General features: G+C 46.0%; 3 protein-coding genes across 8 annotated transcripts in view; 2 read left to right on the top strand and 1 right to left on the bottom strand.

The window, feature by feature from the left end:
* Positions 1–2,514, top strand: part of Hacd3 (3-hydroxyacyl-CoA dehydratase 3) — a 34,793-nt gene extending 32,279 nt beyond the window's left edge. The window contains exon 11 of the mRNA XM_036192589.1: positions 991–2,514. Coding sequence (XP_036048482.1) covers positions 991–1,067 — 77 coding nt within the window. The 3' untranslated portion in view covers positions 1,068–2,514. The remainder of the gene's footprint in view (positions 1–990) is intronic.
* Positions 2,515–3,079: 565 nt separating this feature from the next.
* Positions 3,080–30,665, bottom strand: Ints14 (integrator complex subunit 14). 3 transcript variants are annotated; one of them, XM_036194133.1, is made up of 13 exons: positions 30,580–30,665; positions 29,523–29,744; positions 27,052–27,332; positions 24,986–25,093; positions 20,460–20,615; positions 19,356–19,474; positions 18,613–18,755; positions 15,838–15,930; positions 13,309–13,453; positions 11,019–11,152; positions 8,129–8,247; positions 5,759–5,824; positions 3,080–3,950 (listed from the first exon to the last, which is right to left on the bottom strand). In XM_036194133.1, exons 3-13 carry the CDS (start codon positions 27,271–27,273, stop codon positions 3,699–3,701), a joined length of 1,557 nt encoding a protein of 518 aa, XP_036050026.1. In that variant the 5' UTR covers positions 27,274–27,332; positions 29,523–29,744; positions 30,580–30,665; the 3' UTR covers positions 3,080–3,698. The 3 variants fall into 3 exon arrangements, with proteins under 3 accessions (XP_036050026.1, XP_036050025.1, XP_036050027.1); XM_036194132.1 differs by lacking the exon at positions 30,580–30,665 and adding an exon at positions 30,252–30,570; XM_036194134.1 differs by lacking the exons at positions 29,523–29,744; positions 30,580–30,665 and having other exon boundaries at positions 24,986–25,089; positions 27,052–27,121.
* A 12,106-nt stretch (positions 30,666–42,771) lies between these two features.
* On the top strand, positions 42,772–70,004 carry Slc24a1 (solute carrier family 24 member 1). 4 transcript variants are annotated; one of them, XM_036193828.1, is made up of 10 exons: positions 42,772–44,583; positions 55,358–55,411; positions 56,700–56,808; positions 60,397–60,480; positions 61,393–61,487; positions 64,758–64,797; positions 65,092–65,816; positions 66,534–66,623; positions 67,410–67,576; positions 68,725–70,004. In XM_036193828.1, the coding sequence occupies exons 1-10, from the start codon at positions 42,772–42,774 to the stop codon at positions 68,972–68,974; spliced, it is 3,426 nt and encodes a 1,141-aa protein (XP_036049721.1). In that variant the 3' UTR covers positions 68,975–70,004. The 4 variants fall into 4 exon arrangements, with proteins under 4 accessions (XP_036049721.1, XP_036049722.1, XP_036049723.1 ...); XM_036193829.1 differs by having other exon boundaries at positions 64,758–64,817; positions 65,352–65,816; XM_036193830.1 differs by lacking the exon at positions 55,358–55,411 and having other exon boundaries at positions 64,758–64,817; positions 65,352–65,816.
* Positions 70,005–70,601: the final 597 nt, after the last annotated feature.

The raw sequence follows: 70,601 nt of genomic DNA, 5'->3' as shown, positions 1-70,601 counted from the left end.
ACAGAAGAGGGTACCAGATCTCATTACAAGTGGTTGTGAGCCACTATGTTGTTGCTGGGAATTGAACTCAGGACCTGTGGAAGAACAGCCAGTGCTCTTAACCTCTGAGCCATCTCTCCAGCCTGGTCAAGGAATTTTTTTATACACCATTCTTTCACAGTAAGTCTGTGAAGTGTTTTTATCCCTGTTGTACAGATGAGGGAACTGAAGTGAGGCAAAGCTACAAAACTTACTCACTGTTGACTCTGAAATCCTGTTTCCTCACTGTGTTGTACTTCCAGACTGCTGCTTACTAAACGTGTTCTTGAATAGCCTTCCATTTTTTGATTTGGGCATTTCATTAAATGTGTAAGAGGAAAAACAGACAAAAAGTTCACCCCTATATAATTGATGAAGTTCAAGAAACTGTACTGATAATTATATCAATATTAAAATGCCTCAAAAAATGATAGGCAGTCAGATGAACAGATTATAGGAGATAGATGATTAAAAAGTTAAATGTAGAGGTTGTTCACTCTACAGGATTTATCCTTGTCTAAGCCTGCATGACAGAGCATAAGGAATGGCTCTGTAAGCCCCTGAGGGCTGGGGCTGGGGCAGCTCAGTGCAATACTGCTGGTGGGTGGTTTTTTTTTTGTTGTTGTTGTTTTTCAGAGCTGAGGACCGAACCCAGGGCCTTGCGCTTGCTAGGCAAGTGCTCTACCACTGAGCTAAATCCCCAGCCCTTTTTTTGTTTGTTTGTTTGTTTATTTTGAGACAGGGTTTCTCTGTAGCTTTGCACCTTTCCTGGAATTCGCTTTGTAGACCAGGCTGGCCTCGAACTCACAGAGATCTGCCTGCCTCTGCCTCCCAAGTGCAGGGATTAAAGGCATGCGCCACCACTGCCCGGCGCTGGTGGGTTCTTAAGATGTATCTGAGCATTCAGTGCTGTGAGGTACCTTGACTTCTAGTTACAAAGACTTTTCTAATCAGTGTTTTCTTTTTTTACAGGGTTATATATTAATTTTCGTCACCTTTATAAACAGCGCAGGCGGAGGTTTGGACAAAAAAAGAAAAAGCTCCACTAAAGAGAAATTTGGTAGCTTTGAGCCGGTTTGAGAGATTCTGATTCTTACAGTTTTACTTTCTTGTACTGATGTAAAAGTTTTTTCTTTTCTTTTCTTTCTTTCTTTTCTTTTTTTTTTTTTTTTAAAGTAAGGCTATCTCCTTTCCCCAGTAACATTCCTGAATTTACTGTATTTTACCTTAGTGTTGTACTTGCATGACATGGATGTCTGATATCTGACAACAGGTTCGTTCTTATGTATTTAATGACAGCTAGACTGGCCCACACCTTCTCATGTCAGTCAGCTCTTCCCCACAGGTACTGTCTACCTTTACAGTTAGGACTTGGTATTTCTGCTATTGCTTGTGAGAAAAAACACAAGACTACATTTCTCCACTGAAGATTGTCAAAAGTGGCCCAGGCAGAACCTAATATATATTAGTTATATCAAGTTACTTGTGTAGGGGGTAGAACTGACTTTTTGAAAATCAGGTAAACTTGGTCATTGGTTAAACATTTTTGAGTCAGAGTAGGACTGGAGAACACTTTGTACTTGATTTGGCTTAAAGACATTCATTCTATAGCACTTACCAGCACAGGCATCGAAGAGGCAGAGTGATTTAAAGAAAGTAATCAGAACCTAGGAACACCATGAATGCTGCATTCCTAGCTAAATCAGAACTGTCTGCAACACTGGAGAAAGAGGGAGCATTACTTGCAAAACACTTGATATTATAAGTTCCAAATGTGAATGAATGGCTACAGGGGTCAGGAGGGAACATAGATTTGGGAGCTAGACAGCAGTCGGCTGTTACAGTGGAGCCTGTGCACAGTCTCCAACTCTTGGACTAGCTCCATCCCTTTACTTGTGTATTTCTCTGAGTGACCAGTGAGACTGTTTTTTTTTTTTTTTTTTGAACTTCAAACTCCTGTCTGTTTGTTTGTTTGTTTGAACTTGTGTGCAGTAGGAACTTGAGCTGGGAAATAACCAGGATTCCTGCAGGAAACCCCCCTAAAAGGGGGGCCTGAACAAAATCTAGACCTTAGGGTTGGTCATTGTACAAGACATCTACGACTCCCTACCACATTCCATGGAAATGGAGTGCTGAGGGAACACCAGAAGCAGGAGCTGAAGGGTGGAGCATCAGATCTGCCACTCCCACTGTTCCCGGGGAAAGAAGACTTGTGTGGTCTCAGTGAGCCCGAAGTGGATTAGTGGTGCACTGTCTGGGTTGACACACCTCATCTCATGGAAGAGTATTTCCAAGTCTGCAGCTTCTGTCCACGTTTGTTGCTATTATTGCCTTCTGGCCTTCCTTCCACTGACTGTGGCACCGACCGGGCAGGTCAGCTTTGCAGTTAACTGTGCTGCAGCATTGTGCAATCCCATGTTCTAGTTAGCATCCCCTTTGTTGCTGTCTGAGAAAGTGAAAGATTGTGTATTTCTATTAAAACATTTACAGTCAAAATCCTAATAATTTGTGTTTAAGGATTATTTAGTCTTGCCGGGTGGTGGTGGTGCACGCCTTTAATCCAGCACTCGAGAGGCAGAGGCTGGCATTCTCTGTGAGTTCAAGACCAGCCTGGTCTACAAAGCAAGATCCAGGAAAGGTGCAAAGCTGCACAGAGAAACCCTGTCTTGAAAAACCAAAAAAAAAAAAAAAAAAAAAAAAAAGATTATTTAGTCTCATGGTTTTCAAATGGATAAGTCTTTGTGTAGGCAAAGTATTGCATAGTACTTCTGCACGATAAACCATGAGCAGTGACTGGCTGAAGCCCACCTGAGGGAGTGCTGACGGCAGTCAGTCACAGAGCGGCCAGGGGAGCCCTGCAGAGACACTGCTTTTGGAAGCTGGACTCTTCTGTCAGTGCTCTCTCAGAACCATTGGCCAGAACCCGGCTGAGGTGCAAACCTTGGTCATTGTCAGAAACTAGGAAGTTAATATGGAACCCAAGAAATGTCAGGACTTAGGAAGCTGACATTTTGGAAGCTGAATTATATTCAAGGGATATGATAGAGCAAAACAACTTATGTTTCTAGATGAAATCATTTTATAGAAAATCAAATATTTAATTTTCATTTAAAAACATGAACAGGAGTGATTTTACACATATGTGGTTACTGTCTAAAAATTTGTACCTTGAGATACACCAGAAACACCTGAGCATGGTCACTGCATTTTAACAAGTTCTAAAAAATCTGAAACTCAGTGGCATCAGGTTTGTGCTTAGGCAGGTTCTGGATGTCCGGATTGCTCATTCTAAGCACAGTAGTTTAAGAATGTCCTTATAATTGACACATAAACCTGTAAAAAGTTGTTTTCTGGATGGAGGAAGGCCCTTGCTGGGCAGGCTTCCTGAGGGCGGCAGCAGAGCTCTGTCCTCATCTGTCCAAGCTTCTCAGGAGCTGTGCTCAACATGGAACAAAAGCTGTTTTGGATTAAAGACTGAGCCCCATACAGCTAGTGTAAAAGCCCTAGACAACCACCCTCCAGACCTTTCTCAGACTGCAGTCGACATTCAAATCGGCAGTGCTGCTTCTGAGACAGCTCAAGGTCATTGGTGGCTACCTGGAGCTGAATGAGCTGGAAAGGTTTGAACTCAGTCATTTTCAGACAAAATGAACAAAGAAGGAAAGCTCCAGAGGTCAGCGTCACAGCCGTTCAGTGCTGCTTCCTGAGAAGTCTGTATGCAAGGGTGTGATGTTGTGGTCATAGGCAGCATACTCAGACGTGCCGGTGCTGGCCAGCTTGAGCTGCTGGGCAGCGTGGGTGAGCTGGAATGCTGCATCTGGGTGGGCTGTGTCAGGCAGCAGGGTGCACTCCCTCTCCAGCATGTCAGCCACCCCTTTAAGCAGGTCCAGGAAACCAAAGGCTAAGGCAGCCTTTCGTAACCTGTTCAGCTCCTGAAAGAGATGGACAGTTTCCTTCACACAGTTTCCAAGCACTCTGCTTCAAGTTAGTTCTTTTTGACCCTCAACTTAGGAAGCATTTCTTTAAATAAGAACCAGGGATAACAGTGTGATGCATAAGTGGCAAGTGGTGTCTGCAGTGTGCTCAGTGGCGAGATTGGTCAGCAAGCTGATCACAGTGAATGCATAGTTATGTCAAACACAGCATCCATGCTGACTTAGGGGACTAGTTTCTGTCTCTTAATTATGAAAAAGGCTTGCTCCAAAGTCTCGGCCTCCGTAACCTGGTGCCTCTCTGATGTAGACTTAGGAGTATGAGTGACAGTGGACACATCTGCAGGGGACAGACCAGAGAACTACAAAGCACCCCATTAACCATGAGGGCATGTTGTGGGCAAGCTGAGTAGCTGCTCTGGTCTCAGGCCTTGTTTACACAGGAAGGAGACCCCCTTTCTCATCTACTTGAGGAACTGAAGCTGCCAGTTGCCAAGGGCCTTTTCTGTTTCTCAGACACGGTGCTGGTTATACTGTATCAGGGAAGGTAAATGACCACCTTAATATGCAAGCATGTCTTCTTGAACACAACACCAGTAGGCATGTATACAAACTGCAGAGATGGGCTGAAGCTGAGCAGGTCAAGGGCCTATGTGGATTATAGTTTTGGGGTCTTGCTGGCTGAGAAGCTTTCTGGTTGAATTCTGATTAAAACTGTATTTTGTCCAATGTCCCCAAATTGCTAGTAACTAGGTTTGAAGACAATATTGATAAAGGCAGCAAGATAAAACCCAGGTAAGAAGGTAGGTGTGACATCCAGAAGAGATGCTCACCTGAGGTTACAGCTGCTCTATCTATCTATCTATCTATCTATCTATCTATCTATCTTCCTTCCATCCATCCATCCATCCATCCATCCATCCATCACCCAAGGCTCTATCTGACTGTCTGTCTGTCCATCGTCCGTCCATCCATCCATCCATCCATCCATCCATAAGACAGGGTCTCACTATGTAGCCCTGGCTGTCCTGGTGGAATTAAAGGCATGGCCACTATGCCCAGCATTTTATTTACATTTTTAAATGTATGTTGATGTTTTGGCTGCATGTGCTCAGAGGGTGTCCGATCCTCTGGAACCAGAGTTACACATGGTTGTAAGCCACTGGGAGTTGAACCTAGGTCCTTTAGAATAGAAAGTGCTCTTTAACTTCTGAGCCCTCTCTTCAGCCTCTATATATTTAAAAATTGACAGGCTAGGGCCTATCTCACACTGCACCTAATCTAATTCAGCCAAACTCCAAAAGGACAAGGGGCAAGTGAGTCTGTGAATTACAGGCTAGTGTGATCTACATAGCAAGCTATCCGGAGACCCTGTGAGCCGAAATGTCCCTGCTCTACCCCACCCCTTGTCACTGTAGTCCTTCCACCAGTGTGGCTCTGGACTTGCTAGGAATGATTACAAAGCACATCCACTTCCTGACACTGATTGTTAGAAAGTCCCTTGGGATCCCATGCAGGACATGGTGAGGACAAGTCAGATACAGGTCCCTTCCAGCTGCTTGCCTGAGCCACTCAGCAGTCTTCTACTGCACAGGACTGGGCCACTTAAGCACTTCAACTAGACTGTGAGGGAGGAACAGACCAGCCCCTTCTGATCTCGTTGACGGGGAAACTGACGCAGGAGTACCTCACTAATCAGGCGGTGCACATTTGTACTTCCACCCCACCCCCACTGCAACACCATCAATCACTCATGAGGGCACACCCCCTCGGGACACCTTTTTCTACTATAGTTCTGACAGTCTCACCTTATAGAATGTCTGTGTTTTTTCAGGGAGCTTTCTTGCATTTCTTAAGATCTTCTGTACATCTGTCTATGAGGCATAAAAAAAAATTCAATGTTAGAATCCTGTGGCTTTGAAGAAAAAACCCACCCCAGCAGCTTTAAGTGTTTAAAGACATGGAAATAAGAATAGACTTAGTGTCAACATGAAGATTCCTTTTGAGATGATGTTAGTATTCTGCTCAACACTGGCAAAAACACCTCTAAAAGGCTTGATGGTATTAAAATCAATTGTCTCATAAAAATAGACCCAGTAGACCCACATATCCAAGGCTAGACCATTGACAGGGAAAGAATAACTGCTGTTGACATAACTGAATGAGTGCAAAAAAAAAATGAAGTTGGACCTTTATCTCACAAGACATTAAAAAAAAAAAGATCAGCTCTAAATGGGGCTGGAGAGATGGTTCAGGGGTTAAGTATACAGGGGTTTCTTGTCTGGAACTAGGTGATGCCAATGACCACCTAACAATATAAACACTGCTGAACGTGTACATCTTTAAATGGTTGGAATGGTAAATTTAACGTGTACTTTACTAAAATGAGAAAACAAACAAAAACCCAGGACTAAAACAGACTAGCAATTCAGTCAAAGTAGTTCTGAGCCTCCTGACCAGGAAGTGCTGGGGTCAGGGATAGCAAGGAAGGAACAGAGACGAAGCCACAGCCCCTTGGTCAAGGCAGGACTGTTCAGTATCAAGGGGCCTGAATGCCTCCTCTCAGTGCACTGAGGGGAGAGGAAAAGGGGTCTCCCAGGTAACTGTACAAATGGAAATTAGTGACTGGTCAGTGGAAGGAGAAAGGTCCTCGAGTGCCTAACCTGAATGCAGCATTCCTAGGTAACAATTATAACTCCCTATGGAGCTGGTTTGTAAATTATAATGTAATGTGGCTAGAGTCCCCTGGGAGGACACAACCATTAAGGGAACTGAGGGACCCTGGCCTTTCTCTGGTCTCTATTTTGCCTCTCCATCAATTTCTGCCATGATACTATCACAGGCGCAAAGCTCTGGGGATTCCCAAACCCATGAGCCCAAACCAACCTTTTCTGTTTACAAACTAAACACACATATACACACTCACTGGCTTGGGTTTTACAGTAGTGCAGAAGAAAGAATCAGAAGATTAGGCCTTTTCTGAACACTGCTGTGGAGAACTGTCCCTTGAGAAGCTCCACCCACACTTGGGTCTTTCGGACATTTTGTAACTCTCTTAGAGAAGTCCATACTCAAGCTCTTAGGCCTGTCTTTCCTCTGTGCATACCCCTTTCTTGTAACCCTCAAGACTATGCTAAAGTTATTAAACCCTAACCCTGCTTCTTTAAAAAAACAAAATAACAGCCAGGTGTGGTAGTGAAGGCCTTTAATCCTACACAGGGAGACAGAGGCAGGGGGATCTTTATAAGTTTAAGGCCAGCCAGCCTACTTTACACAGCCAGTTCCAGGACAGCTAAGGCTACAGTGGAGTGAGACCATCTCACCCTGCACCCAAGAAAAAACTCCACTGCCTTAGCATGTGATACTTTTATCCAATGCTGGCCCATGAGGCCACACCCCTACTAGCAGTTGATGAGGGAGATTCAGTTTTCTTAAGGGGCAGGGCCTCTGGTAGGTTACTTATGCTTTGGTGCATGGCTCTGACCCGTGTGTGATGTGGGCAACGCTAACTGGATTTGGTAGTTAAAAGAATTTTTTTTAAAAAATATGAATTATGTTGGGGAGGGCCTGGGAGGAGTTGGAAGGGGGAGGGGTGGGTGTGATAAAATACATTGTACTAATATAAAAAAATTTTTTTTTTTTTAAAATCCAGTGCTGGTAAACTAGGTATGATGGCGTATGTCTGCAATCCCAGCACTTAGGAAATGGATGCAGGAGAATTAGGCATTCAAGGCCAGCCTAGACTATACAGTGAGTTTGGGGCCAGCCTGGACTCTATGTATGAGACTGCCTCAAAAATACAAAATAAATAAAAATAAATCCAAATGCTGGGAAAACACATTTCTCTGGAAATGTTGCCATGTTATTAGACAAGAAAAACTATACAAGCCATTTGCTGCTTCTGTGACCACGGCAGCAGGAAGCCCAGAACCAGCGTCCTGAAATACAATTACCATTTTGCCTCTGGGTCCAGGCACAACTGTTTCCATCTTTCTCTGGTTTTGTTATTGCTCTAAACTTTGTAAAAAATGATTCTGTTACATATGTTCTCACTGTAGGCCATCTCATATCCTTTTGGGAAATAAGGACAGCCATTGGAAGTAAATGAATTACATAGGAGAGGAAAATCGGCCGCCTCTGCTGCCCCCAGCTTAAAGCAACTTGAACACTGTCATTACCTGCAGGCCGCTGGGTTTGATCCAGACAGTCACATTCTGGGCGTAACTGCGTTTGGTTCGGGGCTGCAGGGGGAACGGGCTCTTGTTGTCCTCCTCCCCATAAGGGTTCTCTTTTGCATCTTAAAGAAAAATCAGCTTTAAAAATGACGCCTGGCAGACACAATCACATTTCCAATGAGGCAATTAGCTTTTTGAATCACTCTATCATTATTCAAGAAATTACATTAGCTTCAGGCATGTTGGAGAACCTGTTCTCAATAGGTAAGTCACTGCAATAGGAGATCAATCAGGGAGATCAATCAGCGGGGACCTAGCTAGTGAAAACCAGCTTAATGTCCTTAAAGAAATTAACTTCGCATTAGCTTTAGCCATAAACCAAAGGTGACAGAATGAGTACCAGCACAGGAACTTAAAGCTGCGTCACACAGAGAGTTGTTTGTTTAGCCCAGAATGCTCTACCCACACTCCTTTCCTTTCCTTTTCTTTTTTTTTCTGGTTTTTTTGAGACAGAGTTTCTCTGTAGCTTTGGCGCCTGTCCTGGATCTCACTCTGTAGCCCAGGCTGGCCTCGAACTCACAGAGATCCGCCTGCCTCTGTCATCCGAGCACTGAGATTAAAAGCGTGCGCCGCCACCGCCCAACCACCCAAACAGGTGAGAAACATCTACACCTGTGCTAACATCACAGCTATCAGCCACTGAGCACTGACCTTAAAATTCAATTTTATATGTTCTTTAATTTTAAATAGTCTATGTGGCTAGTGGCTATAGAGTCAGACAATGTCATAGTTGAGGCAGGAAAAAAAGGCCAGAGTTGTCGTGTAAGACCTCGTTTCAAAACACTAATGCACACAGGAGTTTTTGGCAGCCACATTCCTTAAAGCCACTGCAGTTTTTAGTATGCAAATCAACAGGGTTTGAGTATTTGACCCTGCTTCCTGAGTCAATGGAACTGCCACCAATTTACAAAACACACATCTAGAAGCTTTCCTTTACCTTTTTGTTACCATGCTTGGGCTGGACAGAGCGGGAAATCTTACCTACCAGTTCTGGAAGCTTTCGTCCTTTGCCCAAATACTCATATTGAAAACTAGAATTAAGACCAATTTGTTAAACTGAGCCCAATTCTGCCCTACTTCTACCCCCAAGGCAAGGTTTCTCTGTGTAGCTCTCTGGTCCTGGAACTTGCTCTGTAGACCAGGCTGGTCTCAAACTCAGGGATCTGCCTGCCTTTACCCAGTCCTCCACCAGTGCTAGGATTAAAGGTGTGGGCCACCATGCCCAGCTGAGCCCCAAATTCTACTTTTTTTTTAATTCTTTTTTTTTTAATCCCAACCACAGTCTCCCTTCCCTCTTTTCTTCCCTACCCCGCACCCCTGGACCCATCTCGCCTCTCTCCTGGATCCACTTCTCCCTGTTTCCTTTCAGAAAAGGGCAGGCCTTTCAACAACATGGCATATTGAACTGCAGTAAGACTAGGTACCTCCCCACATATTAAGGCTGGACGAGGCAGTCCAGTAGGAGGAAAGGGCCCCAAAAGCAGGCAAAAGAGTCAGAGACAGCCTCCGCTCCCACTGTGAGCCCCAAATTCTTTATTCCTGATTTGGTCATTAATCCAAACACCTTGCAGGTATGGTGACTCACACCTGCTAACAGCACTCAAGATACTAAAGCAGGACTGCTGTGAGCTGAAGGCTAGTCTGGGCTGACCAGCCAACTACCCAACACCTTAATGCTGGACCAGAGTACCTCCATCAACCCTCTTCTACTTCACCAAAGCACTGCTCCAGCTTTTCAGATGTATTTCCATTAGTACTTACCCAGATATAAATCCCTTTAAGTCAGGCCAACGTCCACCTAGTCCTGCCCTACACAACATCCTTATGTCCAACTCCCTTGGCCTGCCTTGCACAGAATGCTCTCCTGCCCCCAGCCATTCATTTATTCATCACCTACAGCACGACCTCTGCATATAAGACATACTGTGCTAGGAATTGTGCCTAGAGAAGGTATTTTTTCAGCTTTAAGGAATACACAGAACAATTATTTAGAACAAAAGAATTATTAAATTCCAAATTCCAATCAGGTGTCTCTCCATAGAGCCACCCAGAAAGCAATAGCAATAGCTATTAAAAACGAGTGGCTGGGCGGTGGTGGTGCACGCCTGTAATCCCAGCACTCGGGAGGCAGAGGCCAGCCTGGTCTCCAAAAGCGAGTTCCAGGAAAGGCGCAAAGCTATACAGAGAAACCCTGTCTCAAAAATCCAAAATAAACAAACAAAAAACAAAAACAAAAGTAAACCCCCCCCCCAAAAAAAAACAAAATGCAAATGTCAGGGACAGCAGTTGAGACTTAGGGTACAGATCTGGGAGTCTGAACCCACTATAGCTGAAGAAAGAACCAAGAAAGAGCACAAACAACAGGAGAAAACAAAGAACATTTTGGAAACTGAGGCAAGAGGAAGACAAGGTAACAAGAAATAGAAAAGCTGCCAGAGAAAAGCCAGACAAAAATCAGCAGCAACACCTCTGAAGTCAGGGGAAATGCACTTCCACCAGGAAGCCTCCATGGCCTAAGAAGGACTGATTATTCAAGGGGAAAACATGGAGTTTTCCACTCAGAGCAGCTAACGACACTACGTTAGTCAATATAAATATACATATACTATTCTGTATAAAATAGTCAATATAAATATAAATGAAGATATTTACTTTAGACAATAAAAATATTTGTTTTCTCTGAGCTGAGAAAGTTGAGTGCAATCCTCAAACACTCTGGGGTCCTCCATGTATGCACCCTGCACCAGAGAGCTCAGGTATGCTCCAGCAACACTCAAAGACAGAACAGCATGAGACAACCAAGGCAAATAAGTGAATCTGGTCTGGGTTATACCTGAAATGGGACCCAACTGCGCCATCTTCCCCAGCCATGGCAGAGGCTCTGGGCCAGGCTCGAAGAGAGACATCATGAGGTTTGACTTCTTCTTGCTGTCAGCTTGTGAGTAGAGCATTCCATGCCACTCAGGACTAGATGGAGAGAAAATGGAGAGCAGAACGTCAAGCCTAGGACTGTTAAGTTCAAGAAGTCTAGGTTCTGCTTTTCTGGAGATACAGATTTAAGTTTTTAAGTCAGGCATATTACTCTTAACAAAGCCAAATCTTAAACCCCCAAAATGCATAGTATTTCCAGTTCCCTGAGATATATATTAGCCAGACAATTGTGTATGTACATTGGAAGCAGTTTAAAAGAGAAAAGACTTGCAAAGCACAGGAAGTAGTAGTCCAGGTGCAGAGGAGAAAAAGCTGAGGCCTACAGGTCCTTCCAGGTGCCTCCTGATGTCACAGCAGCCCCACCAGAGGCAAGGTGGTCCAGCATAGTTAGGAAAACCCTGGCCTCTAGCTTCTGACTCTCATAGTCAGACTCAACAGTAGCTTGGGTGCCAAGAAACAGGTCAGAGAACTATTAAGGGCACTTGCTGCACTTGCAGAGGCCCGGGGTTTGGTTCTGAGCACCCATGTTTGGCAGCTCACAACCCCTTGTGTGGCCTCTGGCCTCCATGGGCACCTGCACTCACCTATACACATACAGATGCACACATACACAACTAAAAATAAAATCCATCTAAGAAAGAAAACAATTGTATTCTTTCTGGAATTTTCACTCAAGGAGAGATGGATATAGCGATAATTTATTTGTACTGAAATGTGATTTTATTTGTATATTAATAAAGTTGCCTTGGGGTCAGAGTAAGCCATAGCAGAAGCTGGGTGGTGGTGGTGGTGGTGGTGGTGGTGGTGGTGGTGGTGGTGCACGCCTTTAATCCCAGCACTTGGTAGGCAGAGCTAAGTAGATCTCTGTGTGTTCAAGGATATAGCCAGCATGGCAACGCACGCCTTTAATCTCAATACCAACCATAGAAGACCTGGAGGTCTGTACAGACAGGCAGTGATGAGAAGGTCATGTGGCTGGGTTTACAACCAATGAGAAGGCAGAACAGAAAGTCTATATAAGAGACAGGACACAGGAAATAGCTCTCTTACAGAGAGGAAAGACAGAGCAGCAGTGAAGGGTAAGGTTTTCAGCTCTCAGCTATTGCTTTGACCTCTTGGCTTTTAACTATGCAATTGGCTCTGTGTTTCTTATTTAACAAGACGGTTACATCTACAGATGGAGACATGCTTCATGTGATTAATCTTAACCTTTTATATCTGTTAGTCCAGTTATCTATCATATCTGTCAACCCATGGCCAGAAGGCTACCTCCTCTTTCCCAACAACAGGTGGTACTGGAAGGGAAGCAGAAAGCTGTGCAGATTTCATGACTACAGAGAATATGAAAGCTAGTTCTTTCCTTACAGGGAAGGAATTCAACAGAATGGCTGCATGAGTTCTGGATTAAGCATGTAGGTTAAGAACTCTGGCTTGCCGGGCAGTGGTGGCGGCGGACACCTTTAATCCCAGCACTTGGGAGGCAGAGCCAGGCGGATCTGAGAGTTCCAGAGCCAGAGTGGTTTCTCTGTAGACCCATGCCCTGCAGCTCTTCAGTTTTTTATCTTTGTGGCCTTGGGCAATTTCCTCTGTCTCTTTAAACTTTGGTCTCCTCACCTCACACAGTGTTGGGATGACATTTGTTAACATACATGGCATACTCAGGAGGAATGCCTAGCACATGGCATATGCTCAATGTTAGCAGCATCCTTCTCCCCATTTAGTTCTATCTTCCCATTTTATAGATGAGGAACTTGAATCCTAGAGTATTCAAGTTAACAGAGTCCTATAACCAAAACCCAGGCAAGCCAGACAGGATTTAAAAAGAGGAAACCTTGCCAAGTATGGTTGGTATAGCTGTAATCCCAGCATTTAGGAGGCTGAGGCAGGTGGATTATGGGTGTGAAATTAGTTTGGGTCATACAGCAAAATCCTCTCTCAAAAAATACAGTAAATACATGAACAAGACAGGTGAGAGGAAAACAGAGCAAGCAGGTACCGTAAAATCAATGTTTCTACAGAGGTCGCCTCACACTTTTCAGGATGATAGAGGAGTAGAAGGTAATGGAGGTAGGAAGGGTATGGCAGGGAAAGGAAAAGGTGACCAGGACCGTCCATTCCTTTCACTAATGGCTGTGAAACATTTTACCGTGCAGTCCCTTTGGGTCAACCCCACACAAATGAAATGCTCCTACCCTAGCTGTACAATCGCCACCATCCCTTCCACTTTCAGGCTCCCATGGAGCAGCACACAGAAGTTGGGTATTTTGCCAGCGATCTGATTGGCTGAATTTTCATCCTCATTGTCATCAGTGATGCCAGTACCCACCTCATCACCTTCTGTAAAACAGGGGAGCGAGAGATTAGCTACAAAACTCTAAACTCTTGACTGTTTCTTGCCTTGAAGGGAAAAATACAGGGAATGGTAAAGGAATATTATAACAAGTTAGAAAAAGTTTTCCAGCACATGTCCATATAAAAACTTTTCAATAATATATTAACCCCATGTATATGAAACATACAGAACAGACAACCTACAGAGGAAAGGGATATTAAGATCCATGGCTAATAGGGTTTCTTTGGTGGATGACGAGAAAGTTTAGAAATGGATGGTGATGATAGCTATACAAACTCTAAATATTCTCTGAAGACACCTCTCGGGCTGATGTCATCACGAACACCTCTAATCCCACTGGGAGACGGAGACAGGTAAATGTCTAAACCTGGGGCTGGCCTGGATTACAAAGTGAGTTCCAGAGAGGTCAGTGTTGCCACTTAGAGAAACCTTGTCTTGAAAAACAAGACACCACTTATTATTTTTTTCTTTTTAAAAATGCACATGTACATGTCCATGTGTGCAGATGCACATGTACATGCACATGTGTGTGGAGGCCAGAGGACAATCTCAAGTGTTATTTTTAGAAATGCATCCACTCCGAGCAGGTTTTTAATTGGCTTAGAGCTCACCAACCGGGCTATAAAGGCTGGTCAATGAGCCTCAGAGCTCCTGTTTCTTGCCTCCTTAGCCTTGGGATTACATGCTTTTGTCACCACATCTGGATTCCTCTTCAAAAACGTTTATTTGTTTGTTTGTTTATGAGACTGACCTACCCCAGGGTAGCTGGCCTCAGAGTTTGCACCCACTCAGCTTTTTACACAGGTGACTGAACTCAGATCTTTGAGCTTGCAAGGCAAGTACTTTACCAACTACACTATTTCCCAGCCCACCTAAAGAACAAACTAACCTTTCTTCCTTTTTTGGAGGGGTGGTGGGTACCAAATTTAGGGCTTTAGATTTGATTGACACATGCTTTACTACTGAGCTAATTTCTTTGCTCTAATTATAAATACTTTAAACGGGGAACCTATGGTTTATGAATTATAGCCCAGGAGAGCTGTATATAAAAACAATTTTGTACTATTCCTGTAGGAAATTCAATGAAATGCCATTTGGAGGCTTGAGGCATCAATCTGAACAGAATCAGACAAAGAAGTGCTAGGTGTGGCCTAAGGTGACAGTCCATCACATAGCAGATACAAGGTAAGTACACAGTGGTTCTTCCACGAGCTTCTTGATTGAACTTCCCAACTGCAGGTTCTTTCCCACACCGACTGCTGCAGTGAAGGTTCTTTCCCACACCGACTGCTGTAGTGAAGGTTCTTTCCCACACTGCTGTAGGAACAGCCTTCTGCTCTTTTGTTCACAGACTCTTTACTTCAATAGGAAGAATCTTCCAGTATAGGTTGGTATACAATGCTCCCTAAAATACTGCCCTATTCTGCCTTCCCTTATTTGTCCTTGTACTGTTCCCTGCCCCCAATAGTTTGCTTATTTTCTGTCTTAGCAATTATATAGGCATACCTGACAATTAGGGCAATCTGGATGTTCTCTGAGAACATAGGTTCATAAACACAATGATCCCAATAAGCTGCTGTGGGTGAATATCAAGGTTTTGCTTGTGAATTGAGCATGGTGTCTCTGTACCCCAGCACTCAGGAGACTCAGGCAGACAGTGTTCTGAGTTTGAGGCCAGCCTAAGGTGTAGAGTGAGACCTTGTCTCAGAGAACAAGCAAAAGGAACATTCAATCATTCTTGCCGTGACCGTGTGACTGAGACAATGAGACATTTAGAGAATATATGATTCAGTAGGTGGAAATTTGACTTGCTACATATATTTCTTGAAGAGAGCTGGTAAATATAAGATAGATGGTCAACTCAGAACACAGAAAATGAACATTTAAAAAAGCTAGAGATTGGCATATTTCATAGGGATGCTGAATTTGGGGACATGACTTTACAATTCTTAGTGAGGCACAATCTGCAATTGAAGCCTCACAATGGAACCCATGATGCATTCAGTAATACTTCTTGCTGTAGTTCCAACATGCTTGGCAGTAGCAGAACAAAGCAGGTGTCTGTCCTTCTCCCTGCTCTGCTTCTATTAGCAAAGCCCTGGATGGGGACCCCAGAGCTGTCACTTCTAAAGAGGCCTTTTACCATGAACCACAAACCAGGGCACAATGTAATGTGTCAAAAGTTTCCACAAGGTAAGGCAGCATGTTATCTAGTCTGGTATCTGAGGCCACATTCAATTTCTAAAATCCAATTCATTTCTTTTCCTTTAAGTTCTGTACAATGGGCCAGCTTACCATCTAACACTGAAGAATGTCTTTAGAGAACATGATGCTTCATGTGAACCAAAGGTATGAAAAGAGAACTCACCTTTGTTAAGTGCTATGGGCAAGACCAAATGCCTGGACAAAACTGGGGGGCTGGAAATATCAGCTATATCAATAAAGCCCACGATTTCCAAATCTGTAAGGGAGGAATCAACACAGAATTATTCACAATAGGGAAACTACATTGTTGTCTACGTGTTAGATCTTATAAACACTGTTTTAAGGTGAAGATTTCAAATATGAAACCTGGGGAAATTGTCAAACTTTTCTGAGGATCATGAAAAATTTTCATTTTAAGTAGCGCAAACAATAATGACTCTTATTTAATGAATTCAAGTTTTAAAACAAAACTAGGTAAACTTTATTTTTAGGAGGCTAGGACCTTAACCGAGGCAGAAGCTGAAAGGTCAAATTCCTCTGTATAATCAAGGGTAGTAATTAAGCACCTACAACACCCTTATTCAGCCTTTGGAAAGTAAAGCTGTTACTTGAAGAACATTCCTTTGGGGTGGGAGTTGGGCCTTGTGGTTAAGAGTGATTGAGCATGAGACTCTGTTAGAATCCCCAGCACTCCACAAAACAAAAGCAAAATCAACAACAACAACAACAACAACAACAACAAAACCAGGGCATAACTGATGTGCCTGTAACTCCAGGGCTGCTGACAGGGAGATCCTGGGAGACTGCTGACCAGCCAGCAGAGCCAATAGAAAGGGAGCTTCTAGTTTAGTGAGACCTTGTCTCAAGGCAATAAGGCAGAAATGATAGAGAAGATCCCCAATGTCTTCCTGTGGCCTCTATATACACCTTCATGGGTACATGCACTTGCACACTTATGTGTGTATACCACATCCACATCCAAAAAGAATATTTCCTTGAGAGAGAAATACATTCTATACAAAATCAATATAATAATGATTTCTTCCCTTTATAGCAGTTATACTACAGCCTCAAGTTATTTCCTGAAAACCTAAAACAAATAAAAGTTCATGGGTGGGCATGGTGGCACATGCCTTTAATCCTAGTACCCAGAAGGCAGAGATTGGTGGCCTGTTTTATGTGGTGAATTCTAGGCCAGTCAGAGTGACCTAGTGAGACCCTGTTTCAAAATAAAATAAAAAATTAAAGTTAAACAGAATTTATTTTGTGGGGGGGGAGACAGGGATTCTCTGTGTAGCCCTGGCTGTCCTGGAACTCACTCTGTAGACCAGGCTAGCCATGAATTCAGAGATCCGCCTGTCTCTGCCTCTCAGTACTGGGATTAAAGGCGTGTGCCGCCACCGCCACAGCCACCACCACTACCTAAATCGAATTTTTAATAAAATGTTTGATTATATAAGTAATTAACACAAAACTTTGAAAACACTAAAAATTGTAAAGAAAACAGACTCATTCGGTATTCTTCATAGAAGGAAACCTTTCAAAGTATTTATTGAGTTTTTCAATTTTTCTTCTAAGTATATAAGCAGCACAGCCATATTAGCAAAACCATCTTAAAATACCGGAATCATGCCAAGTAGTCACTCTTCGAATACACCAGGGTATGTGCTTCCCTGGAGACATGCTGTCAGCACCTCCCTAGGCAAGCATCTAATAGCTGGCAGCTCTCTCTTGAGTAGAAATGGGTCTACAACAAACACTAAACAGTGATTTAGGCAGAAATTACACAAGTATCTGAAGATTAAAAGCTCATACTGGAAAGAAAAGAAATATTCAGATAAAGGGCAAGAAGGAAGTAGAATTTAATTGGTTTGAAGGCAACAAAACATTAGGTGCATTGATATACTCTTACAATTAACCCACATGGGTATGTACTTCCAGATAGCCAAAAGCTAAAGCAAAAAGTATGCTCACAGTTTTCCATTCTAAAATTTCTATACCTCAAACAACAAACATTTATTTTGCCACACACTTATTTTTAATCATTTATTGACTGGGCAATTATCCATTGAGCATCTAGTAGGTGTCAGACTATATTAGACCAGGTATCAACAAGACTAACAGTGGTGATATCCACCGGAGAGCTTTGGCATACACTCACCACTCAGAGTCCTCCAACCAGTGGGAGACAATTCTACTTCATGCCTGCTAGTTTTCACTATTAAGGTTGTTAAATTCAGCTAAGCATGGCATCAACAAAAATGTACTAGATCAAAGCAGTAGAATGCAAAAACACTTTGTTTTAGTTGTAATACAAGAAGCAGGGCTGGAATGGTTCAGTCTACCAGAACGAAGAGTTTAACAACTGACTGGTTCATTCCCCCACACCTACTCAATAAGGACTGGAAGCAGCAACTTCCAGGGTCACAGCGAAAGTCACAGAGCCAAGTCTGGAAGACAACTCTTCATATACTTTAGTGACGATGCTAATTAATCTCAGTGTCTTTACTAAAAATCATCTCAGGTGGCTAAACTAGGTCAGCTGGGAGAGCACTAGACTGAAGAAACACATTATCATTTTAAATCAAGCTGGCCATTATTTCTAACGCTAGTAATATGTAGTTATAGTGGCTGGAGATTGGAGATTAACTCAAGATCTCACCATAAAAGACAATAACCTGCCACCTCTTAGTTAAGATAAAACACAGGCCAGGCGGTGGTGGCGCACGCCTTTAATCCCAGTACTCAAGAGGCAGAGCCAGGCGGATCTCTGTGAGTTTGAGGCCAGCCTGGTCTACAGAGGGAGATCCAGGAAAGGTGCAAAGCTACACAGAGAAATCCTGTCTCGAAAAACAAAAAACAAAAAACAAAAAACAAAACAAAACAAAAAAAAGATAAAGATAACAAGAAAATTAAGAAGGAAGTTTCAAAAGGTTACCTGTGTTAATGACTTTAGGGATAGGATCAATTTCTTCATCTATAACAAAAGGCTCTGGCCTGGGGAAGACTTGTACGTCAGCCGTTAGGTGGCCACACTTGAGAACAGCATGGAAAGGCGTGTACGCCAGATCGATCAGTTTCCTAGAATATGTTATAGGGAACAGTGATAAGACACATATACAAGAAATCTTTTTTAAAATGTATTTATTTTTATTTTATATGCATTGTGTTTTGCCATGGGTGTCAGATCCCCTGAAACTAGGGTTACAGCTAGTTGTGAGCTTCCATGTGGGTGCTGGGAACTGTACCCAGGTCCTCTGGAAGAGCAGTCAGTGCTCTTAACCACTGAGCCATCTCTCCAGTCCTACAAGAAATCTTTGAACATTCAAATTTTGTTACTCTTTCCCACTGGTTCTAACACTACACCTGAGTATTTGTGACAGCAGTACAAGCTGACATCTGTGATAAGCTTTCTATTAGAGGAGGCCCAGACAGTTTAACCTTTGAAACTGCTGAGCCATTCTAAATGAAGTCAGTGCGGCAGGCGTTATAGACTTAGCCATGCCTAAGTGAAAACACGAGCCAATCTTTAGACTACGACTTCTCATCATTTTACCTGAGAAAGAGGCCCCTGAGGAAAATTTAATCACACAGTCAGCAGTAATAAAACAGACATTCTTCCTGGCTGTCATACTCTAGTCTGTAAATACAAAGGAGAAAAAGCTTTACACATATACTCACCCAAACATAGACTGTACATTTTTCAAACACAGGGGGCCATCAATAGTAAAAATTTGCCCTTCACCATTGTTTAAGTCTATGAGTCGTTCAAGGCATTCCAAGGAATCGGTGCTCTGCAGCTGCAAAGCAAAAGAGATGACCCCTTTACCACTGCACAGATTATCAGTCACTCAGTACACTAGGGCTACCACCATCAAGACACCAGCAGGAAGTGCCTGGGATGATTTCCTTAACAGGAAATGACAAACAACCACAACTGACTCAAAGCTACAAGAGTAAATAATAAAGAAATGTCACTAGAGGCCAGGTGATGGCGGTGGTGGCGCACGCCTGTAATCCCAGCACCTGGGAGGCAGAGGCTGGCGGATCTCTGTGAGTTCGAGGCCAGCCTGGGCTACAGAGTGAGTTCCAGGACAGGCAACCAAAGCTGCACAAAGAAACCCTGTCTCAACGCCCCCCCACCAAAAAAAGAAAGAAATGACACCAGCAGCACCACTTCAGACAGGAGAATCAAACACCCCAGGGAAACCTGGCCAGCCTTTCCCCAGGAAGGTGTTCTAACCATCACCTATAGTTTTCCTTTCACTATGTAGCCCTGGCTGGCCTGGAACTTGCTATGAACACTGGGCTGGCTTCAAACTCAGAGATCCATCTGCCTCTCATCTACATTTTATAGGAAAAAACTGACGTGGGGAAAAGTCAAATAACTTTCCCAAATGGCAAAACTAGGAGTCTAGCACTTAATAAAACATGTCTAAGAGTAACATTATTTTACTCCCCAAATTAAGGCATATATACTCTTTCAACATTTCTGCTAGAATGGATATAAGAATTCCTGGATAAGAGACATAATCCCCCCCCCAAAAAAACCACCTACACAACCCACCAGCAGGAAGAAAGTCAACCCAGCTATGTTCCCAAGTTGGGTATCTCTGAATGTCAATAAGCATTTGAGATGCAGTCTTTTTAAATTATGACAGCCTCAGCTGAAACCGGTGGAGACAATGTTATGGTGTATATAATACAGCATTCATCAAATGTGTCAACAAAGAGATCAAGTCTTAACGTTTAATCAATCTAGGAGAGCCGAGTAAAAGGCATTACCTCCTCCAAGTTTGCCATGCACATGACATACAACTTAGACGGGAAAGGAAAGGGGAGTGGAAATCTGTTGCTCTCGCTTCTTTGATTCTGAGTAGCCAGGGAGTGTCGCAGTGACCCTCTGCCAATGCCGAGACAGCCATCAGTCACCAGAACAACCTGTTTGTAAAGACAGGAGGCTTGTATGATAAATGTCATACTTATTACTATTTTCTTCCTTTTAAATTATTTCTGATTCAAGTTTATACTTAAAGCAGCTCTACTCTTGCTAAAAAGAAGCATGGGGTGGCTCTGTGGGGTGACAGAAACATTCTCTATGTTTTATACATATAAAGTATCTTTTATTCTTTGAGAAGTTCAGATATATAAATGCATTTTGATCATACCCACTCTCTCACTCTCCTTTTCCATTTCTCCTCAGGCTACCCCCCAAACATTCTCAACTTGATTTCCTCCCTCTCTTCTCTATTTTATGTACTCAACCACCTGCTGAGTACAGTTCGTGCCTGCCTTTATTCGTGAGTGTGGAGCCAGCCGGAGCAGGGCAATCTGCACAGGGCTACACCTCCAGGGGAGGTCCTTTCCTTCCCTCAGTGGTCATCAACTGCCAGTATCTCCTCAGCTATGGACGGGCCTCCTGAGACCCTCTTTGATACACAGTGCAATTCTCACTAGCGTGGTCTTGTGCAGGTGACAACGACACTGTGAATTCATGAGTGGGATGTCATGTCATGTCCAGAGAACAGCATGTCACAGCACCCTCCCTATCTTCCAGCTCCTACATTCTTACTTCAGCCTCTTCCCCAAGGTTCCCTGGACCTGGAGTGGAAGGTAGGTTGGGAACCTATCTTCATTAAAGTGGTGTTTACATAGGTATCTGCATTTGTGAAGTCAATGAACTGTGTATCTAAAATGTACACACTTTATTTCATTCAGTTTTTGTTTTGTTTTTTAAAGACAGGGCCTCACTTTTCAGCTCTGGCTGACTTAGAATTCACTATGTAGACCAGGCTGGCCTCTAACTCACAAAGATCTGTCTGTCTCTATCTCCTGTGTGCTGGGAATAAAGGTGTGCACCATCACATTCAACTCGTTATTTTTTGAGTTTACCTTTGAACATTTAAAGGAAAAAAAGAATCACAGCCAATTTTCACTGAACAGATAAGGAATTAGTACTTAAGGCACTGGTCTAAGAAATGGTAAAACACATTGACATGTATCCCTAGAGGAAAAAGCCCAAAAATCTGAATTTTGCTACTTTATTTTAAAGATGATAAACCCTATTCTTGGTCAACTAAAAAGACACCTACTTTAAAAACGCATCTGGTGCTGTTACTTGTCCTCACTCTTAAGTGTAAAATAAACGTCTGCCAGGCCATTCTGGCAGCAGTGAACAAGACCTTTAAAAACGCCATGGTAAGCCGGGCGGTGGTGGCGCACACCTTTAATCCCAGCACTCGGGAGGCAGAGCCAGGAAGATCTCTGTGAGTTCAAGGACAGCTTGGTCTACAGAGCAAGTTCCAGGAAAGGTGCAAAGCTACACAGAGAAACCCTGTCTCGAAAAACAAAACAAAAAAAATAATAATAATTAATTAATTAAAATAAAAAATTAAAATTAAATAAATAAAAACGCCATTTTTAATTTGTGATTTGAAAAGGCCGACAAAATCGATCTGACTATGGAATCTGAAAAGCCACTTTCTCTTTTCCCACTGCTTGGGTGACAGCGAAGCCCCCCAGGGGACTTCCTAAGCATTCCAAAGGAGGGCTAATTTGGTTCTCTTTAGCCCAGTGGGCGGCTGCACCACATGGGATACCAGCACCCACACTGACCTCTACTATGAAAGGCAGGATGGAGGTCCCCTGGATGGGTCTCATCTTTTGGGAAGACAGTCAATTGACTGCTGGGCAATTTCTTCTTCTAGGAACCAATAATTTCTAAATAGTGTGATTTACTTCTTATCCTTTTATAGTTCACTTGTGTGTGTGTGTGTGTGTGTGTGTGTGTTTATACATGCACATACATGACATACACACATGTGGAGGTCAGAGGACACCTTTATAGTCATCTTTACGTGGCTTCTGTGGATTGACTCAGGTACCAGGCTTTGGAAGCATAAGCACCTCACCCACTGAACCATTCCATCAGCGACACACGCAGTTTTTAGGACAGATTACAGGTAATGCCAAAGTGAAACACTTCACTCAGAGAATGAAGGCACAAGCTAGCTGTTCAAAATGTTGGTCAAAAAATTCCACATTTAAATAAATTTCATACTAACTGGTTGTAAAATCACCAATAACCATCATTTCTCAAAGAGTACTTTGGAGCTTATATGCTTAGCAAGTCTAAATGGATTTAAGCCCTCTGACACAGTTCATCTCCAATTCAGGTTCTTCTTTTCCCCCTTAGAAAACAGAACAAACAAAACAAAACATCAAAAGGTGATGTCTGCATGGTACAAAGGTCGAGCTCTTAAAATCAGTCTTGCCACCTCTGATCCCAGAAGAGCAAATGAAACTGCTACCTGCTGACCACCAGTTCAGAAGATACTGACAAAACCCTTCATCTATTCAATTGATTACTAGAAAATCAGATATTCATTTGAATATTCCAGGTATGCACATGGTACACGGATGTATGTACAGGCAAGGGCAATGATGCCTATAAAGTTATGTACTAACTGTTTTCCTGAAAAGAATTAATCAAAAGGCACTTACTATCTTCTTTATTATGTGAACACACGCACCACAGGTGCGCCTGATGCCAAGGGAAAACAAAAGAAGGCATCCACCCATCAGACCTGGAGCTGGAGTTACAGACACCTGTGAGTTGCACTGTGGGTGCTGGGAGCCACAGTCCTCCGCACAACGTCCTCCTCTATGTCCTTTCAGTCAACCTTTAGCCTCTTCACTGCCGAGCAACTTCAATCTTATAACTACTGTTGCTGGTTTTTAATTTTTTTAATTTTATTTTATATGTATGAGTGTTTTGCCTATATGTATGTCTGTGCATTATGTGTGTACCTGGTGCCCAAGAAAGGCAGAAGAAGGCATCAGAGCCCCTGAGACTGGAGTTACAGACAGTTAGGAGCTGCCACGTTGGTGCTGGGAATCAAATCCAGGTCCTCTAAGAGCAGCCAGTGCTGTTGTTAATCACTGAGTACACCCCCCCTCCATTCTTTCATTTTATTTGTATAGGTGTTTTGTCTGTGTCCCATGTGCATGACTCATGCCCTTGGATACTTTGGGATTGGAGTTACAGAGTTCAACATAGTTATGAGCAGCCATGTGGGTTGCTGGGAATTGAACCCAGGTCCTCTGGAAGAACAGTCAGTGCTCTTAACTGCTAAGCCACCTCTCCAAGCCCCCTTGTTTTGTTTTTATAAGATATAACATGGGCTCATCTTGAACTGGTAATCTTCCAGCTTTAGCCTCCTGAGCACTGGAATTATAGGTGTGTGTTATGTGCCTGGCTTTACACATTTACTAAGAATTAAAAAATAAAATACTAATTATGCCATTGATATTACTGAGGAATCTTGAACTGGCCCTCTAATAGAAAGTCACACATCATATACTGGGGCAAACTGACCAGAAGCCACAACCTAACCGTTGACTAGTTCTGTAAACAAAGTAACACAGTCATGTTCATTCACTTATTATGCTATGGCTGCTATCATACTATCCCTATAGAGTTGAGTGAGTGTTACAGAAATCTACAAAGCCTAAACACAGAAAAACTGTAGACTGCTATAATTTTCCTGTTGGCAGTATTTGTTTCCTCCCCTTTTTTTTGATTTTGGTTTTTCGAGACAGGGTTTCTCTGTAGTTTTGGTGTCTGTCCTGGATCTCGCTTTGTAGCTCAGGCTGGCCTGGAACTCACAGAGATCTACCTGCTGCTGTCTCCCGAGCGCTGGGATTAAAGGCCTGTGCCACTATCGCCTGGCTGTTTTCTCCTTTTAAATATGCCACTACTTCTCAAAGTATCTGTTTACACCACACATCCAATTAATTCTCTTTCCTGTTGCTACTCTGCTTTGATTTGATGCTAATATGGAGCCACTGTGGGCTTCACAAAGGAGCAAGACAGTTTTTGATACTTTTTTCTCCACTTCCACAGTTTAGAGTTGAGACAGTTGGAAGCCTGCTGACTACATACTACACTGAAGTAATGAAGACAGACCAGAGTGGACTGATGTTTACAACCACCACTCAAAATTACAATTACCCTTTCCAGGAGTGCACTTCGTACACTCCACAAACGGCACTACTTTGTAGTGAGTCGATTCACTTTGCTTTCCTCGATGCGGAACTGCGCTGCTTCATAAGCACATCAGCACGATGTGGAGGAGATGAGTGTGATGAATTAGGGTGATTCAGAGCCCTTTCAAGCACCCATGGTGTAAAGTATAGTTCCCAGGATGATGAAGCTGTGTCATCTGCCAGTGAAATGAGCTAAAGAAAACTGAAGCACTCAGCAGCTGGTGCTTTTTAACTTAGCGTGACGAGAAAGAACTGATCGTTACCTGGCAAGGAATTGCTCCACCCCATTCTTGCTGGACAATATTGCAAACACCAACTAAGGCGGACTCCAGGCAGGTTTTGTCATAATCATCCATGTTACTCAGCGCTTCCTTGTAGAATAAAAGATACAAGTGCTTACTCTTCTTTAGTGCTTGTTATCAGAAAACACAAATTATTCAAAGCATTCTTGCTACACAGGGTACACTAAGCCTCTGAGAGCCCAAGGGTCAGGTTCTTAATGAAAAAGTTTCCCACCTATAAAGGATAGTTAAATCAGCTTTCTTCGTTCTGTCCTCTTATCAGGTGTCTGAGTGGACTGAGAACACTGAAGTCAAGAACTGAACGTCACAAAAATGTCAACTGTATCGAACATTAACCACATCTTTTTTGTTGTTGTCTGGTTGGTTGGTTTGGTTTTTTGAAAAAGGTTTCTCTGTGTAGCCCTGGCTGTCCTGGAACTCGCTTTGTAGACAAGGCTGGCCCGAACTCAGAGATCTCCCTGCTTCTGCCTCCCGAGCACTAGGATTAAAGGTGTGTGCCACCACCGAGCAGGCATTAATCACATCGTAAACACCATTTCCAGCACTTATATACACTTGGCCACCATGTACATTTATACCTTTTAAACAAGGAAATCAAGGTACAGAATGATTAAGTAATGATGAGAGAGGGCAGAGCCTGCATCTGAATCCAAGCAGCCTGACTTCAGGGTTCCAGATCTTAATTATGACTTCTCAATTCCATTCACAGCAACTCTTCAAATTTCAAAACTTCTGAATACCAAAATCCTTAAGCTTAATCATTTGTAAGAAATTAGTAAAAGCCAGGCATGGTGGTGCATACTGTAATGCCAGTACTCAAGAGGCTGAGAAAGATTGAGAATTGGAGGTCTGCCTGGGTCACACAAAAGACCCTGTCTCAAATCCCCCAAAAGTGATCTAATACAATTAGAAGATAAAATAAAGTGGGAGCTAAAAATGGAGCACCTTAACAAAAAAATTTTTTTACATATATATTTTAAAAATATTTGTTTTGTGTATTTGTATATATGATGAGCACCATGTACATGCAGGAGCCCTCAGAGGTCAGAAGAGGTGTCAAATTTCCTGAAACTAGTTACAGACAGTTGTGAGCTACTATTTGGGGGTGCTGGGAACAGAACCCAGGTCTTTTGCATGAACACTAAGTGTTACTAAGTACTCTTAACTGCTTAGCCATTTCTCCAGCCCCATTTCCGTGTGTGTGTGTGTGTGTGTGTGTGTGTGTGTGTGTGTGTGTGTGTAATTCAAGCTAAAATGATCCTTGCTTCCTAACTTGCCTAACTATCATTTAAACTGTTCAGTTTAATCCCACAAATAGACTACTCACTGAAGACAAGGTACTATGTTAAGCACCTTGGAAATATTAATGATTTAAAGATGTCAGAAAATAAATTCTTTTGCATACCACAGAAAAGCCTTGAAGATAATAGCTACTGGCCAAGGTTTAAAAAGTGTATTAGCCGGGCGGTGGTGGTGCGTGCCTTTAATCCCAGCATATGGGAGACAGAGGCAGGTGGATTTCTGTGAGTTCGAGGCCAACCTGGTCTACAGAGCTAGTTCCAGAACAGCCAAGGCTACCTAGAAAAATCCTGTCTCAAAAAAAAAAAAAGAAAAGAAAAAAAGAAAAAAAAAGAAAAGAAAAAGAAAGTGTACCTTGGTATCTGTAACTCAAAGTCAGAGGGTAAATATAATTTTGAATTTTTATAATAATGACTTAAAAAAATGAGGATGGGCTATTTTTCAGTTCCTTAAGTTTTATGGGAAGGCAGAAAGAAGTTTGGATATAAAGATGCTGAATTTTAGCATACAGAGCACTATCCTTGGAGTCCAGAAAACTAAGAGGAGAAAATAAAGCACATTCCTATCCCATGGCTCTGCAGAGGAAAGCTAGACCTTATGGATCTTGTTTGCAGTTAGACTGCATACCTACACACTCAGGAAACAATTCCATAGTCACAATACTGTTATCTCCCAGGAAATTTTGGCTCGGTCAAAAAGTATCTACAATAAGTGACTCCTGTGAGTACCTGTAGGGTGTTGTAATCTCTTGTGAAGGGGACCATCAGTTCCCAAAGTGATGAAAACACCACCAGTGCTGTGAATTCAAGCTTGTAGTTGGTGGCCATGTGTTCAAACAGCATTGTCAGGCCGTGGGCAGCCAGGTGCTTCCGCTGGTATTCCTCAGAGCCCTCGACAGACACAGGGCGGGTCATGGAAAGGGACACATCCATTACCACCACAGTGGGCATGATGGGATAATTCTAGCACTCCCTCTAAGAACCGAGAGCCAGCTACAACCAGAGAAATGCTGTGGAAAAGAAATAAGGTCTTATATATCCTTTTAACTGATTTCCTAGAAATATGTGGAGGTAAGCCCCACAGAATTAAAGAAGACTAGTTCACCGTGAGGGCCTCTCCTGGATACACCCACTAGGCAGCCATAAATCCAGGACACTAAATGCAGCAGTGCATCAGACCGAGGTAGTCCTTGATTTCACACTTTCTAGTTTTACACAACTTAATACAATAAAGACTCCGACATCAACTCCTTAATTTACTGAAGAACACCTCCAGCCATCCTATGCTATCTACTACCTGACAACTGACTGACTGTTTTTGCTACTATCTTGATGAATACTGTAGCATTAGTGCAAGTGTTTAATTCCTTTGTGGCTTGGTGCCTTTGTTTTAGGAAAAGAAAAATTAAAGAATTTATACAAAAGTTAAAGTTTCCCCATGCAACCATATAAAAACATAACAATGGGAGAAAGAAAGAGTTCTTTAAGATCATGGAATAAGATCAGTGTGGAGAAAATGTCTCTGTTCTCCAGAATAATGTTCCCAGACATACAGATCTGCTCATGTTGATAGAGACTGCTGGCCCTCTCTAAATCTGCAGATGCAATAATGTTATTGAGCTATAATAAATGACACAGATTTAGGAAATATTTATTTATAAAGAATGAGTTTCTTTAAAAGCAGTTCATAATACATGTGTGTGCGTGCCTGAATGCATGTGTATGTATACGTATTACATGTGAATTCATAAAAATCACACTGTATGCCAGGCACGGTGGCATTGACCCAGGCTTTAATCCAAGCACCTGAGAGGTAGATTTGTGAGTTCCAGGCCAGTGTGGACTACATAGTGAGTTCTAAGACAGCCAGGGCTATATAGTAAGACTCTATCTCAAATAATAGAAACTTAAAATTACATTGTAAACCACTGTAATCCTGGCTCTCAGGAGGTGGAGACAGGAGGATCAAAATTCTAAGGTCATTATTATTACTAAGGTGTTTGAGGCCAGTGTAAGCTATATGAAACCCCATCTCAAGAGACTAAAATATAAGAAAAGTCACATTGCATATATTATACCCAATTAGGGCAGATTCAACAGGTTCAAAATTTAGTGTTCACTAATTTAACAAGAGGCAGACTTCCTGTTAGGTACATGCCCAACTATAAATGTGTGTCATTCTAGAATTCCTTTTCTAAGTAGGTTGTTGGAAACTCAGTACATACTGGGTCTTGGAAACAATGTTATATGTAAGTGTTAGGGACTCAGATCAAACAGGAAGAGCCTTTTTACCACATAATGGCCATAGATACATCTCAAATATTGTAACATCTCATGTATCCAATACCAATAAAGTTAATCCAGAGAAAAGAATTACTTTTTCAGACTCTCCTAGGCATCCAAAATGTTAAGAGAGTCTGAAAGGAAATTAAAAGAAAAATTCATTTAGTTTTACTCAGTGTGTGTGTGTGTGTGTGTGTGTGTGTGTGTGTGTGTGTGTGTCTGTGTGAGTGCATGCGAGGTAGGAGCAGGTGCAGGTAGAATCCAGAGGAGAGTGTTGAATTCCTTGGAGTTGGCGTTACAGGTGCTTGTGAGCTGCATAATGTGGGTGCTGACAACTAAATTCAGGTCTTCTAGAAGTGCTCTTAACCCATGAACCACTCCAGCCGCTGAAAGAGAAATTAAATATGCATCCCTCTCTGCCTCACTAAACAATGTGTGCTAAAAGTAGTCACCCTTTGGGAGGTAGCACAGCCTCACCACCCTACACACTACTGCCCTGTTTGGCTACATACTAGCATTTTTCTAAGTCCATGCTGCAGAACTCTGTTCTGAAGAGAAGCTCCAAGAAAAATGAGTTCAGAACTGCAATAACGAGCTAAGGGCAAGGATCACAACAGTTTGCTTACTAATGTCTACTCAGAGTTACATTGGGCACATAGTAGGTGCTCAACAAATATCTAATCATAACTAATGAACTACTCCTAATCACAACATACAACATTAATTCATTAGCAAAATACATGATAAAATTTAACTGTGGACACAGAGTTAAATTTCCTTTCTTCTATTTTAGCAGAGACACCAGGGATTACTGAACTTTGTTCAGGTATAGTTTATCTGGCTCTTGTAGTCACATTTATGCATGTAGACCTTTATGCTTTTGAAAAGTTGAAGATCATAGAGAATACTGCCCTCACCTCTTAAGAGAATGGAAAATGGTTTCCTCAGATCAGGTATCAACAAGCACCTCCAGCCCATGAAATCTGCTGTTAGCACTTCAATGGGTGACCACAGCTGTCCGTCTGGCCTTCTCTGAAGACACCTGAGAAGCTGGCTCTTTCTCCCGCCTGATGCATTTGTGTCAGGTCCCAAGTGCACTTCCTCAGCCGTGGCCAACTTTTGTACTCAGGTTGTAAGCACTGGGATAAACGAAAGAAAGGAATGTTCCTGAAGGTTGGTTCACTCAAGTAGTCTGGACCCAGTTAAAAATTTTTAAAAAAGAAAAATTAAACCTCTATCTACTAGCCTAGCATTTTGAGATAACACGGTATTTTTCACTTGGATTGACTCTGGTCTTCAAGTTTCCCCACACAGCCCTCTGCCTTTCCAGAGGTACCATTTTCCAGACAACGTTTCAGACAACTAAGGGTCTTCTCCCGGACAGACTACTCCCGATATTCCCTCACCACCTGACTGCTCTAAAAGCTATCAACTATATTTACAGTTCTACGCTGGAGGGGATAATTAGCCCGCTTACTGCATTTCCTTCTCAAGAGTCTCGCTCCCAAAAATTTGATTCCACCTTAGTTTTCCTGTCACCCTGACTTGCCCTATGAGTTCCTCTGAGTTCTCAGGTGATCATATCTCTGAATGAATGGCCAGAAATACAGCATCCTTCATATGCAACTTGGAGAACAGACTTTTACCTTTAAAACGAGCCCAAAACATTTGTTGGGGAAAGAGGAGACGAAACTCCCTGGGGCCAGGGACGGAAGTCTGTCAGGGGAAGAGGGAACACAGGAGGCTTGGCCCCGGCGCGAAAACCCGCTGTTTCCAAGAGCCGCGCTGAAACCGGGGGCCACACGGAAGGGAGGCCGGGAGCAGGCCCTGGAGCGGGCGTCCAGAGACGGCCACCCCGCGGGGGCGGTAGCGAAGGCCCGTCGCCTGCCCGCTGCTGCTTCACCTTCACCCCTTCCCCCGTAACCCCAACCACCAGCGAAACACAAGCCTCACGCCGCTGCTACCCGGACTTACCCGGAGCTCAGCTCCGGACTCGGTCCGTCCGCTTAAACCTTCCGCCCGCGCGCCACAGCCAGAACTTAAGGGCCGCGCCACACAAGGGAACCCGAGCCGGCGGACAACGCGGGCTGGGCGGGGCTTCCAGACCGCCGGGAGCTGGGCTGTAGTTCGGCTGGGACGCTAAGGGGCGCATCTTCCCCATCTCTTGCCCACAGAGCCCAATTTCTGCTGAGGCTGAAGGACCTTTCCTCCTCCCCTTACCCCATTCTCCGTTTGCTTCCCCCACCCATTCAGCTCGGCCTCGCTTTCTCTGTAGACCCCTCCTGGCCAGTCTCTGACTCACTGTCACAGCTTTTTTTCTTCAGAATTCTCAAGCACATCCTCCGCACGGTAGACAGAATGCTCTTCCTATTCCTTTTTTTTTTTCTGAGACAGGCTTTGTGCCTTTCCTGGAACTCACTTGGTAGCCCAGGCTGGCCTCGAACTCACAGAGATCCGCCTGGCTCTGCCTCCCGAGTGCTGGGATTACAGGCATGTGCCACCACTGCCCGGCCTCTGCCTACTCTTAAAAACAGTAATTCCCGGCTGAGTGCTCAGACTGTAAGCACCTGGCTGACATGAGCCTAATTTGCATTGAGATCTGGGTTCCCCTCAGGACATACGCCCATGTTATGTCTGTCTTTGAGACAGACAGAGGCGTGGCTCAGTTATTGCTTCCGTGCCTAAGGTGTGCCGAGGGGTTTTGCATTTCCTCGTGAGGTTTGTGGGCCCCTGGCCTGCTCCTCTTGCTCCTCTGTCCACTGGATGTCCTCTGCATAGTCTATGCCTCAGGGAAGTCCTTGGGGGATTGGAGGGTGAGGTGGACAAAGGGTGACTTGCTCGGGCCCAGGGAACGCCAGTTAGTGGTAGGCCTGAATGGATGCCAACAGGGTAGTTATGGCTCAAAGAGCAAACCTTCACAACATCAATTACAAGTGGGAACACAGAGCTCCCTAGAAGGCCTTACACATATGACTTTTTCTTTTTAGCTTGTGGGTTGCAAGTGGGATAAGGAAGGAAAACTCTGAGAACTGATTTGTCACAACTTGTTCTGTGGGAGAGTGTGGGTCTAGTTGCTCGTTGTACTTTCCTGTTTCCTCTTTATGTTAGAGGTGGCAGAGAAAACAACATCAGGCTCTGGGAATATCTTTACCAATATCAAGGCACACTGCCTGCAGAATTAGCTCCCGTTTGCTTCAGAATATCTTGTCTCAATGTGGCTAGTCTCTACTGCTCGAAGGCCTTGTTATGTTCCAGCAGGCACCGGGTTCTAGGTAAGTAAGACTACAGCCTGACTATTTAGCCATATTTTCTAATCTCTCCTTTTTGGGAGGGATCTGGCCAAGACTTTGCGGGCAGAGGAGTTATCTGTCTAGTTGCCCAGTGTGGTCATGACTCAGCTATGGGTTACTGTTCTAGGCCAGCTTAGAGACATGATCTGGTTTATTACGTTAAAGTCTAAACTTAAGTTTATTAGTTTGCTCATTAGTCATGATCTGATAGATGATCAGATTTTTGCTGGCCTCGTTCTGCTGAACAACTGGCTTTTCAGAGACTTAGAAAGGAAAAGATCAGTTTATTAAAATTGATGATAAAAGTCAGAACTATCAAGAGGAGACTGGGTGGCTCATGACAACCATTACATGTTTTAGAGAATTTTCCCTTTTAGTGGAACCCATTAAAAACCAAAAGGTTCTTCTGTGAATATAAAATCAGAGGGCATTGATGGAAAGAGTCAAAAGAGATGCCCTTTAAGCTTTAGCTGACTGATATGTCTCTTTTTCCCACCCTAACTGTCCACAGTCTTTACATGTTCCCACACATACTTTTTTTCCCCACACATACTTTAAAGGAAATCAATAAAAAGCATCCTTTTTGTAATACCTTGCCTCCTTATTTCTTGATTTGAAACAGTAAACTTCTGTGACACAGGCCTTGAAAGGTAGAGTGTTTTGGTCATAGTGTGCTAAAGAGGACATTAGTGACAAATACTGAGCTTCTCTCAGGGGCTAGGTTTTAGGGCTCACAGGGAGTTTTCCAGGGGCACTTATTGAAAATGTAGTTTTCTGTACCATGTGAACTGAACTGGAGTTTCATGGTTTGTTCACTAAGTTTCCAAGACAAGTTTTTCATCTACAACGAGAAGGGTAAGTAGCAAGCACAGAAAAAGTGGGAAGACAGGGAGAGGACCCACTTCCCCTTTCCATCCTTCCCTACTGTCCTACACATCAGTGCTGGCCCATACCCTTTATCCTCCTTCCTGCTGCCTCTAGCCTAGCCCCAAGCCACTTTTAAGTCTTGTCCAAGCTCCATGCTCATCCCTTTTGTCCAGTTCTTCATCCCACTGTTTCCCCAAAGTAGAGGTCTAGTGAAATATGAGATATGACCCTTCTCTTAAAAAGACAAACCATTCAAGAAATATTCTGCAGGCGGAGATGTAGCTCAATGGGTAGAGTGCTTGCTTAGTGTGCACAAAGCCCTGGATTTGGGCCACAACAGTCCTCATAAACAAGGCTTGGGGTGCTCTCCTGGATTCCCAGTACCCAAGAAGTGAAGGAAGGGGATCAGAAATTCAACTACATATGGACTTCTTAACTTCAAGGCCAGTCTGGTCTTCATGAAACCTACCTTTAAAAAAATCCAGCATGGTGCTGTATACACCTTTAATTCCAGCACTGGGTGGTGGTGAGGGGGGCAAAATACACAGATCTCTGGTTTCTAAGACAGCCTACTCTACATGTTGAGTTCAGGCTAGCCAGGGATACATAGTGAGACCTTCTCCTCCCCCACAAAAAAAGAAAAAGATGAGAAACACAAAGATGGAGGAATAGCTTAACAAATCTCTCTTCACCCAGTTTCTACTCTTAACTAATCTTCAATATCATTTACATCTCAACCTACCTCTTCCTAACATAATATTTGGAAACCCCAGATAGCATAACATTTTGTCCAGAAACATTTTGCATTTGGTATCTATTTCTAAAACATAAGAACTTTTGTTTTTTTTAGTGTGTGTGTGTGTGTGTGTGTGTGTGTGTGTGTGTGTGTGTGTGTGTGGTGTGGTGTGTGTGCATGTTTTTATGAGTGCATGTGCAGTTGAGGCCCAAGGGTGATGTCAGGAATCTTCCTCAGTTGGTCCCCACCTTATTCTTTTTGAGGCATGGTCTCTCAATCAAGTACAGAGCTCATCATTTGGCTAGTCGGCTAGGCAGCTTGCTGAGAGGATCCCATCTTCGTCTTACAGAGGAAAGAAGAGCTGCAGAGACCAGCAGGGGACATCAGATCCCCTGGGACTGGAGTTACAAATGGTTGTGAGCTGCCAGGTGGGTGTTGAGAACCAATCCCTGTCCTCTGAGAAACCAGCCAGCGTTCTTAACTGCTGAGTCATCTCTCCAGATCCTCCAAAATAAGAACTTTTAAAAAAGCATAATTATACTACTACTATCAAATTATAAATAACTAGCAATAAATCTCTAATATCCTTAAGTCAATTTTCAAATATCCAGTAATCTCATGCATTTTACTTTTTAAAAAATATTTTGTTTCTTTGGATCATGATCTGATTAATACCTAAACAATGAAATCTTTGTGTGCATGATGTATGTGCGTGCATGTTTGTGTGTGAGCACACAGATGGGTGGAGATCCGAGGTTGACATAGGATGTCTTCCTCAGTTACCCTCCATGTAAATTTTTGGGGATGGTGTCACTCACTGAACCTGGTGCTCACTGGTTGGCAAGACTGACTGATTAGTGAGCTCCCAGAAGACATACACTGTTACTGTCTCTCCAGTTCTGGAGTCACAGACTTGTATTATCACATTGTATTTTTATTTATTTAATTAATCAATTAATTTATTTATTTTTGAGACAAGGTTTCTCTGTGTAGCTTTGGAGGCTTTCCTGGAACTCACTCTGTACCCCGGACTGGCCTCGAACTCGCAGAGATCTGCCTGCCTCTGCCTCCCGAGTGCTGGGATTACAGGCGTGCGCCACCACCGCCCGGCTTTCACATTGTATTTTTATACTGGTGCTGGGGATCCAAATCTGGGTGCAGCAAGCACTTTACAGCCAACTAGCAGCCCCAAACGTTGAAACTGTCGCTGTGCGTCTGGAGACTGTAACTCTAGGTTGCCCGTGTCTCTTCTCCTGTGGGGAGGTTCGCGGAGACACTGTGGCCTCTTTCATTTTGTTGCTCTCACATCCCCTTTCAGTGTCTTTCAGAGCATTTGAGAAAGTGACAACGCTTCTCTCTAGTCTAAAGTCACAGAAAGACTCACTGAACAAAGAAATGCTTTTATACATTTTCAGTTCCGATGAACTTCTTTGCTTTGCACTCAGGAGCTGGCCTTATCCACCGCTGGATGCTCCCCCACCCCGCCCCTCAGTCTCATGTGAGGCTGGATATGGAGATAAGACAGGCAGGAAGTAGAGGGGTCTTTGGGGGTGAAGTCAAAGGGAAAAGCAGAGAGAACCAGTGGATACTACATCTCTGTGAGAAAAGGAACTGAATGGCTTTCCCCAGGACACTCTTCTTTGAAAAGTGTCCTAAAGTCTACATTTTTAAAGACCTTTCTGATCTTGGCCCCTATTTACCTAGTCAGTCTTGCTACTCAGTCTTGTAAAACGTTGATAGCATCTTTTTTGTTTGTTTTTGTGATTTTGTTTTTGTTTTTTTTTTGAGACAGGGTTTCTCTTTGTAGCTTTTGGACCCTGTCCTGGAACTCACTCTGTAGATGAGGCTGGACTCGAACTCACAGAGATTCACCTGGCTCTGCCTCCCAAGTGCTGGGATTAAAGGTATGTACCACCACTGCCCGGTCCTTGATAGATAGCACTTTAAGAGAAAAAGTACATAAAGCAAAATAGGGGGCTGAGTGGTTAAGAGCACTGGCTGCTCTTCCAGAGAATCTGGGTTCAATTCCTAACATCCACATCAGGCAGCTCACAACCTCCTGTAAGTTCAGCTCCAGGGAATTTGGAGTCCTTCTGGGCTCTTCCAGTACCAACACACATGTGGCTTGCACATATACATGATTAAAAACAAAAGACTTTAAAAAATTTTAAAGCAAAATAAACAAAACTGTTCTAAAGATTATTTTATTTTATATGTATGAGTATTTAGCCTGCATATGTCTGTGCACCAGGAGCCTGCCTGGTACCTCCAGAGGTCAGAAGAGGGGACCAGATTTTCTGTACTGGAGTTACTGGTGGTCTCAAGCCATCATGTAGATGCTGGGAGCTGAACTTAGGTTCTTTTCGAGAGCAGCTACAGCCCTTAACCATTGAGCCATCTCTTCAGCCTCTTTATTTTTTGAGACAGGGTCTCACTATGTAGCCTTGGCTGGCCTGGAACTCACTCTGTAGATTGGGATAGTCTAGAACTCACAGAGATCTGCCTGCTTCTCCTCTTGAGTGCTGGGGTAATAGGCGTAGGCCACCATGATTGACACCTACTGTTAAAATAATTTATGCCTATGAGGAAAAATTTAAAGTTTCAAAATAGATAAGACAAAAAACAAGGCATTGATTTTCTTAGTAGTAATCATACATGTGCCTCCCTGCCTCAGATACGCTCCTAATCACTGATGTGGAAAGATGAAGTGCCAGAGAAGTGTTTGTTTTTGTTCATTCTCTACCTAGTCTTATGTCATCTTTGCAAAATTGTCTGTATGTGTGCATGTTTACATGTGTATTTACATATGACTATGTATGAGCACTATAAATAATGTTTTCTAACTGGATGCAACAGTACTGCATGTACTGTTCTGCACTTTACATTATTATTAATTACTAATAATAATTAATGACTGAACATAGTTGACTGCTGGAAGCTGTGCTTTCACTTATCTCACCAAGTGTCTTAGGGTTACTATCGCTGTGATGAAACACCACCACCAAAGCAACTTGAGGAGGAATAGGTTTATCGGCTTACATTTCCATAGCCATAGTCCATTGCTGAAGGAAGTCAGGACAGGAACTCAAACAGGACAGGAACCTGGAGGCAGGAGCTGATGCAGAGGCCATGGAGGGGTGCTGCTTACTGGCTTGTTCCTCGTGGCTTGTTCAGCCTGCTTTCTTATAAAACCCAGCACCACCAGCCCAAGGATGGCACTACCCACAATGGGCTGGGCCCTCCCACATCGATCACTAATTAAGAAAATGCCCTGCAGGACTGTCTACAGCCTGATCTTAGAGAGGCATTTCTCAACTGAGGCTCCTCCTCTCTGATGAATTTAGCTTGTGTCAAGTTGACACAAAACCAGCCAGCACACAATGTTTTTACATTTCAACATTTGTGGGCCAGTGAGATGGCTCTGTGGGTAAAAGGCTCTTGCCGCTAAGCCCAGCAACCTGAGTGCAATCCCCAGGACCCCCACAGTGGAAGGAGAGAACAGACTTCCACAGTTGCCCTCTGACCTCCACAAACATGCTGTGCCCGCCCACACACGTACAGACAAACAAATAGATAGATGAAATATTAAATCTTTACATTTCTGCTTATTTATTTCGATTATGCATATGTGTATCTATGTGTGGGTACCTGCACAAAGGCCAGAGGAGATGTCCTCAGAGCTAGCATTACAGGTATCTGGTAACCAGCTACAACATAGTTGCTTAAAATTGAACTCTGGTTCTCTGTGAAAGCTCTAAACTGATGAGCCATCTCTTCATCCCCATTTTAAATCCCCCCCACAATAACATTTAAAAAAAATAATCAAAAGCCCAATGCTGTGACATCAGGGTCTGACCGATGTGCATGTTTTTTCCATGGCTCCCTCCTGTATTGTACAATGATCTCATGGGGGAATCTTGTCTTCCTGGTCTATGAATGAGGAACCCGAGCATGCAAGGCTCTAGGAACCTTGTTCTGGTCAGGCTCATTACTTTGTTAGTGTTACACAGTGCCCCATAGATTAAGTTCGGTCTCTTAATACTTTTGAGTGGTTTGACACTGGGGCATTTCTCAGTGTGTCACTCATCCTCTGGGCAGCCACATCCTGGGCAATCTCCACGAATGCTGACTAGAGCTACTGGAAGTCATTTTTGTTAAAGGCATTTGAAATTGCAGTCCTTGATGAATTGTGTCCACTCTCCACAGGGGGACTGATTATACAGCTGGAATCCATCTTAGTTACTTTTCCATTGCGGTGAAGATACCATGACCAAGGCAACTTAGAAAAGAGTTTATTGGGGGCTTACCCACCTACCAGAGTTTGGTTAGAGTCCACGATGATCATGGCAAGGAACATAGCAGCTATAGGCAGGCATGATGCTGTAGCAGTAGCTGAAAGCTTAAATCCACAAGTGAGAAGCAGAGCTGGGGGTGGTGGGCAGCTAACTGGGAATGGCATGTGCTTTTTAAACCTCAACTACCCCTCCTCCCTCCCCCCCCCCCAACCAGTGGCACATCCCCTCCAATAATACCACACCTCCTAATCCTTCCTAAACAGTTCCGCCAGCTGGAGACCAAGCATTCAAATTTTTGGGTCTATGGGGGTGTTCTCATTGAAACCATCACAACCTCAATTCTTGAGGTAGGCTCAGAAATAGATAAATAACCCTGTCCACATCAAATCCCTCCTCTCTTCTATCATAGGGTAGGAAAGGACAAGGAGAAAGACACTTTGAAGGACAAGGCTTGCTGCCCTGCCCAGCCTTGAAGCCCTGACTTCTCTAGCTGGTGAGGTGATCATGAGTTTACCGTGAGGGTCACAGCCAGCACACCATGTCCTGCCACCCTGTTCCAGAGGAGAGGATAAAATGGGGTAACTGTAGAGCAGAGTGGGTGAGTTTCCCCTCCCCAGAGATACTGGCCTTTATCTACACACTTGTTTTCTGAAAGGCCATAATGCCTTTTAAGTATGAAGTCCTCTCTCCGCCGAGGTCAGGCCATGAGCCCCAAGTCAGCATTTCACATCCTACGACACACTTTTTGTCTTTTTTCTTTTCTTTTTCTTTTCTTTTTTTTTTTTTTTGGTATTTCGAGACAGGGTTTCTCTGTGTAGTTTTGCGCCTTTCCTTGATTTCACTCTGTAGACCAGGCTGGCCTCGAACTCACAAAGATCCACCTGGCTCTGCCTCCCGAGTGCTGGGATTACAGGCGTGCGCCACCACCCAGCCACTTTTTGTCTTTTGAGATAGCTTACCACTACATGACCCAGGCAGGCCTTCAACTCGTGGTGTAACCAAGGCTGACTTCAAACTCCTGATCCTCCTGCCTCTCTAATGCTGGAATTATAGGCGTGCACCTGGCTGGGATGTACTTTTTTTTTTTTTTTTTTTTTGTCTCAAAATGAGTGGCAGGCATTGTTCTGAGCTCCTGAGATTCAGCAATAGATAAGACAGGCAAGGTCCTGTCCTCTTGGAGCTCCTGTGCCGTGAAGAGAGGCAGGTATTGATCAGGCCAACAAGTACACAATACACAAAGTTGTAATAATGGAATGCATGGGGATCCACTGTGCTCGCTACACCTGTCTACACTCCCCAGCATCCGGCAGAGCCTTGGAGCTCTACAAATAGATAACCACTGCAGCACCAGGCACTGTGAGCATGCTTTACACATTAATTGCGGAATCCGCAGGACAACCCTATGAATCAGGCAGTGTCATATCCTCCTCCTCCTCCAGACGGGAGCTCTACTTACAGCGCTGCTCAGAGAAGTCAGTCCAAGCTCTCAGGGCTAGTGAACACGATGGCTGCATTCCTAGGCGAACAGCGACCTGTCCTGGGCCTCATTGACTTTCAAAGGGTGTTTCATTTTCCATGAGACTAAGACAGAAGGAACTAGAGTCATCTCTATCAAGTAGGATGTGAGGATATGAAAGAAAGGAATCTCTGTTCGGGGGGTGTTTCTTCTCCACGGAATGTTCTGTGTTGTGTAAGTAAAACTTTAAGATAGAAGAAGTTTCCAGAGGACAAAAAGAAATCAGTTCATCAATTGTGTCCTCGTCTCCGTCTCTGTGGGCCAGATGGAACATGGAAGAGAGGAAAAGTGAACCTGGTTCTGCCCTCGGCGGCATAAAGGTGAAACAGAGTCAGAGGTCCCCTTCCTTCCCCAGGCATAGGCAGGCATCCAGTGTCACTGCGGGGACACAAAGATCGCCAGCTCTTCCAGCAGCAGCGGATCCACCACTGGTTTGGTGGAGGAAGCAGCTTCCCTTTTACTCTTCTGGGCTACTCAGGGTGACATGGGGCAGAGGTGAGGCTGGGAGGGATTACCTGCTATTTCAGATTAAAGCAGAAGCTACTCATGTACTTGTAGAAAACACGGAAAGGAGGGCAGTCAGCAAATACTAGGCAAAGTTTGCCAAAACGATGTGGCTGTAGGCACAGGACCCCCACTGTTTTACCCATGACCCACTGTGATCAGCTCCAAGTGGCCGGCTAGAGTTAGGAGAGGCCGGGGGAGCCCAACATCTTAGGTACCTTGTGATGTCCCGGCATGATCCCCTAAGGATTTTCTTTTGGCTTAATCAAATACATTCCACTTGCAAAATGCTTTCAAGTTTGCAAAGTATTTTTGTTCCAGTCCCTCAGTTTCACGTTGGTTTTCACACTTTCTCTACATGCCGGCAGGGCGGGTGTTGTTGTCTCCACATGTACACTTATTATGGTTAGACTCCCAGAGTGGAGCCTGGTGCCAATGTCTTCTGATCTCTTAAGCCCCAGGCACTTTCCCTTGGTTTCCTCAGAGAACTTTCTGCTTCTATCCTTGTCTTTCCTCCCCCTTAAGCATGGAAGTCCTACATGGCCTCAAATTCCTGTAGCTTGGTAATAAATTTGAGAAGTTCCCCCACTGACTCTAGGGCAGGGGTCCCATGGAGAGTCTATTCTGTGTCCCTGGTAAAAGGTCTACCCCCTCGGGCTTCTTCTGAGGCTCTGGGACCCAGAACTTGTACAATGCCCCATAAGCTTCTTAGAGGAGGCTGGTATTAGGCAGGATTGGATATTCTTCCCCTGACATGCCCTTCATACTCGACCCTAGAGAGCTGGGGATAGGAGAATGGGGTGTTCCCTGTGGTCCAGCTTCAGACCCACTCTCCGAGACCCTGGATTCTGACAAGTTTCCAGAACTTGGAAGACGCAGATGTCGAGGTCTGAAGGTAAATGGTGCGCTTAGGCAAGAGGGTTCAGCTGGTATACCAGCTCAGCTCTCCGCCACATGCACAGGGGAAAGAGAGAGGCCCTCCAGACTTTCTGTAGGAAGTGCATGTGGGCTGGCTGCAAAGTGCTGAGTTCAAGGCAAGGGGCAGGGTGCTGGAGGGAGACAGGGAAAGGTCAGGGTAACCCAGGACAAAGTGGGGAGCTCACTATTCCCACCACTTTGATGGTTCTGCTGTTATACTGTAGGCTGGCACATTGGCACTGCCAGTTTGTGTTGTTTACAAAAACGCCGGGAGATTCAGTGCAGGCTCATGTCTGGGTCCCTCGGAGCGGTGTGAAGTTCAGTGAATCACATCTCTTCTTCCCTCAGTGTCTTTGTGCCTCACAGTGGGAGGGGGGTTGTAGTGGACAGACCCTATTGCTATTCAGCCCACGTCTAATGCATTACTATCCTTCACAAAACCAGGCATTTCTAGTAATTGCTGTATAATGCAGTTGGACACAGGGTAGAGTTTTAACAGGTATTTTTTGGGTCTGGGTCTCAAGGCCCTTTATAAAATAAGGTTTCCCTGAGGGTCTTTCCTCCTGCATCCTTGTATAAAGCTAACCCCAAGAGCTTCCAATTCTGTCTAAAACTTCTCATAGACTTCATGTGTTTGGTCTCTCAGAATTCCTGTAACCTAAATAGCATTATTATTTATATGGACAATATTCTTACCATTAAATTAAATTTAAATGTGCTGGGATATAGTTCAGTTGGTAGAGTGCTTGCCTAGAATACACAAAGCTCTGGGTTCAATCCCCCCACCCCAATCACATGAGGTCAACACGGTGGAACAGGCCTATAATCTCAGCACTTGGGAGATGAAGGCAGGAGGAAAAGTTCAAGGTCATCCTCGCCTGCATATTGTGTTCAAAGCCAGTGTGGGCTACACGAAGCCCTGTCTCAAAAGAATTACATTTAAACCAATGATGGTGGTAGCGGCGGCGCACGTCTTTAATCCTAGCACTCGGGAGGCAGAGGCAGGTGGATCTCTGTGAGTTCAAGGACAGCCTGGTCTACAACGTGAGTTCCAGGACAGCCAGAGCTATGCAAAGAAACTCTGTCTTGAAAATCAAAACAAACAAAAATTATTTTTAAAATGTGACAGTGTACACATGGTAAAACAATCTAGTTGAATGTACAGTGAAAATTATGTCTCCCTTTGACCAGTGGTCCTCAGCTTCCCTTCCACAGATGTCCTTCTGGAGCTCAGTTTTGCATGAGCAACACATATCCGTGTCACAGCTGAGGCACTAAGGTCCACTTACCCAGGAGGGCACAGCTGGCAGGCGGCAGAGCGGGGAATCCCGACCTTGGCTCCTTTTCTCATTTCCTTCCATCATCTCACACCATTCTGTAAGAAGCTCCATGACTTTTAAACTTTGTCTCTTTGGATGAGACACTATAAGCATTTTTAAAGAGTTCCAAACAAACTCCAACCGCCCCAACAGCAAAAAATAACACACATGAGCATACAGAGCCATACTTAACTTACTATCCACGGTGATACCATTCATTGCTTTCTCTTGTTATCTATACTTTAAAGTCATGCCTGCCTAGCTTTGGAGAAGCTGAGATCTGTGGCCTGGACCCCAGTTATGGATGATTTTGTCTTGGACCTGAGGGGTTCAGGGACACTCTTTGCAGGGAGCCCACAAAGCCCACCTGAACTCACTCAGAAACTTGGTCCACTGGCATGCCCACAGCGTGAGAATACTCTCTCCCGAGACCAGGCATTGCACCCTGGAATGGAGGGCAAGGGTGCTTAGCTCCTGCAGAACAAGTTCTTCTACCACAAGGCTCTCTTAGTGATATTTTGTGTCCCTGGGATGCTTTTCTAGAGAGTTCTGGATCCCAGAAGAAGGCAAATAACTTCTCTTCCTCTCTAGGTTTGTGGACGCCCCCTGGCTGGGTTTCATGGAGGAATCTTTCCTGATTACCAACATGAATCCCAGAGCAGTCTCTGCCTCTCCCTGGACAGAATGAAAGGCCAACTGTAGCCAGACATAACTGGCCATCATGGGGAAACTGCTCAGGATGGGGACACAGGAGAGGCGGTTATCCCGACGACCAAAGAGGCTTCATTGGAGTCGCCTCTTTTTCCTCCTGGGAATGTTGATCATCGGTTCCACCTATCAGCACCTGAGGAGACCCCAGAACTCCCCCTCAATGTGGACAAAAGTTTCTTCCCAGCAGCCTATTAAGTTGGCCAGCAGGGACCTCCCCAGTGATGAGATGATAGTGGTGGGCAGTGACCCTCCAGAGGCTAGTTCTGAAGTGGATGGTGAGATGCTGGTACCCCAAAACACAGTGATCAGGGATGAAGCAACACCTCGCATAACAATGGAGGACACCCCTAGTCCACCCAGAACAACCAAGATCACCCCAATGTCACCCAAGAATAATTACAACCCTATAGCAGCCGGCAAAGAAAGAGAAATGGAAAACACCCCCCTTACACCCAGCAGGCCCTCATACCACTTCATCTCAATGTCAGGCAGAGAAAGAATAAGAAACTATACCCCAATACCCAGGGGAGAAAGGAGGAACTCCATCCCAACTCACTCTAGGGAAAAGAGAAGGAAGTATACCTCATCCCCAGCAGGTGCACCATCTGATACCACCCCCACAACCACAGAGAAAGACAGCAAAACAATGGCAACCTACAGGCTGTTGGAGACCAGACCTCCCGAAGGAACAGCGGAAGAAACTACAGCAGCTTCTTTCAAGAGAGTGGTTCCAAACACCCCAACTTTCTTAACACCTGAAGTAGAAGCAAGCCTCTTAACTTCTCCAAGTTTGGTGGAAGAGAACACCCTGGGCAGTCCTAGAAGAGAGGAACAAAACAGCTCTACCAGTCCCCAGGGAGCAGTCCCCCAGCACACCCCAGCCACATCTGAGGAGCAAGTGAGAGTGAACACCAGGGTGGGTCGCACCCCAGCAACCATCCACGCATCCACTGTTGCCTGGAGAACTAGCAACCCCTTGTCCAGAACCAGTGTACCGACCACTAGAATTGCCTCAGCCACCAACAGGGAGCTGGCAAAGAGACCTCCCACAGCACACAGTGCCCCAGTAACTCCCAAAGTTAAGGCAACCCTGACCACACAGGTCCACCGCTGTGTGGTTGTGGAGCCAGCCCCAGCTGTACCCATGACCTCATCTCCAAGCATGACAAATATCCTGTTCCCAGAGGCACCCAGTTCCAGTCCCTCAACTTTACCACCTGGCTGGCCAAACCTCCACCACAAGGCAGAGTACCCCCCAGACCTGTTCAGTGTGGAGGATCGGCGGCAGGGCTGGGTGGCCCTGCACATCTTCGGCATGATGTACGTGTTTGTGGCCTTGGCCATTGTGTGTGATGAGTACTTCGTCCCAGCCCTGGGAGTTATCACAGACAAGCTGCAGATCTCTGAGGATGTGGCAGGAGCCACATTCATGGCTGCCGGAGGCTCAGCCCCTGAGCTCTTCACCTCTCTCATTGGTGTCTTTATCTCCCACAGCAATGTGGGTATCGGGACCATTGTGGGCTCTGCTGTGTTCAACATCCTTTTTGTCATTGGCACCTGTGCCCTTTTCTCCCGGGAGATCCTCAATCTCACCTGGTGGCCCTTGTTCCGTGATGTCTCTTTCTACATCCTTGACTTGTCCATGCTCATTCTCTTCTTCCTGGATAGTCTGATTGCCTGGTGGGAGAGTCTGCTGCTGCTGCTGGCCTACGCCCTCTATGTGTTCACCATGAAGTGGAACAAGCAGATTGAGCTTTGGGTGAAAGAGCAGCTCAGCAGGAGGCCAGTAGCCAAGGTCATGGCCCTGGGGGACCTCAGCAAGGTAAGGCAGTCTGGCTCCAGCTTTCCCAGGCCTCTTGGGTCTGAAAGGACAGCGGGGAAGCTAAGAACTAAATCGTAGAAAGAGCACGATTGTAAGAGGGAGCTGCTGGATTCCCCTGGCAGTCCGTTCATTATAGCATGCCTAAGCTCTGTAATCAGCAAGTGTGACCGTCTGTTCCTCTTCCCCAGTCATCCTCTACACTGGTTGTGACTGTGATCCTTATTTTCAAGAAAGAAATCGAAGCAGGGAGAGAAGTTAGAACATTCATCCAGGGTCACACAGCAGGCAGTGGAGTCGGGGTTTGAACCCAGATTGGCCTGATTGGACGTGTGGGAATGCCATTTGAGTTAGCTTTGGAGAAAGAAGAGATACCAGGCAGGGTGTGGGGGGATGGGGAATGATAATCTCTTTCATGTACATTGAGTTCAGAGTTTAGGCAGCGACATCATTTTCAAGTGTGGTTGTTCACAGGCTGGAGTTGGAGAAGAGTGTGACTTAGATGGGATCTGGGGAAGGAGATATTCCCCCCTTGATGTTGGAGGTGAGGAGAGCTCCACTAGCTGACAAGCCAGCCCTCAGGCATGGCCCTCCTCACTTAGTGTCTACTGGAGGCCTGATATGGCCATGCTGATCCTGGAGCTTTTCTGCCCCTATGAGAGGCTTTCCTGCTTAAATTCACTGGATGATTCAGTGCCTTGATTGGGGGGGAGGTCATCTCTGAAAGCAAATCCCAATTAGGGACCCCTTTCTTTCCTATTCCTGGAGGGAGAGCTTAGGTAAAGATTGGCTCATAGCCTGTCTCTCTGGTCTCAGAGAGGCTGTTAGTGGGAGCAGAATTTTGCGTGCAAAGAGCATAGGATTTAGCTACTTAATCCCGAGGAGTTTTGATGAGTGGGCAGGCCGGCTACCAGTCTCAGCAACAGGAGGCAAGAGATTAAATTGCTTCCTTTAGAATTTTTGAAATAACACAGTGTTCTGGTCAGACCATCGAAACAAGAGCCAGCCCCTGAGTTCTAATCCAATGCTCCTTTTCAGTTAATGGCATAACCTGGATGGGTCTCTTCTGGACCCTTTCCCAGTCTCTAGTGGAAATGACAGTCCAGTTTATCACCAAAAGGTCCTGCCTAACTCCGACTTTTATGATGATGTCTGAGTCCAAATGAGTTCAGTTCTGGTGGGACTCAGCACAGTGGTTATTTGTCTGACCTGGGCAACCATTTACCATTTACCCAAGGCACAGACAGGAGCACAGGGCTGCTCAGGGTCACATGGCTGGCTGGGGTCATAATCACCACAGTTTCCTGCCAGGCTGTTGCTCTGAAGCCACAGGCTTAGAGAGAGGGTGACTCTATGTTGCAGAATTGAAGCCAAGGAAGCAGGAGCCTCCTAGACCAGGATTCATTCTGGAGCCCTGGCTTCTCTGAGAAAATCCCTGGTGTGTATCAATCAGAATAGCAGTGTTCAAAACCTCTCTGACCCGCCTCCTTGTTCTTTGTAGTAATTCCACTTTCATTGAAACTCAATACATTCTGAAATTTTTGCTGCGCCCGAGTGAGGCCATCAAAGCAAAGCTTACTAAGCAAGTGAAGCAAAGACCCATGAATTTGTCCCACTTAAGAGGCCGTCCAAGGCCGATAGTAGCAGTTCTTTGCCAGTAAGCAGGGGTTGATGCCAACTGTTTTCTTACTCTGTGTTGAAGCTAATTCAGTAGGATTTTTAAAAAAATAATTATTTGTTTTTATTTTATGTGCATTGGTGTTTTGCTGCATATCTGTCTGTGTGAGGGTGTCAGTTCCCTGGAACTGGAGTTACAGACAGTTGTGAGCTGCCATGTGGGTGCTGGGGATGGAACTCGAGTCCTCTGGAAGAGCAGCCAGTGCTCTTAACCACAGAGCCAACTCTCCAGCACCTCAGTGGGGTTTTAATTGACAGTATTGCTAAAGAAAAGTTGAATTACTAACTATACTTGAAGGTAAATCCAACATTATTTAAAATTAGAATGCATACTCTGGACTTGCCTTGAATAATATCCACCATGTAAGAATGGGTATAAGTAATGCAACTATAGCTTTTATATCTATCTATCTATATATCTACATATATATGTTATATATATACGTATATATATGTATATATATGCATTTAGAGTTCCATTCTGGGGTGACCTTTTGGCTACAGAAAGAGCGAACTTCCCTCCTTTGTGTCTGGATTAACTGACCAAGATCTACGATCTGATCAGAGGACATAAGTTGTACTCTATCTCACTGGCAGTGTGAGGAGAAGCCACTGCATTGAATCCTTGAGGCAGTTCTGTGCAAACTCAATCTTTGGACCATGCTGGGTTTCAATTTCTGTGGTTCAATGTTAAGTCTGTGCCTACCCTGCCAAGTGTTTTTCCTTACTTATGAAGTTTTTTTAGAACAACCTCCTCTCCACCCACATCTCCTCACTGGACTGTGGCTCTCCTGGATCAATGGGTCCGTTAGTTAAACATCAGTGGAGAAGTCTGTTAGTTAAACATCAGAGAAAGTGGGTTTCCTTGGTCAGCCATGGCTCTGAAGTGGAGGAAGTCAGAGAGAAGTGGGGCAAGGCAGGCTGGGAGCCAAGGAGCAGAGCTAATGAGGTGAGGTCCTTCAGGCCAGAATATCTTGAGAAGTAGGAGCCAGGCAAGGAGATAAACACAATGGAGAGAGAAAAAAAGAGGTCCTCCTCCTTCCTCTGAGTGACAGCAATATCAACGTCATCGTCGCCACTGAGTGGGGAAGCAATCTGTGTCCCAAACCTGAGCTCAGAGTCTTAGTCTGTGAGTATTTGGCTCGGTCTCTCCAGGAATGCCAACAGTTCAGGGACTCCAGTTTACTGACAGGTAGGAGCCAGAAGGAAACCCATGTTTATGAGGGTCCATTCCACATACAACTGTCTCAACAATTTCTCTCTCTTTCTCTTTTGAGTTTTCAAGACAGGGCTTCTCTGTATAGCCTTGGCTGTCCTGGAACTCACTCTGTAGACCAAGCTGGCCTCAGATTCAGAGAGATCCACTTGCTTCTGCCTCCCGAGTGTTGGGATTGAAAGTGTGCACCATCACTGCCCAGCAACAATTTCTTATTAAATGCTAAAAAAACTAGATTGTAATCTGTATCTTACATATGAGGATATGGGGGCACAGAGTGGGCACTTAATCTGTCCAAAGTCACACAGCCAGTTCAGTGATACTTAGTGATGATAGCGAATCAGTATATATGGGTTTTAACTTAGGTGCCCTGTTAACTACCCCCTGCTCTGTGAGCAAGTCAAGGCAACATCACACTGTTTATTAGTGATTACCTGGAAGAAAAGCAGTGTGGGGAATAAAATTAACTCAAGGAAGCGACCCCTGTGCTGGAGCCCTTGCTGTTCCTGTAGGCCTTCAGTTGCTGTGAAACCAGCTCAGGTGCTGGCAAACTCTGCTAAGGCCAGGCAGTGAAAACCTCCCACTTTGCAAGCCACACCCCCTTCACAGTTCAGTGTCGTCCCTGCAGCTGGAGAGTACAAAGATACCGTGAGTAAGTGGGAGAGGCCACTGGTTCTCCTCTCTCGCCAGAAGAGGCTGCAGCCAGTTTCTGAACTGGGCAATCTTTTCATTTATGAAGGTCACATTCTGTATCTCAAATCAGAATGAAGGAGTTTCTTGGGGGCCATGGTTCTAATAAAATGCATTTAAGATTATTTCCAGAAAAATATATTTAGTCTCTGTCTCTGTCTCTGTCTCTGTCTCTCTCTGTCTCTCTCTCTCTCTCTCTCTCTCTCTCTCTCTCTCTCTCACACATACACACACACACACACACACACACACACACACACTCACTCACTCACAATATTTAGTTTTTAAATCTTTACATCTATTTGTTTTATCTGTCACATGCTTCCACATACCACAGGACATGTGTGGAGGTCCGAGGAGTTGGTTCTCTATCCTGTGGGTCCTAGGAAATAAAGCTCAGGTCATCAGGCTTTACCCTCTGAGCCATCTCAGCAGCCCATAGATAGCATTTTAGAGTGCCTCTTTTGACATTAGCTGAAAATGTCAAAGTTAAAAACACCTAAGGCAACACTGTCAGATTCATATTGGCTGGTGGAAGGTGCCTGTTATGACCCCCCCCCCCCCCCCCCCCCCCCATAAGGCAGTGGGAAATGCTATCCACAACCTCACTTAGCTCTCTTTGAAACTTTATACTGAGTGTTGAAGCTCTCCGTGTATTGTTTCTGGCCCCAGATGACAAATCTCCGGACTTCTTTGTCCATGTATAGTCACAGAGAGCCAACACTCACCAGAGAACCCACTGCCATCCCAGGACCCCTCACCGCACGTGGAGTGAGGATCTTAGCCAGAAGAACCAGCCGTGGACAGACGAGTAGCCCTATGCAGTGCCAATAGCAAACAGGGGCATAAGGATATGAGTCCTTGTGGAGACCTCATCTCTACACTCTGTACCAAAGAATTCTCAGGATGTGAAGTTCTGGGGGAAGCCTGGCACTTGGTCCTGAACACACTGTGGCCTATTTTCTCTCTGGCAGGAATTTTCTCATTCAGCCAGCAAGACTCCACATAGACAAACAGGCATGCCTGTGGAGGCCGGTCTTCCCGTTTCTTGTCAGGGTTGATATTTAGCTTGAAGGGCCATATCAGTGGCCCATATAGCCAGTTGCTTGCTGTAGAGTTGGGAGGCTATGGACAAGAAGCAGCCATCTTGGCTCTTCTTACTTCTGTGGGTCCCACCCATGTTAGGCTCCAGAGAAACCACTGTGCTGCGGAGTGGCCTTCCATTGTTAACTAGTTGTTGGCATCCTTCTAATTGTCAGGAAAAGATGGAAGGAGGTCCCCCCCCCCCGTCTGTCTCTTCCCTTATTATAGCTCACCCTGGCCTCACCCTGGCCTCCAACACTAATCCCAGCAGAATTCTCAGTCTTTGAATCATTTTCCCCCTGGTCCGGGACTGCAGTTTTGTGGAAGAGTGCTTGCCTAACACCGGCCTTTCCTCATATAACTTTTCAGGCTCCCCTACCCGCCAGTGGCAGCAGATGTCATCACAAATGCATGAGAAGCAAATATTAATAGCCCAGCACAAACATCTGCACGAGCCTAGCCCCACGGCTTGTCATTTCCACAGTCGTGTGTGTGTGTGTGTGTGTGTGTGTGTGTGTGTGTGTGTATGAGTGTGTGTGTGTCTGTCTGTCTGCCTGCCTGTCTGTGTCTGTGAGTCTGTGTGTACCTGTAGCTGAGGTGTTACAGGCATTCATACAACACAGTAGCATTTTCTCCTATGGAACTCAATGGGACTATATCAAATTAATATTCATGGTGCTCTACAAAGAATAGCTTGCATTCTAGATCGATCTGCCACCTGAGCTAATTGGGAAAAAAATCCCAACAGGCAACTGTTGAGTGGGGAGGTGTGGATATATGGACAATAAATGAGAGCGACAAGTAGTTAATAAGAGAATTTCAGAGTGAGGAGCACTGTGAGGGAGATGCACGGTGACAGTGTGATGGGGGCCCTTGCTGAGGGGGAGCAGAGGAGGCTGTTTGGGGGAGAAGTCTAAAGAGTGAGCTGCAGAATAGAACTGGGCAAATCCTGGAGGAAGGAAGAGCCCAGGGCTGAAAGAACCTGACACGCCATTGTGGCCAGTGGGTAAGGCAGGGAGAACGGTACAGGGCACCGCCGGGGAGGATGGGGGCCTGGGAATTGGATGCTGAGTTTGGGTTTCTTTTGAGGTACAATAAGGATTAACAGAGTCCTGTGTCAGAGGTCACTCCACAATTGCCGTGTAGAAAATGATTTATAGGTGTGCAGCAACGGAAGCGGGGGGCGGGGGGGGGGCAGCAGCATGTCTGATTAGGAGCTGTTTGGAATACCCAGTGGTCTAGCTGTGTATGTGTGTTTACACACGCATGCACATGCATACAGTAGTCTCAGGTTAGCCACAGGAGATGCCATGTCATGAGTCCCACTGGACATACCTAAAATTTATAACATTTACTTGATGGCCCTTTTCTTTGGCATAGCTTCATTTCTAGCATCATTGTGTTTGTACTTTTGAGCCATTATTAAATAAGATAAGGGTTACTTAATAAAAACACTGTAAAATGAGGACCACCTGATAGCTAAAATAACTCCCAAATGACTGATGGGTGAGTAGCATCCATAACACGGATACACTGAACACAAAGAAGGTCCATGTTTCAGGCAGAAAGGGCAGGGACAGCCTGAGAATGGACCAAGCTCAGAACACTGTGCAATTCAAAAGTTACAATTTGTTTGCTTCTGAAACTCTCCATCCACTAGCTTTGGACCACCACTGAGTGCAGGATACTGACACCAAGGCGGGTGAAGCTGCATCCCACACATATGCACAGTTGTTCGTGGCAGGTGTTCTGGAGAAGTTATCATTTGAACTTAGTGATGAGGAGGGAGGTGGGAGAAGTCAGGGATGGTGCTGAGCTTTTTGGCATGGGTGGAGAGTGAATGGTGGTGCCAGCCACAAAGAAAGAGAAGCCTGGAGGGAAAATTGGTTCAGGAAACTCAGGAGCTCTGCTCTGGAGTGGTGAGTCTGGCAACTTCCCTTACTGCCCAGGAGGTGGGTGCACACTAGAGCCTGAAGATGGAGCGCCAGGTCTGGACATGAAGAATGAATTTGTGAATGACTAACCAATGCTTGGGAGGGTCAAAGCTCTGTGAACAAGAGAGAGAATAGACCCCAAAGGATCCTGTCTTATACTCATGGCCTGTCTTTGTGGGATGCCTGTCAGGTTTGTGATACAGTGACAAATGAAACACACTCCCAGCTTTCCTGGAGCTCAGTCTAATGGAGAAACTAGAGTTGGCTCTTGTGGTACCCGATACTCATAGAGAAGGAGAATATAAAATTACACAAGATTAGGTGTGTAAAGGGAGAGAAGTCCCATAGCCCAAGCTTCATCAGCTGCACAAAAAATTCTCCTGGGTGGGGAAGATGGAGAAGTCGAAATTATAGCATTCTACACATGGTACACAGACACACATGCCAACACTTCCCGTTTCGAGAGCTGATAACCATAGGCATCTATGGCACAGCCCTTCAGACTTCAAGTGAGAGGAGACACCAGGCTGCAGGTTTGGGTGCCATCTGCCCCTACTCTGTCCAGGAGACCAAGGTTCTTGTCTGCTACATTAGCCTTGGTTTACTCAGACAAGGATAGTTCCAAACAGAAAGGAACCATCTTTAAAGGTACTACAGAGGATCAGGAAAGGCCTGGGAGAGCAGGATGCAGGAGTCTGCTCTGAAGCAGTGGGGTCTTGTCATCATGTGTGAGGCCACAGGAACGGGAGCTGTCTGTGAGGAATGAGACTGTAGCTGTGCCAGGCAGAGTGTGGCCACAGTTCCAGCAGCAAGAACATCCGAAGAAGTGTGAGATTCATACCAGGCGCTTAGTATTCAAAAAGAAGTCAAAACACTCCAGCTTCTTTATGTCCATTGCTTGTTGTAGTTGGATTTTTCTTTGGGCGCCAATTCCCAAATAATGACACAGAGACTTCTTATTAATTATAAAATCTCAGCCTTAGCTTAGACTCTCATAACTCACATTAACCCATTTATTATAAACTACGTTCTGTCTTGCGGCTCGTTACCTCATCTGTCTGTACTGCCCATGTTGATTCTTCCAAGTCTGGCTGGCAACTCCACCTTTCTCCTTCCCAGAGGTCTCTGGAAGTCCCACCTAACCTCTTCCTGTCTAGCTATTGACCATTCGGCTCTTTATTGAACTAATCGCAGTGACTCATCTTCACACAGTGTGAAGGAATACTCTGCAACAGCTTGTTGAAATGGTACTTTTGGAGGACTGGAGCTATAGTTCAGTGGTAGAGCACTTGTCTGACATATTTGATCTGTGAGTTTGAACTCCAATGCAGTAAAAACAACAAAATTTGAATGTGGGGAAGCACCAGGAAAGGGCACAGGTTGGGTGTGAAGGTACACACCTGTTATCCCAGCACTTGGGAGGTAGAGGCAGGCAGATCTCTGTGAGTTCCAGGCTAGCCTGGTCTACGGAGCAATCTCTAGGACAGCCAAGGCTACAAAGAGAAACCCTGTCTCAAAAAACAAACAAAACAACACCCCCCCCCTAAGTTTTTTGTAGCACTGCACTATGGACGATCAGGAGGCTGGTTCAGAGGAAGCCCAGCTCTCTCACCAGGGGACAGTGAGGCTTCTAGAACATAGAGGAAGGACACAATGTGATGTGCTTGGAAACTCACTGTGCTGAGGGGGTGGAGGAAACACCTGAAGAGGAATGAATCCAGGCTCACGGACTTTCTGAGTCTGGAGGCCAGAGAGTGGAGGCCAAACTGAGCTAGCTGCCTGAGACCAGGCCCTGCTGCCTCACTGGTGTGGGCAGTGAAGCGGAGGGAAGAATATGCTCACAGCCATTCGTAATTCCAGTTCCAGGGGTTCCTTTTCTGGTCTCTTGAGCACCAGGTCTGCACATAATACAGATACATATACATAGGCAAAACACCCATTCATATTAAATTTTAAAAATTAAAAAAAAGGTTGACATGAAAGTCTGTTGATCTGAGTTTGATTCCTGGAACCCACAAAAAGTGGAAAGAGAGCCAACTCCACAAAGTTGTCCTCTGACTTACACACAGACACACAAACACACAGAGAGATACACACACACACACACACTTACCCTGTCGCATGTGACCCCCCCATCACAAACATGCGTTTGAGCCCCTAAACAAAACAACAATAATAAACAAATGGTAGTAGTTTAAAGCAAGAAAATGGCTGAGAGCTGCGTATTCGTGTAACCTCAGCATTCAAGGTTGGCCAGGGCTATGTAGCAAGATCACACATTCCCCTGTGAAAAGCTTCAAAGCTAGAAGTGCATACGTACTGAGACTGCCCAGGAACACACACAGAAGTATTTTAGCTTGAGTACTCTGAACAGCAGACAGTCATTAGAGTTGTGCACCATGGGGCAAAGGTCAGCCCCTTGGCTCTCTGGGGACAGTCCCCAAAGTAGCATGCCCCCACTTCCTTGCCCATAGAAGACTCAGTGGGAGAAAAGTTGGATCTCATGAACAGTGAGATGGGCGGGACAGTAGAAGCTACGCTGTGTGAAGCTTCTTCTTTCTCAACAAACTCACAGGTGTGACATGAAAAAGTTAGGGGACCTTCTGAAAATGCACAGCTCCGCCTTCACATCCAGTTTGGTCATTTCAGCTGTCTCCTGTGTATGCCCGCCCATTCTTTAACAGCAGGTATCTAGACACTCAAGCCTTCCCCACCTTTCAAAAGCCCTCCCATTCTACCGCCTGCAGGAAGCCTTCCTGGGCCGCACACGGTGCCACACACTGTCTCCGCCTCTTTTGTTGTGACCCGTGCCATGCTTTGCCTTGTATCTGTGTGATTTGTCTCCATTCCTTTCTGAACACAGACTCGCTGTCCTAAATATCTTTTCTCCCTATAACCACCAACACAGGCCCTTATAATAGCTCAGTATAAGAGTGGGTGGCCTGTGGTCAGGTGGTATTTTCTGTATTTTCAGAACTGAGCAGAGAATGAGATTGTTCTGTTTCTGGGTGTGCCTTGCTGGCCAATGTTAGGGAGGCAGAGGGATGTAAAGACAGTCACTGGGCAACTGTTAATAACCTTGGTGCCTAAAGACAGTAGCAGAGGCCACCTGGGGTTGTGTATGCACCCTCCTTACCTTTGTGGGGAGCCGCAGGTCAGGGAAACCAGAGCCAACTACATCACGAGTTCACTGCACGGTAAACAAACAAACAAACAAACAAACAAACAAACAAACACAGAATCTAGTGTCTGGTGGTTTACTTCCATCAGGCACTCTGTAAAGAAGTCTGGGGCAGGAACATCACCACAGATTCAAAGCTACCTGGACTGTATAATGAGTTCTAGGCTAGCCTGGGCTAGCTAGTGCACTCATCTCTAAAATAGATAAATGATTGGATTCTAGTTGAATAGACAGTTCACATATCACCCAAAAGGCAGTTCAAGGCTACAAATGCCACATGAGTCTAATGACTTCATGTTTTTTCATCTTGGGTGTGTAGGGTGGTCTCACTCCTTGGCAGGCAGCCTCACAGCTTCCCAAAGACATAAGTACTTACCTGACCCCAAAGCAAGATTTCAGAATCACAAGATGTGCTACTGCTGTGCAACTTTCAAGGGGAGGGCTGTTTTAGCAGGCAGGAGTGAGGGTAAAGGGGTCATGGAGAAAGTTTTATCCAAGAATCCACCCTGCATTTCCAGAGGAGGAGCAAAGGATTCAGGTTAGCAGAGAGGCACAGAGGAGGCGTCTTCGGTATAGGAAAAGGGCATGGACAGAGAGGAATAGAAACAGATGAGGTGAATCTCTCCATCCACTTAACAAACACACTGCACCTTTACCATGTCTGTTCACACGCAAAGAAATTGGGGGAAACGCTAGGACAGCAAAGAATAAGCATCTGTCAGAGAAGCACAGCAAAGGAAGGTGACATTTAAATGGAGACCTGAAGCATGAGGCGCCAAAGCAGGACAAACAGGAGGAGGAGGAGCCTGGGATGCCCTTTTCAGGCAGGCGACACATCTGAGCCAAAAGGTGGCTGCCATGTTGAGATGTTTTCTGAAGAAAACATCCAGGGTGTTTTGGGTTGCACCGGCAGCTTCCCCAGAGAGAGGGACAGGTAGGGCAGAGTCTCTCCATGACATCTGTGATTCATCTCTTGAACTCTGCTCCCCTTTGCAGCCCAGCGATGGTGCCGTTGAGGAAAACGAGCCACAGGATAACAAGAGGCTGAAGGTGGGTATATGAAGGTCACCCCGTGGAGACATTGCAGGGTCCCATTTTGAGCAGGGTTATTGGTGGGTCTTGGTATGAGTGGGGGACACCTCAGGGTCTCAGCATATGTGTGCACATCAGGGTGCTGTGGTCTCAATGCTGTGGAACCTGGTCCACCCTGGGAGGCTTGGGAGATTCCTGGGAGCTACTTCATAAGGGGGCAGGCTGTGTGGTGAGGGCTTCTTAGTGCCACATGGTGCTAGATTGGGAACTATTTCTTTAACATCACAGCTCACTCTGTCCCGAGTCTCCTGTATAACCTCAGGGTCTTTATCTATAAGGTGCAGTTTGGACTAGAGAAACTCAAGTCATACTTTCCAGTCTCAGCATTGATTGGTAAAAGTTCAATTACTGGTGGCTTTAGCATATCCAGAACTAAGGAACTAGGGGTCAGGGCCGAAGGTTTCTGAAAGAGTAGCCCAAGGCACTGCGTGGAAGGAGTTATGGGGAACTTTGATAGAAGACAGTGGGGAGGGAGGGGGCAGCTCCGAAACTTCCCCTACCCTATCCAAAGAAAATCTCCAAGTCCATTGTAACAGCCACGGCCACTAGGTGGCGGAAGAGTTCAGCTGGAACAGGATGGGGAGGGGGAACAGGGTGTCTCCAGCGGTATTCTTCCAGGATTTCTTGGTGTCACTGTGAACAAGTGTGTGCCACATCTGTGTGCAGTACAGGTGTGTGTACTTCGGTGCCTCTGAAGGTCTCTGAGCACCAGAGTGTAAAGTCAAAATGTGCTCACGATCAGCAGATTGGGCTGCTTGTTTGACTCAATCCCTGCTTGGCCTTGGACATACATCCCTTTGTGTTTTCTTCTTTCCTGTGGATGGAGCTCCTAGAGTTGCTGACCCCTGGGCATGGGGCAATGGAGAACACAGTCAGACACAATGTGTGGACTGTAAAGGGCTGTGCCTGGCGCAGCAGCCTGCCCGTGTGCATGCGGATGAGGGTGTGTCTCTAGAAAGGTTGCTTGTAGTGAGGTGCAAACCTTCCCCTAACATGGTACCCCTGATCCACATGACCTGTTCCCTGTGGAGGCTGTGGGGGATTCATGTAAGGTGCAGAAGGAGGATGGGAGAGGAGGGTGAGAGGGATTTGGAGGTGAAGGAAGCAGGGGCTCAGGGCGAGGGGCACCTTCTCTCTGGTCTCTGTGGGAAGGAGGCAGGTTGGTGAGGAGACCCTCCTGCAGCTCCTTCCCTGCCTGACCTGGGCAGGGCCCCACTGAGGCCTGTGCCGCTCTCCCCTTGCTCAGCTCCCGTCTGTGCTGACCCGAGGGAGCAGCTCGGCCTCACTCCACAACAGCATCATCCGCAGCACCATCTACCACCTCATGCTCCACAGCCTGGACCCCCTGGGGGAAGGTAAGCAAGGCCTCCTTAGACTTGCTGGTCTGCCCCATGTGTGCCTCCCCTCCTGCTACTGGAGAGAATCTGGGACCTGCAAATGGTAGTCAGTGGGCTGGGTTGGGAGGGACAGAGTTGCCAGAAGAGAGGGTGGGGAGTGACAGCTAGTATGGAAGACAGGGCAGAAGAATGACCTGGAGTCACCAAGACAGAGACGCATGGAACATGGTTGCTGGGGTCCTCAAGTAATACTCCACTGTTTCCTAGCCTTGGTGTCTCTGTCTGTAAAGCGAAGGGCCTTATCCGCAGCCAGGACACAATTGCCATGTGGCCTATTTGGATCTGTGTTGGGTCAGATCCAATGTCTCACAGGTTAACTGGCCAGGGATGCTTCAGGGGACACCTCCTCCACAGCACGGGATTCCTCTTTGCTTTGTATTCGGCTCTGGAGTCCTAGGAAGCTTGCCCCCCCCCCCCCCAGGCCAGGAGTCCTAAAGGATGCCCTAGGAGATGTCACAGCGACTTCTAGGGAGCCGAGTGTAGTGGTTAAGGTGCTGAAGTTGAACTTGACAAATAACAGCAGCAGAGGAGAGTCCCATCTTCCACCTTACCAAGTCCCATCTTTGCTCTCTCTACCTCACATATCTCTTACACCCTACTCCTACCTCCCAGGAACTTCCGTGAGCCCCCTTCTTGAAATCCCCCCTTTTCTGGGTCTCTGGTGCAGAACTGATCCCAAGCAGGAGGCCCACCAGGAAAAAGCTAGTTTTGGGCAAAGTCAAGGCATGCAGTTAGGCAGGAGAGCCTGAATTTGGCACAAAAGAATGAGCCCCAGGGAGACCCCTGACTGGCCTTTCTGGTTACGGGACACATTTTAGGATCTCAGACATTCATAAGGCCCTGACTTACCCCTTCAGACACAATACAGGAGTTATGTGTTTAAAAGTATGTTGCACTGGGAAAAGCATTGTTAAGGACGAGGCAGCAAGCCTTGCCAGCGTACATGGGAGAAGCCGCCCCACATGAACAGCACCTCTGAGGGGTGAGAGGCCTGGGGCAGCCTCAGGTCTGAAGTCTGGGGTGGATCTGGCCTGGCTTTCAGAAGGACTCTAAGTCATGCCTAGCCATTCCCAGCAGAACCTAGCCAAGGCCTGAAAACAAAGAATTTCTCCTGAATGGGCTGTGGGCCTCCCAGACCCGGCCCCCTTGTGAGCATCAGCTGCCAGCTGGCCTACTTGTCCTAACAGGATTATGGGGTGTTCAGGCCAGGCTGAGGTCACAGGAGATTGGCACTAAGGAGATGATCCAGCCATGCTGGGTGGGGAGAGGGCACTCCAGGGGACAGTGACAGGGAGACCCGGTATATGGACTGTGGGTGTGGTAAACCAGGGGCCACTCTTGATGTAAATAACTGCAGATGTGTCCTGGGGTGCAATCCTGCTCAGACCTGGACTCTGGGCATTTGCCAGCACCTCCACCCAGGAGGGGCTAGGTCCTCCCAGGCCTTATGTTCCCAAGCCATCCCAGATGTCCATTGCCCTGGCAGTTTCCAGATGGCCATCCAGATGTTTCCACCCTTCCCAGGTGGAGCTTCTCAGATCCAGCTTTCTCCACAGGAGATGTTCCCTGTCCTCTGAACTCTCACTTCCCCAGGGTGGTGGCTTTCCCCATCAGGTCCCATGCTTCTCTTGTGCTCCAGTCAGATGGGTGTGTGTGAGAGCAGCAATGGAGAAGATATCCCACAGTGACCTGGGAAATGAGAGGCCAGGGTGAGTGATGAGGGTTGTGAGTCCCTCCAGCCAGCAGTCAGCTGATGTGCCAGGGCCAGGATGGGGATTCCAGGATGCCCTCCGTCGTTGATGGCAATTCTCTTTAATCAGGGTGCTATAGCTCTTGATTAGTGCCTAGAGATCCTTGGGCATTCTGGATCGAGGAGACAGGGTTGTTCTGAAGTCCTGAACACTCCAGGAAGATCAGCTGGGTGCCAACACACCTTGAGGACCAGAGGGGCCATAGCTGTGACTCTGCAAATGGCACTCACTGCCAAGGCAGCAGCAGCTGAACAAGCCTGAGGGTTTAGGCCACAGGTGGAGGGAGGAAATGCCGGGACTGGTTTTCTATTTGCTGCCTATCCTGGATGCGGGCAGAGGCTTCATTCGGTCCAGCTTCCCAGACTACTTGCTGATTAGCATCCTTGCACTCTGACTGCACCCCCTCCCCATTATATGATCTCCAGGGTCTCTCCACTCAGACCCTCTGGAATGCTGGGCATTTTCACCACAGAACTGTTTCCTGGGTGGAAAGCTGCTGGCCACTATCAGCTCACCATCATCCTCGTTACAGCGGAAAAGTAACACAGTGACATCTAGGGGCTGTTTTAAATACAGTCATGCAGAAATTCATGGACCATCTACAAGTACAACTCTGGAAGGCTTTACAGACATAGGGTCTGAGGGATGGACAGGTCAAGAAATCAGCCAGCTGGGCCATCCCTATAGTGCCCTGGTCAAGCTCAGATTCCCACCCAGGTCCTCAGGCTCCAGCGCGAGTTTCTGATGGTATGGGGGCAGCACTCCTATCTCCTGTCCTCAAGTCGGTGCTCTGGGTGTGTCACGGTGTTATCATGTGCAGAAGACACTCAGACTTCCCAAGTAACCTGATGTTCATGGAGAGAGCTAGCCTGCATTCAGAACAGAAACCATGTGGCCCTTACTTCAGGCACCCATTTGCACCATTGTCCTGCCTGCCTCTGAGCCACACAGGTGACAGTGCAAGGGGGCGGGGTAGGGTTTGGGGGGGGGGGGTAGGGAGGGCACTTAAGCTCCTGCTTCTCGGTCCATCCCTTTTTCTTCTCTACGTCAAAGTTACTCAAGTGAAGTCCTTTGCGGGTCGCCTGGCACAGTCATGTAGGGAGAGAGGTGGCCTGCCTGTTCTTTTTCTTCCCTGGAAATCAGGGCAGCTGTTCTGTGCCTGCCACAGTCTCCAGTAAAAGCTCTCCCAGTAACACGTGACACCCACTTGGAATCTCGGTGTCTGGGGTCAAGAATATGACTGAAGCTGGACCCCTTCCCCCTTCTGCAGGAAAGGGAAGGCTCCTGGGCGGCATGCACCTGGAGCGGCAGGCACAGGATGCGCTGCCCTGTCTTCTAGTAGATTTGTCAAGAGTAAGCTGCAAGGGACCTTCCAGATCATCTCGCCCAAGAATGGCAAAAATGGCCTCACTGCCATCATTTCTCTGCTCCCTGCCCATCATGGACATCACTGACTGATCCTGGCTGGGACTCTCCTACCAAGTTTGGGTCAGATGCCTCAAATGAGCCATCACTTGAGGTCACGAAGGAAATGCATCCTGCAGGCTGGTCCCCAATCCAGCCACATGTTTATCGGAGAGGAAACAGGAAGAGCAACTCACCCTAGGTCATAGCCAGTCAGTGACGGTGGGACTTAGACGAGTTACAAACCGGGCACCAGGTGTAGACCTCGAGAGCTCAGACACAGACACCACAGGCCAAGGCCAGCCTTCCCTGCCCTGACACTGCCAGGCTGTGCAGGGTCCTGACTGGACACTGAGGTCCCAGATAAGATGTCTTCCTTTCTCCTTCGCAGCCCGCCCCTCCAAGGACAAGCAGGAGAGTTTGAATCAGGAGGCCAGAGCCCACCCCCAGACCAAAACAGAGGGCAATCCAGACGGTGAGAGGATGGCCAGAGTGGCCGTCGGCCAGTTTTCCCCTGCCCCACTTCCTGTCGCAGCCAGCGTAGAGCAGACACTGAGGCACGCGTCAGTCAGTGTCGCTGGGGCTCTGCCTGCAGTGATGTTTTTCTGCCCCTGGCTCCCAGTAGCTTCCTCCTTGCTGGGCAAGGGAGGCCAAGGGAGCACTTAGCTCCCACGTCTAATTTCTTAAACCTCACCCCAGGTGAGACGCGCTTCCTGTGACTTCTGCACAGGATGTTGTTGCTAGTGAGTGGTCTGAAATGAGCAACACTGCTGAGGGACACAGCGACAGAAGCCTAGCATCTGTCGGCAGCTATGACTAAGGAAGTTGGTCAGGAACTGCCTCATGGGCTCTGCACACCAGGTTTACCTGGCTTACTTAGCAACCCACAGACGGAGCCATGTAGCAGCCATCTTTTCCATTCCACAGCCAAGGAAACCGGGGTTCAGAGAGATCAAGCGAACTGCCCGAAGCCACACAGCCAAGAGGTTGTTAGCTTATAGCTAACCTGAGCATTTCAGATTCTCCAAGGCCCCCTTCTCTGCAGTTGTGATCCATGGCCTCAAAGCAGTTGGCCTTTGAACTCAGTGGGATCCTTTTCAAAGGACCAGCCGCTCTCCCGGCTCCATTTACCCAAGTAGTTCCGGCATCCCTGGCGCAATTCCAGGAAACGCCTGTAAACACAGAGGGATGCTTCCCAGATGTGCTCTTGTCCATAGCGTATTCAAGGGACAGAGTAAGCACCGCTCCCAGTTCCCAAACAAGTCTCCTTAGCCCCTCATGCCAAATGCCGCCCCCCCCCCCCCACCCCCCTAGTCTCTCCTGCCTTTCTCTGCCGCTGCTCCCAGAACCTGCTCTGTTCTCACCTAACCCGTGTTTGTCCTTTAAGAGGAGGAGCCAGCCGAGCTCCCTGCGGTCACGGTCACTCCAGCCCCTGCTCCAGGCGCCAAGGGAGATCAGGAGGAGGAGGATCCAGGCTGCCAGGTAGGCGCCCAGCCTCTGCACAGCTGGAGGGATTTCAGAGGCCAAGGAAGGGCTTTCTGGCCAAAATACTTCCTACTTGAAGGCCTGAAATCCCATTTAGGTTTATCCCTGTGGGATGAACTATGCCCCTTCTCTGAAATCATTTGAAAAATGCTCACACTTTCCAAACCCAGAAAGCTCATGGCAACACCCCAGCATGAGATCATATATATGTATGGATATGTATGCACAATCACATGCTGTAAGAACATAAGAAATTATTAGTGTGTCAGCAAAGCAACCAGAGACTGAGACCAGGCTGTCCCAGACCACCAGTGGCTTGAAACGCAGTAAGAGAAGAGGGATGCTGGGTGAGAGGCTCTGGCTTGACCTGAGGCCCTTCGTTGCTGTTGTACCCGCCTGGTCCATAGCCTGCTTTGCCTTGAGAGCCTCTTCTTCCATTATTCTTAGATCAAGTGGAATTCGTCTCCACACTTTTCTACTATGGGTCTTGCTTCTAGAGTTCCCTTTCCCTACAGTCCCCCTCCCTCCATCCCCAGATAGCCTTGTCTGGCTTGGTATGGGTAGAAAGCTCCCTTGCCAATGAGGCTTCCCTGATACACCAGAATCCAAATGCCCATGGGACTCTGTATCTGACTCGTGGCTCCCACAACTGCCTTCTTGTTTTCTGAGCTTCTTCTAGTGAGGTTCCTGAGGACAGGACCCAAGTCTGAGCCATCTCAACCTCCACATCAAGGGAACTATCCTGCCTGGCACATGCTTCGCTCAATACAGCTTGAGTGATTGGCAGGAAACAGATGTTTAGCTGCGCATACCAGCCATGCTCTTCCTAATCAGCACCCAGAAGCACACTTTTTGCTCATCTACAGTTCAGCAATTTTGGGACTCAGTCTCTGAGGTGTCTCCCTTCTAGTATGGGAGCACCAAGCAGGCCCATTATGGCCAGCTCATGTGAAAAGGAACAAGAGAGTGTAGAGGCATCTATTGCTGAGCCTCATGAGGAGTTGGGGAGAGGCCCAAGAAGGTCCCTATTCGCTGCCCTTCCTCCCTGCTTTCCCTGTGTGCAGACTTTATGACTGGCTTCAACCCTAAACTACCAGCCCAGGCCTAGTCCACAGGGACCAACCAGGCACCAGTTCCTAGTCTTAGAATCTGTTCATCTTAAGGCACAGGTCAGGGATCTAGTGCAAAACCAGGCCCTAGGAAAGATGGGGTGCCTTCACTGCAACACACAAGGGAACTGCTGTTCACCTGGGCTATTAGGCATCTCTCTCTCTCTCTCTCTCTCTCTCTCTCTCTCTCTCTCTCTCTCTCTCTCCCTGGCTGTCCTGGAACTTTCTCCATAGATCAGGCTAACCTCAAACTCAAAGACCCACTTGCCTCTGCCTCCCAAGTGCAGGGATTAAAGACATGTGCCACCTAGCCTGGCCTAGGCATGCATTCTAATAAGTTCCCCAAGGCAACAATTTTGGGAGCCAGGGAAGGTGGTATGGCTAGGTGGTCTCATACCTAATGACTTAAATGAACTGTCATCTCCAGGAAGCCTGCTCCTGTGATGGGGCCAGAGGAGGGAGGCAGGAATGACTTTAGACAAATCTTCTTATTCTTCATTCCTAAATCAAAGCCCAGGCATCCCTGGGTAGTAACCCTTTGCTTCTTCATCTTCTCCTCAACTCTGGTTGACTATTAGGATAAAATGGGAAAACTTTAAAATGTTGTTCTCTGCCTACTCATTGAGTCAACATCCCAAGGGCAGCTCCTCCAGCATCCTGGCTTAAGAAATTTCCAGTCAGGCCAGGCATGATGGAGCATGCATTTAATCCCAACACTCAAGAGGCAAAGGCAAGCAGATCTCTATGAGTTCGAGGCCACTCTGATCTTCATAGCGAGTTCCATGCCAGCCACGGCTACACAGGAGACCCTGTCTCAAAAAACTGGGGGGAAAATGGATGTTTCCAGGTTGAGAATCACTGAGTGTCCTTTGAGGTTTACTATGACATGTTTCCAGGTTGAGAATCACTGAGTGTCCTTTGAGGGTTACTATGACATGTTTCCAGGTTGAGAATCACTGAGTGTCCTTTGAGGGTTACTATGACATGTTTCCAGGTTGAGAATCACTGAGTGTCCTTTGAGGGTTACTATGACATTTGTTACAAGTGCCAGGTTTACTCCTTAAGCACAAGGGTCTTTGCTCAAGGGAATAGACTACCATGTTACCCATTGGTTTCAGATCTAATTGGACCATCAGAACTAGCAGTTTCTAAACTGCTACATCAAAGCTCTGCAGATGAATACTCTAAAACAATGATCACGTGAACTGTGGACGATTGCTTTCATCTCAGAGCTTCTAAGTCAGCTGGTATAAGTTGAGATAGGAAATCTGCATTTCTAATAACATTCTCCAAGATAACAATTTTGGAAGCCAGGAGCTCCTTTAGCCCTGGAATGTTAGTGGTCAAGAGGCCAAGAATTGAACTACAGCTGTTCAAGTCCCAGTACCATCACATACAAACTGTGGACAATGGGCAAGTTAACCCCTCTCTACTCTAGTTTCCACACCAGTGGTCAGATGGGTACAAGTCTATAACTGATGGGTCCATGAAATACAGCGACTGCTATTACTATGAAGTCATTCACTATTGCACTTGACCTATGAGAATGTGCAACAAATAGGTGTATTATCATCATCTTATACATTCGACATAAGAGTTCAGGAGTTTAGTGGACTGAGCAAGGTGTTCTGACGAAGCATATCAAGCCATGTTAGGCAACATGCAAAGAAGCCTAGTACACAAGACAAGAGAGGAGATAGTCTTGTTCCAGTGTGTGTAGGCTCTGTGTTAAGTTTTGGATGACCCACTCATGGTATGGCTAATTAGCACAAGTTCATCTAACTGTGGCAGGCTCTATGCCGTAGCATGCTGGATGCTGGAGAACCCAGGAACCTTCAACTCATGAAGGGGCTGTCCCATGGAAGAGTACTTAGTCTTGTTCCATATGTCTCCAAAGAGTAAAACTGTGTGTAGTCATGGGGCTTTGATACAAATATTGACTTCAAACCAGCCAATGCAGTTCAGGGACCAAATGCAATGGGGACGACTGCTGGGCAGGATGTTGTGATGCGAAGTTTGCTGCGTCTTTGCACCAGCTTTGCCCTCTGAATGTTAACTCTTCAGATGCTCTCTGACAACAAAACCAAACCAGGGAGCAATGGGGTACAAACCAGGCAGGGCTGTTAGCTCACAGTAATCTGTTGTCTTTGGATTGCAGGAAGATGTGGGTGAGGCTGAACACACAGGAGATATGACACGTGAAGAGGGGGAAACTGAGGCACAAGGAAAAGAAGATGAAGAAGGGGAAACTGAGGCAGAAGGAAAAGATGAGCAAGAAGGGGAAACTGAGGCAGAAGGAAAAGATGAGCAAGAAGGGGAAACCGAGGCAGAAGGAAAAGTTGTTGAACTTGAAGGAGAAACTGAGGCAGAAGGAAAAGCTGTTGAACTTGAAGGAGAAACTGAGGCAGAAGGAAAAGATGAGCAAAGAGGGGAAACTGAGGCAGAAGGAAAAGTTGTTGAACTTGAAGGAGAAACCAAGGCAGAAGGAAAAGAAGATGAACACGAAGGGGAAACTGAGGCAGAAGGAAAAGAAGATGAACATGAAGGGGAAACTGAGGCAGAAGGAAAAGAAGATGAACACGAAGGGGAAACCGAGGCAGAAGGAAAAGAAGATGAACACGAAGGGGAAACTGAGGCAGAAGGAAAAGAAGATGAACACGAAGGGGAAACCGAGGCAGAAGGAAAAGAAGATGAACACGAAGGGGAAACTGAGGCAGAAGGAAAAGAAGATGAACACGAAGGGGAAACCGAGGCAGAAGGAAAAGAAGATGAACACGAAGGGGAAACTGAGGCAGAAGGAAAAGAAGATGAACACGAAGGGGAAACCGAGGCAGAAGGAAAAGAAGATGAACACGAAGGGGAAACCGAGGCAGAAGGACAAGAAGATGAACAAGAAGGGGAAGGTGGAATCCGAGCTGACGACACTGAGGTAACAGCTGGTGAAGGTGAGACAGAAGTGGATGCTGAGAATCAGTGTGAGACCACCCAAGGCGAGAGAGGTGCAGATGGTGGAGGGGGAAGTGATGGAGGGGACAGTGGAGAAGAGGAAGATGATGAAGAGGAGGAGGAGGACGACGACGAGGAGGAAGAGGAGGAGGAGAGCGAGGAGCCTCTGTCCTTAGAATGGCCTGAAAGCAGGCAGAAGCAAGCCATTTACCTCTTCCTCCTGCCCATTGTCTTCCCGCTGTGGCTGACAGTGCCCGATGTCCGGAGGCAGGTGAGAGGACCCAGCTGTGCCTCAGGCTGCCATCCTGAGATTGGGTAGCAGGCCTTTAGGAACTGGGAAGAAGGCTGGGAAATGTAGCTAGGTAGACTTCACCCGTGAGGATGTGGGGAGGGGCTGTAGCTCTGCAGGGGACCATGTGTCATACCTCTGATTCAGGAGCCAGAGACCACAGGTGTGCCTTGTGTGTGTCACCGTGAGCTGTGTGAACCAGTCCATCCTTGATTACAATCTCAGCATTCTGGCCTTAGTTTGGGGACCACATCCTTGTACCCATCCACAGTTCACAGAGATATTCTGAAAACCCAGGGTGGTAATTGCTAGTTCTCCACACTCATTCTCTGTGTGTAGGGAAGAGTCTAATACATTTCACCTAAAGTCCAGAGAGGAGTCCAGTCCAGAGGGCTAGGGGAAGGCACAAAAGCCAAACTCAAGAATTTAGCTGGGTCTGATTCTAGAGCAAGCCCACAGCTCTCTCGAGCCTGGTTCTGCTGAATGCCTGCTAGACAAGTCAGGCTCCCCTGCATCTCCTTACCCATTGGCTCTAGGGGCTCTCTGGGGAAAGGGCCACAGCTTCATGCAGACCGCTCCTGATCTCCCTCATTATTACCCATCCACTAGGCCTCATCACATTCTGGAGTTTCCTCAGAGAGGGGGCCAAAGACCAGTAGCTTCTGTAACTTTTTTCTCGTCCCTTTCTATCTCCAACAGGAGTCCAGGAAGTTTTTCGTCATCACCTTCCTGGGATCCATCATCTGGATAGCCATGTTCTCATACCTCATGGTGTGGTGGGCTCACCAGGTGAGTGGACAGTAGCCCAGTCTCCCAGCAGCAGGTCCTAGTGTTTGCTGCTTAAGACGCCATTTCCAGTGTCCAGACTACCAAGATCCAGTGCACCTGTGGTTTTCTTGCTGTTTGTAAAGCCTTCAAAGTTGCCATTTATTCCATCAATCATTTCCCAAGTGTGGCTTTCCTATCTTAACTTGTATCCAGCTGTTTCATGGCTCAGGAAGCCCTTCACATCCAGATTCCAATGGACCAGACTGGCCTGACCCCTCAAAACTGGTGAAATCCCTTCCCTCACTGAGCTGACTTAGTTGGGTCTGCTCGCTGGCATTGTACCAGTGTCTGCCCGAGCACCATGAGATTTTGTGTTCTGCCCAGAACAGCACTTATCCCAGAGTCCTGACTGTAAGCTTTTCTCTAGGCTAAACATACAGGCAGTACTGCCCAAACTTCTGTCTGCAGCCTGGCTTAGCTCCCATTACACAGGTCACATGTCCAGAAATGAAGTGTTGACAGAGCGGACTGTTGGAGGGGCGGTTCTCTGGGCATGCAGAGTTGTCACAGTTGGAAGGACAGACCTGGTATCATTAGAACTTTAGCATGGTCAGTGCAAAGCTGTGTGGTTCCCTGGAGCCTGGAGCTGGGGCCTGCCTTTCTCCGGCCCCATCTGCATCCCTCTCTTGCAGAGGGCATGTGCAGACCTCAGTGCTTATCTTGTCAAGTAGTGTCCACTGGTGCTGAGAACTCAGATTTTCCACCTGCTGTTGCCATGGTTCTTCATCACTGTTGCTGTTTTACCAGGTTGGTGAAACCATTGGGATTTCGGAAGAGATTATGGGTTTGACCATCCTAGCAGCAGGCACTTCCATTCCTGACCTCATCACCAGTGTGATCGTTGCCCGGAAAGGCCTGGGAGACATGGCTGTGTCAAGCTCAGTGGGCAGTAACATATTTGATATCACGGTGGGGTGAGTGGCAACATTCCTTTCTAAGGTATATTCAGAATAACTGGAAACTGCATTGGCTCAGTCGGCTGGTTTTCTTCTTCATTCATTATGGATGCAACAAAAGGACGTTTGTATGGTTTGTCCTTATGAGGCAACGAAACATCCTCCCTTCCTTCACCATAGCCTGAAATGTAACTGACTGGAACTTACAGATGGACTGAGAAGTGTGGTCCACTCATCCCATTTCCCAATACAATAAACTACTGCCCTTCAAGGAGGTAAAGAAGGGCTGGAAGGAGCTGTTCCAATTCTTCTTCGTGTCTGGGTTCCTGCTAGCTCAGAGGCTGTACATAGCCGTTTGTATAAACAAGAACTACCCACCCTCCTGTTTAATGCCCGCTCCTGGCCCTGCTCTCCGAGGGTTGTCAGAGTACATGGCCCCTTTCATTGCCCTGGTCATGTCTTGGATTTGGTTATTTTGATTGGTTGTGTATGTGGATGTTAGGGAGGGGTAGTGGGTGGGCATCAGGACAATCTAATCGCTAAAGAAAATGTATTCTGAGGTAGTTCTTAATCATAGAGAAATTCATCACACTTTGACTATGGTTAAGCCTATATAAGTCACTAAACTTTCAGGGGTGGGGGTGGGATGGGACTCAGACCCAGGACACTTTTTCATTGTTTTTTTTTTTTTTGGGATGGGGTCTTACTTCCCCAGGCTAGACTCAAACTGAGGATCCTCCTGCCTCAGTGCTAACATGCCCAGCTCCAAGTACTTGTTTTAACCTAGCTTCTCCACAATAAGTCTTGAACCCTTTGCTAAGTAATTTTGTTTCCCTAACCTGCGCTTCCTCATCAGTAAACTGAGGTTAATAATTTCTGCTTCACTTCATCTTGTGTGAGAAATAAGAACTCTGAAAATGGGCTGGAGAGATGGCTCAGGGGTTAAGCATGCTGACTCTTCTTCCAGAGGACCTGAGTTCAATTCTCAGCACCCACATGGCAGCTTATACCTGTCTGACACTTCAGTTTCAGAGGACCCTGACACCCATGGCAAAAACAGAAATGCACATAAAAATAAAAAATAAAATACATTAAAAAAAAAAAAAAACTCTGAAAACATTGAAACACTAACCAAGCACCTGGGGCTTCATGGTTTTCTTTTGCAGCTTGCCTGTACCCTGGCTCCTCTTCTCTCTCATCAACACACTGCAGCCTGTTCCAGTCAGCAGCAATGGCCTGTTCTGTGCAATTGTCTTGCTGTTTCTTATGCTCCTGTTTGTGATCTTCTCGATTGCATCATGCAAATGGAGAATGAACAAGATCCTGGGCTTCACAATGTTCCTTCTTTACTTTGTATTCTTGGTAATCAGTGTGATGTTAGAAGATCGAATCATATCCTGTCCTGTATCTGTCTGATTCAGTCACTGATGCTCAAGATGGACACAGACCAGAAGACCATGCCAGAAGCTACTGTCCCTCTTGCCACACCAGTCAAAGAATGGACATGATTGAGAATGCAAACCGGACAGCCTAGACTGTCTGAAGTGACTGTCATTGTGACTGAGACTTCTCTTTGTAAACACCTGCGTTCCTGGTGGACCAGTAACATTACATTGAAAGGGAGAGTTCCTATCACTCGGGCCTGCGACTCTCACAAAATCGGCAGGTGGACCCCTGTAGCCAGTGGGCTTTCCAAATGAGACCTGGGTTAAGACTGGGATGGCAGAAATACAACAAGCACCCTTGCCCATAATTCCCTGGTCACTCTTGAAGAGCTTCTGGCTGAGGGGTGTAGGTGTCAAAGGCTTGCTGTCCCAGCCACAGCCCCAAACACATACTGCCATGTGCTATTCCTCTTGGTGCAAATGTGAAGTACATCAGGTCTGCAGTCATTGTAAGTTTAGCTAATGAGTTTAAGGGGCTAAGACTATGGAGGGGCAGGAATAAATTTATCACCTTATAGTCCTGTAAGATGCACACCCATGTTTTCTATGTTAAAAGAAGACATCAGTGTTTATTGCTGCATTTCTGAAAAATGAATTTAAAACAGGAAACAGCCTAAGAAATGAAGTGTATAATTTGCCTTGATCTGGAGGCAGAGATTTGAGGAGGAAACCTACTCTTAGGGCTATTTAAAATAGGTCTTACTGGAAAGCCCATGTTTGCTTTGTCTCCATCAGTGGTCTCTTGAAGGATTAGACATTCTGACACAGCTTCCCTGCTGCCCCTCAACACTTTCTTGCTCTGGAGCGACAACCGTCACTAAAGGGATGTATTTGCAGAGAGTACAACCTGGCTTATAAGCGATCTGGGGTTCAGTGCTATGCTTGAATGCCAACGTAGACAGGTCTGCAGAGCAAGAGTAGTCCTGTGTAGAGTTTATCAGTGGAGCTTGAGACAATTTACAAAGGAAAAAAATTCAAAACTGCTTCGCACAATGATGTATAGTGAGAAAGAAAAGAGTATTGCCTGCAATGCAGACCAGGCTGGTCTTGAACTCGCAGAGATCCACTTGCCCCTTCATCCTGAGTGCTGGGATTAAAAGCAGGGCCACTACACCTGGCTGAGTATCTATTTTTAAGGTCACAAAGGACACTAAAAAAAGTTAATGTTCAATGTATTCTATGAAATACCATTGGTTGCTGCTTTTATTAGCACCAAGCTAAGGAGAATGTTAGAAATAAAATCTTCTTATCATTGGGTTCAGAGTACAAGGAGCTTAAGTGTCTCCAGATTATGATGGCAGATTCAGTTTAAGTCATAAACATCGGAATGATGTGGTACCATGTAAGAAGATGGCAGGACAGACATGAAGTAAAAACAATCGGTCATTCTGGTGTTGGGGGGTGGAGGTATTCAAGTATTCATCTTTTCAGATGGGCTGTACTTTTTCAAGATTCCCATTTTTTTGGAAATGACTTGTATTAAATCTCAATGAAAACTGTGGACCCACTTGTATTTTATTTTATACACATGGACGGACTCACCCCATCTTTAGGTCAATGGGTCAGAAAGATCAACGAGAAGACTGGTAAAGAATATG

This window comes from Onychomys torridus, chromosome 7 (genome assembly GCF_903995425.1).
Source record: "Onychomys torridus chromosome 7, mOncTor1.1, whole genome shotgun sequence".
In the NCBI taxonomy this organism is placed as follows: domain Eukaryota; kingdom Metazoa; phylum Chordata; class Mammalia; order Rodentia; family Cricetidae; genus Onychomys; species Onychomys torridus.
The sequence above is the reverse complement of the archived record's forward strand: the minus strand, read 5'-3'. Positions and strand labels throughout refer to the sequence as shown.

Bases quoted from the DNA above. Each gene is read 5' to 3' on its own strand.
- Ints14 (XM_036194133.1), bottom strand. From the start codon at position 27,273: ATGCCCACTGTGGTGGTAATGGATGTGTCCCTTTCCATGACCCGCCCT. The intron at 20,616-24,985 runs GTAACGATCAGT...CTTTACAAACAG, and splicing joins GTGGAGCAATTCCTTGCCAG to GTTGTTCTGGTGACTGATGG. The intron at 8,248-11,018 runs GTATAACCCAGA...TTTTTCTTTAAG, and splicing joins GCAGTTGGGTCCCATTTCAG to ATGCAAAAGAGAACCCTTAT.
- Slc24a1 (XM_036193828.1), top strand. From the start codon at position 42,772: ATGGGGAAACTGCTCAGGATGGGGACACAGGAGAGGCGGTTATCCCGA. The intron at 60,481-61,392 runs GTGAGAGGATGG...TTGTCCTTTAAG, and splicing joins AACAGAGGGCAATCCAGACG to AGGAGGAGCCAGCCGAGCTC. The intron at 61,488-64,757 runs GTAGGCGCCCAG...TTTGGATTGCAG, and splicing joins AGGAGGATCCAGGCTGCCAG to GAAGATGTGGGTGAGGCTGA.